Raw genomic sequence first — 72,089 nt, 5'->3', positions numbered from 1 at the left:
CAGTAAACAGGAATAACTTGCTCTGTTTAGGAGTCAACACAGGGAGAGAACACAATCCTGTGGTGAGGTAGGTCAAGACCCTGTCTTGGCAGCCTTTTAGATTTAAATTTGCTTTATCTGTGTCACACCTTGTTTGAGAGTGCACACATACCCTCAGTATGGTTCTGGCCATAGTCTGGATGTCTAGAAAGTGTTCTGGATGAGGAAAATCTGCTGGTGAAAATGATACGCTAAAAAAAATACTGGACTTGTTCTTTACGAAAAATACTCACAGCAATTAGTAAAGACTGGTGCCAAAAGACTGAACATGAAGGGAATGCCCAGTCCAGCTACCTGCCAGAGCTGCAATAGCTGCAGCAGTTCTGTGAAAACAGCTGGAATAGTTTATGTAGGACAGCTTCTCTTCCTCACAATGGCTGATTGTATGGTCTATAATTCCTTTCTGGATGTGTGAAAGGTTTGCATGCCTAACTAGCTCAAGGTCAGTGTATGTTAAAGCTCATTGAGAGAGCAAGGGAGCAGGTTCGTGCAATTCTATCTTTCCCATTATCTTGCTGCTCCTTTTTCATTTATCTTTGCTTTGTGAGGTAGCACCTCTCAGCACCTCCCAGGGAGCTGAGAGCTCAGGGAGCTGATCCAGGGTCTGCACCCAAGCTGTCTCTTCTATAATCCTGGTAGCCCACTGGATTTAGTTGGATGAGAGCAACGTTAACTCACCTTCAGCTGGGAAACCAACGCAGTTGATTTTTGTGACAGTCTCAGCAAAGGTGATGTAGAAACATTTGAAGTAAATCAGATTTGCACAATGCACAGAGTTAATACATACAATATCATCACCATGATTTTCCAAGGTTGTCCCATTTACTTGGAATAAACATTTACATCTGAGCAAAAAAAGTCTATAATGATGCTAATAATAAATAAATAAAAGGAGACAGGGTTCTGGGGTCTTTAGCTTCTATTACAAGGGCTCATTTGAAGTGTATTTCCAAATCAAGATCAATGAATCTAGCAAAATCACATCCAGAATCTAAAAGCTGATTATCTCTCTGGTTTAAGTAAAGAAAAACTCCTTCTGCTAAACCTGTACAGCAGCTGTACAACCAGAAATTATTTGTGCTGTGCTTCAGCTCATACAAAAAGACATTTGCTGCAAGCTGCTCCCAGTTAGTCTTCAAGTCACTTCTTTCCTTTGTTGAGATATCTTCAGGAAGATTTTTTGGGTAATAATGCCACTTTTTTGTTCCTCTTTAATTGTGTCAGTCCTTTTGTTACAGTGCTCATGGACTGCTTACAGTCCATACTCTGACAGCAAATATTATTCTCAAGTATTTCAAAGATTTGCAGTCATTAAAGCCAAAAGATCCTGATAAATTTTAAGCTTTCTCCTGCTTCACACTGTTCAACCATGCACCTAGCTATAGTGACAGGGTTAGAAAACCCTAAAAAATGTAATTCTAACACCTTATGTCTTTACTGAGCACTCCCTCACCCACTTAGGCCTGGCATTTATTCAGACAGAGGTATTATCTTACTCAGCAGCTAGGCATATATTTTACCACCCAAACCCACAGGTGATGTTTTTATTTGGAAGGAATTAAAGTTGTATATTACCTTTCCAAGTCTCCATTAGCATGTCTAATGATAAAGCATTAGCAATTTGGAGGTGTGAGAAATTTCCTGTCATATCACTGCTCTGTCATACAAATTAGACGCTTATAGTGAGCAGTTGGTTCTTCTACTTGCCACAAATATATTTAACTGGTTGTATCTATACAATTAGCCATTTTTAACTGGCAGCTCTAATTGAATAACAACAAGATTATTAAAGGAAATCCTTTACAAATTCAAGGCAATTCATGGCATAATTACTCTCCAAGAGCATAAAATACTAAAAGCTATTTGTTTTTTTAGTGTAGCAGAAGCTCTTTACAAGTGTGTTGACTCTGTGTCTTTTCAAGCCTGAAATCCATGGCTCTACACAATTCCAGCCAAACAAACTTGTCTGGCATTTCTACCAAACTGCTTTTTCTAGAACGAGCTAGTTCAATCCCTCCTGATTTAACATTATTCTGTATGCAAAGTCATCAGTGACTCCTGGGGCCCATGTAGGCTATTTTGTGCTCACGTGCTTGTTTGTGTGTGCATGTCATATACTATCCATGGATTATCACTTGAATATGTATTGACATACAGTGTAGGCAATAAAAACTAAGGCTGGAGCTTAAATCTTGTCCCTGAATTTCTCTTTCCTCTCCTGTGCTCTGGTCCCTGTAGGCAGTTTACTGCAGGAAGCTATACACTAATCAGCCTGTAAAAGGCTGCTCTGGGGGAGATGGCAATCCCAGCCACAGGCTGGGGCAGATAATAGACTTACCTCATTTGACAAAAAGATAAGAGAGTGCATTTTGTTCCTCATTATTTCACTGGTTTGGGGAGGTGAGTTCTTTCCCTCTCTTGTTTAAACCACATAAACAATGCCAAGTGTCATGACAGGAGTGGGAGCCTGTCGATGTAGCCCTATAATTAGAAAATTTCCATGCATGAGGCAAAAGGGTGTTTTCAGGTCACTTCCTGATCCACTCATCCATAGATCAAAAACCTGAGTTAAGATACAGATAAGAAAATGCCCAGGAAGTGAAACATGCTCCATATGGCTAATTCAGACAGCCTTATTTTTTGCTGCAGTCAGAGCCTGCCTCGTGGCACTTTTACCTAGGCACTTCATTGTATCATCAGTATTATAAAGGGTAGCAAGACGAAAGGCTGCTGTCCTGTTGAGGCCAAGCATTTTGTCTTCCTTCCTTTGGTCTTCTTTCTTAACCAGAGTGTAACTCTATGGATGCAGTATAACACTATGGGGACAACAGACACAACAGACTTGTACTCATACTGCAAAGTCTAGAATGTGTCTCTCCTCTCTCCTCCTTTCCTTTTCTTGTCTCTAAAGATTATTCTGCCCAAATTAATAGCAGAAAGAAAAATCTGCCAATCAATCCAATGAAATATTACTCCAGTTTAACTTTTCTACTGAACTGCTTTCTTGCTGGCATAATCCCACCAGAGAAGCACCTTGCTTTTTGTGAGTGCCTCAGCTGTACTTTCCAGTTTATCTCCATACACTACAAACACAGAACATCAAACTCAAATAGCAGTCAGGAATATCAATCTTTGAGTATTTTCTTTTTTCATTAATACTCTTCAGTATTAATGTCAAGTTAATGCCAGACTTTTTTAAAAGTTTGGCTGCTTGGGGCTGCTTAGGGCAGACTGGTTCACAGCAGCTGTTTATAGGTATCCAGGCAGGATAGGGCAGGAGAGTTTTACTGGCATCAGCATCCGATCTGATCTGACTGATGATCCTGACATCTTAATTCTCATGAAAAGCACCACGGGCTTTTCAGCAAAAATGTGAGGCCAAGACCTTGGTCCTGCAACTCCGCCAAGCGTGTGTACAAACTTCTCACTAGCGAGAGAGTTAAGATCGTCTGTCAACAGCTCTGTCCCATAATGTGCTGAGAAGTCTGGCGCTGCTCCAGGGCTAATTTTAAGCATATGAGTAGCTTCTTTCAAGTTGGTGAGAGCAGCAGAGTGAGCTGCTGGCTCCCTGAGAAGGATGCTTAGGGACTGGTGCAGCTGGACCCTGAGGAGGCAGGGACAGTACCACCACAAAGTATGAGCTCACAGGTTTGCAACCCAGGCTCAACCACCCCCTTCCCTACACACACTCTCCCAAGGCCTGTTAGCTAGTGCCAGGGTTACTGCACTGCTCACATTGCATAGGATTTCCTGTACTGTGTGGTCAGATCCCATGCACTGTGTGACAAGCACACGGGATATGCCTTTTCCTGTATTTTTGCAATAACTAACCACTGTTTCAGATGCTTGGGAGTGCAGGATGGCAGCTGTCAGGAAAAATGGCTGTTGCACACCTACAGATAAATCACACTCCATGTACAGACTTACTGTGCCCATGGTGTGCTATTCATCTGGACAGCACTGTACACATGCAAGTGTGTCTGAGAGGAAAATACAGTCAGAACCAAGACCTGAGTCTTTAAAAGACCTGTTAATATAATGAACATCACTTTTGTGGGGAACTCCTAACCTTTATCAATGAAAACATGCAAGGCAACATCAAAACATTTTACAATATTATTGCTTTCATTTTTTTTTCTTGGTATGGCTGACACAAGTCTGTAATTTTATTTAGATATCAGGTAGATCACATTTTTAGCAGCCAAAGAGTTTAACAGTTTTCAGCTGCTGTTGTTGCACTTATCTATTGAAATGTTCCTGGAGATGTGCAATTATTAGGAGACTAATTTAGTTTCAGTTTCCAGAATTTCCTAATGAAGATTATATCTTCAAAGTCAACACAGTATGCCCATCTTTTATCCAAATCACTCATTATCTCAGCAGAGGGCATGTCTATTACAGAGCAGCACTTACACGAAAAACTCTTGTTATCTGAGCACATAACGAGTAAAATTCCATATCTCCAATGTCAGCCAAATAAAGAAGGCTACTGCATATTTAGGACACAGCCTGCAGAAAAATTCTTAGCAAAATACCCATATGGGTCTCTGCTTTATTAAAAATGTCTCATTCTTACCCAGCTTTTTCAGATTCCCATCTAACCTAGTGATTTTTTTTTGAGTTATAAAGTGATATCTATGCTTTGTTTCTCTTCTTCCTAACTAATTTCCAGAAGATGTAACTTCTTTCCCTTCCTAGCTGAACAGCAATATTAACATTATAAACCAGTCAAATGTACCAGATGGGTATTGGCAAATGACTGAATGATTTACACCCCTTATTGTGTTGAACCAGACAACTATTGTGCATATCAACTTGATTAATTAAAATGATCCATTTTTGCTCATGTTCTTTTCCTGTGAACTAACCTGATAGATATGTTGGCAGCTTTGAAAATACACCTTGAGAAGGACCTTGGTTTCCTCTTCCAAATACCAATGCAGGGCTGAGCATCTTTCAATCCTGAAGGGTCCTCCAGCCAGTTGCATGAGTTTGCTGGTTTCTATCGTTTTAGCATTTTAATTCTTGCAGGCTGCACCATAATCTTGCCTAAAGTAGTTTGCTTAGATTCTTCTTACTGCTTCAGAGGCTATGAATTAAAAAATCAAACCAATCCATTCAGATGGTAGTCAGAAAATGTGGACAGTTATGAATCAGAATCAAGTGCTTTCTTCAGAGGTGTTTTCTTTAACTTACACAAGTCGAAATTCAGGAACTTCTGCTATCGACGAGGAAGCCCAGGAACAATGGCTCTTTCCTGTAAGTATCAGTAAAGTGATGACTAAACAGGCACTCCATAGCCAGCAAGTAAGCAAGGCTACCTCCAGTGGACATGCACTGGAGTTAAGGATGGCTGCTGAGAAAGATGGTGAAATTAGACCCTATTTATTAACATTTCTTGCCATATTCCAAGAAGGGAAAAGTGACTAATAAGCCAAAACCAGACAGTAACTGCTGGTAAAGTACTTCAAGATTATTCGGTAACAAAATACACCTCCGTATGGTCCAAGCCTCTCATGCAGCTGTATCACACCTGTATTTCAAAATTATGATCAGGAAAAGCAATTGTTGCCTTCTGCAGGGTATAGTGGTCTGCTGGAGACACTGCTTTTCTGGTTCACCCAGACCCTTCCTTGGCCATCAGTTCACCTCCTCATATCATCCTGTCAGCCATACTATCATCCCAGGCTTCAGGGACCCAATGATGGTCACCTTAACAGAGGTGACCTGCACCAATAATGTAAAAGCATCAGTTGCTTTCACTAGTAAAATGAATACAAGTTTCTCAAGGACTACAGCAAGAGAGTGTTATCCTGCTAAATTCTTAATGGGCCCATGCTGACTCTTGAAGGCCATTCCAGGCAGGAGCAGATATGGGCTGTTACCATGGGACAGAGACAGCACCATCCTGTCTGTAGTGCATAAAGCAAGTCTGAAGGCCACAGGAGCTTCTCGGCAGGGATCCAGCTAGCACAAGAAGGAAAGGACCTATGGGCTGTGTGTGGATGTTGTTTCTCAGGGACAACAGCAGGTGAATTAGGGCAAACCTCTGTTTGTACATTGCTGTGGAGGATATTAGTAGAATATGTGTTAGAATTAGAGCCTAATTAGAATAAATATAGTTAGATCAGTCAAGACTGATTGAACAAAATACTCTTTTGGTACCACAAAGAATGGAGTAGTAAAATAAGAAAACCCAAATTTATTTCACCCCTCTGAGTCTTGCCTTCTCATCGTGACTTTTCTCAGTTTCTGATGATTTTAGTGATGATTAAATCTTTCCTCACATTTGGAGGATCTTCTTCTGGCCCAGCTAATGCTTTTGTTTATAATCCTGTGTGCACACGTGCATGCCTAGTTTGGGCATTGCTCTGATGTTCCCAGCATGACAGCAAGCAACTTTTGTTTAGAAATAAAGTTATATGAAATCATTTGAAAGACTTGTTGAACTTGTCCCATTATTTCCCACAGAAATGACTGGTAAACAGATTTATTTGTCCTAAATTTTTAGCTGTGCAATTTCTGCAGCTAACTTTTGGCTGCAGACCATTTGCAAATAGTTTGTAATTAATATTGGACATTGCAGATTATTTGCTTTAGGCTACATAAAAAATTTCTTCTCTCTTAGCTTAATGAATATAACTCCTAGAATCAGGTTTATTGTAGAAATTCTTATGTATAAAAGGCATATTTTCTGTCTGCAGAATCTTATTTGTATGAAAGGCATATTTTCTTTCTGCAGATTCTTCATAGTGAATGCCAAGGGCTAGCACACTGTCTCTGCTCCAGAATAAAACACTTATACTTGTGCTTAACTTTAAGGACAAGATTAGTCAAGTCAAAATTAATTTGAGCATGTGTAAGAGATAAAGCAGTAAAGTTGGTTTAAGATCATATGATCAAGAAAAAATGAGTGTCCCTTCTTTGTCCTGAAAATGATGACCCCATGCTCATGGCACCTCTACCCCTGCTTGGCCACCCCCTGCCCCACTTTTCTGCTCTGCATTAAAACCCTAGTGGCTCTGGAGGGTCTGTATTCCCTGATCCCTGAGGTCTCTTTACCTTCTCCATCACTCGTAAAACACTGCACCCCAACTCCACCACCAGTCAGTGTGGGACAAGCATCCTCCTGGTTGGGTTCAAGCGGGGGAGTTCTGAGATGTTTGAGACACAACTTCATTCTTATACCAAGTTAAAGGAAAGGGTACACCATCGTGATAAAAGCCCCCTATTTGTAAAACTTTTTCCAAAGATTTTTCTTCTCTTGGTTTGGGATCACACCACACAGCAATTATTTTTTCATAGACTGAAATATAAATTCATTTCCTGGAGCTGGTAGAAAAAATTACCAGAGCAACAACCTGTTCTGGAGGGGGCTGTCATTTGTCTTAAGGGCAGTGGCATTATGAAAGCCTAAAGACAAAGGCACTCAAAGAGCCAGGGTTATCAATGCCAGATATTTACAAAACCTCAATGAGAGCTTCTGCAACTTTCTAGAATGAGCAAGCCATACCTTTCAAATACACTTCTTACTTTACAAAAGTCCTGTAGCAGAAAGAAGCCTGTGTAGACCAGGCAGAGCTTTCCAGGGGTTTGCTTGGCATCACAAACACTGCCTTTGCTTCTCCTCTCTGAATTATAGCATAGCTAGGGCCAAAGGTAACTCTTTTCAACACTGTCACCTCATGACAGGTTTCTCATTAATGTTTGGGAATTGTTGGGAGAATTTCATAAAAAAAAGGCCATCCTATAAACAGCTTCTACTTCCACTTCTCAGCTCTTCTAATTCAGCTGCCCACTGGGTAAATTCTTCTCTCATACCTTGAAGGCCAAATCGGTTGGTATAAATGGAGATGGCTTCAGTGACTTTAAATTACATCAGTTTATATTAGCCCCAGCTTTGTCCCATGACACTTCTCTTCCTCCATTGTAAGTGCAAACTTGTCCCTTTCTAAAACTGCTTAGCTCAGGAAGGCATCTATCTGGCGGATTGACATCATAAAATCAGATAGGAGCACACTGTGCTCTGGAGCCCAGAACAGAAATACCCAGAGTAGGTGTGACCAACCTGGGAATGAGGATGCTTGTGGAATCCAGCTAGAAGCCCTCTCCTGTGGCAGTGCACACAGACCTACTCATCAGAATGTAATCTGGAAAATCTGGAACATTTTGCATTCTACTTCATCCATCGCGCAGCCTCAAGATGCCACATCCTCCCTAACTGCCACCTGTGGCTCCTAATTCCAGAACTGCAGGCTAAACACTTGCACAATTTTCCAGCAACTTAAATTTCTACTCCTGGGCAAAATTCATTGCTTCAGTGAATCATCCTACAGCTGTTTTGTGTGGGAATGACAGTCACTCATGGTGATTCCATGTGTTCATTGATCTGCTTCTCATTATAGCAGGACAGACGGCCAGAAATCCTGCTACAATGGCTGCTGTAGTAAGAGACTGTGTTGGCCCATTTTGTCTGAGTCTGGGAGACCAGTCCTGTGTTGGTGTACATAGTCCTGATGTGCAGGAACTTTCCCAGCCCTCCAACAAAAGGCTTTGCACTCCCATCTTGTCTTCATGATTCACAGGGATGCAGGATTTTCCTGGTCTCTGCCTTTAGAGCTGCAGCCTTGGGAATGCATCATTCAACACGTTGCCACAAGGAGGTGGGGAGTGGGGACTGCCCAGCTCCTGCCTGGTACAGTGGGGTGGAAGGACTCAGCAGGGGCACAGCTTCGTGCAGGAGAAATCCTGTTTCCTATTTGTCCCCTTTTTAAAAGAAATCTAAGCCAACAGCAAATAAAAAACCTCTTCCTAAGACTTATAGACTTAGGACTGACTTAACACTGAAGCAGAACCCTTTCCAAATGTGGTCCCCTGGATGATGACAGAAAATTCTGGTATGGCAACAGAGAAAGGCTGCCTGTGTCTTTTCTCTGTAAGCGATCAGAGGGCTTCAGAGCTCAAACTTCAAGTGTGTAAGCCTTTCCTCTGCTACAAAAGCTATTTCTATTAATAAATACATAAAATTAAGGGAGAGCTTGGGGTCCCATCATTCCACCTCAGCATGCAATAACAGTTGTGGGTAAGCCCCATGTGAGAAATAAGTCCTCACAGCTGCTATCCTGTTAACTTTAGCTATTTTGTTATTTTGGCTAAGTTGTCAAAACGTTCATTTCCTGATGTCTGGGAAACTGGCTGAGCAGCATATACAGTGCTGGGCTCTGCTGCTTGCTCCTGAGATAGAGGGAGGCTGGGTATGAGAGTGCTGGCCTTCAGCAAGTGGTAATGCAAAGAAAGGACTGCTCTTACTTCCTCAGCAGCAATTTTATCTTATCTACACACACTGCTCTTTCCAAATCAAGACCAGCCTTTTCATTATTATAAACACTGGAGAGTGGGAAAATATTCCCTGAGGCAAGAAGCAGCACTTGAAGTAAAGCACTGTAATGGAAACTGCCACATGCAGCAAAATTCCTCACTCCTTAAGGCATATTCCTGCTCTCAGTACAAAAGTTGCTTTTGCTCCAAATAACACACAGCCTAGGGTCAGCTCCCTGAGTCCAATGAGACCATATTAAAGGACAACATGTTGAGTCACAGCTTTATATCATGCAAGACTTGCTCTCATGAGGTACTGCAGCTGAGTGTCCAAGCTGCAGTCCCATGGTACATGTCAACATAATACATGTCAGCCTCAAAACACTCTCCCTTTTTTTGTGAAAGGCATGGGAGACACATATATGCTTAAAACTGAGGACACATGCTCAAACATCTCTAGGAATATCAAGGGCAGGACCTTGTAAGACTGAACTAAACCAAACCATTGTAACTGGACCTATATGGGGTCAAAAGCATGATGCATTAGAGGTGATGTCCAAACTCAATTCCCTTCTTTAGAGAAGAAAGTTGCTTATTGAAAAACAAAGGGTTTTGTCACTGAACCCTATTAAATTTTCTGACCTCTCCCACCTCTTCTTCCAGCACTGTGGTGCTGCTGTTTTTATTAATTATTACTCTTACCGTGGATCTGCTTGTTGCTCACTGCTGTATGTTTTGCAGTGCTGGTGTATCATTTTACCCCACATTTACTCCGGCAAAGTGACTGAGCCTGCCTGTAACTGGAAGACGGTGTTTGTGAGACCGTGGTCAAAGTGCACCGCACAGCACAGGATGACAGCCTCAAAGTCAGCCCTGCAGCTGTTGTGCTTCTTTGAAAAAGGCCTCAGTCAGCTCTTAAAAATTTGCTGATGTTATTTCATTTCCATCAAGCAGGCCAGGAGCCCCAGAGCTGTCTCATTCCCCATCTGCTCTTGCCCTGCCTGCACACCTCACTGAGAGCTTGCTGGAAAGGTTTCCTCTCTCTTTCAGAGCCTGCTGGCACTCTGAACCAGGTTACTGTGGTGAGGTGTTCACAAGTGGTGAAAACTTGACACAGTCTTGAAATGTGATTGTATCAGATAAGATTTTGCTTTTTAGTAGGTATAAGCTTTTATAATCATCAGCTTGCAAAAGGGAGAAAGAAAAGCAAAACTTGTATGAAGTCAAGGTTGGTGAAAGCTATTTGCAGAGCTGTCCTCCAGACTCTGTGCCCTCAGGAAGGAACAGGAGAGTACAAAGAGGGAATCGTGAATGTGATTCAGTCTGCAAAGGCAAGTGACACTGTTGCTTATGCCAGTTCTGGAGATGATTTTTTTGGAAAACAGGAAGCTTTACAGGGAGCATGATCCACTAGACTCAGTTGACACAGCAGCATTACGGTGCAATTACATGATTTACCAAATCAAACCTAACTGCTTTCTGTTAACAAGGGATCAATTGCTGCTTCCCAGCTTTTATCATACATTCCCTACTCTCTAGTAATTGCATGATTATGGGTTGTGTTGTTCTGTTGATCTGATGGAAAACTGTTTCTTGGAGGTGGGTCTGTGTTCTGCCAGATGAGCTCAATGGACTAACTCACTGTAACTGTATAATTATGACTGTAAAGGGAAGTAACAACTTATGCCGATGGGTGTAGCATGGGATTGTTCCCTTCCAGTGTGGCCTGGATTATGCTGGAAAAGGTGAAATATTCAGCTTCATTTTCAGAGGCCACATGTGCAGCATTGGCAGGACAGCAGTATTCAGATTAGCCCTAAAACCAGGACTAGGGATACCGGTGTCGAGAGTGGGAGGGATCTGTGTTTCCTCTAGGACCGTAGCACTAATTCTGGCCCTAAGAAAGCCACAAGGATATATGGCTTAGGCTGGGGGAGAGGCTGGGACCATCTTTCTCAGAAGCAATCTCAGCTATCCCACATATGAAGCACAACATGAGGGCCTGAACCTCCTACTGTTTGTGGGCAATGTAGGTGAGTTACTACTAGTAAAACACAAGTCCTAAATCAAAGGTTTCCATTAATGTCAGTACATGTATGTCATGGTGAATGATTCAAGATTTTGAAAGCTGACCATCCAGCAGATTTGGCTATTGCTACAGCTATGTGGTCAAAAAGTTGTTTAGCTGCCCGGAAACATAACTTCATAGTCATGTGCAGGTACGTTTACCATGGCAGGGAGCACAGTGGCACTCAATACATAAAAGGAAGATGAGAAATCAAGCCATGGCATCAACAGCACACCTCTGAGCGAGCACACAGATTTTGTGCCCATACTGGCAGTGACTAATTGTTGAGTATTTTTTATTAGCAAATGGTGAGCATGACTTGGTATCAGTAACATATAAGAAAGTGGAAGAGGGAGCTTCAAAACCACTTCTGTGTTCAGTGATGCTCCATTGTTGTCTTCCTTTAGAGGTGTTTGTCTGGATGTACGTATCACATGACTGGAAGGTCTCTAGCTACGTCTGTGTTGTGGAAAACCTCAGAAGCAGGATACATACCTGGGTAGATGTGATGGATTTAGGTGTCCAGTTCCCTATCTCTTCAGTCTTCTTCTGTCCCAAAGGATATTGCCCTTAATGAACCCTTGCAGTTTATAATCTTTTCACAAACTAGGCACTTATTCTGAGATATTTTATTTTGCTGGATTGTAAACCGCATGGATTCAAAAGCTGTCACAGAGGTTGATAAGATGTCCTACAGCAAAAGCAGCAGCTTCTGAGAAATGGGTGACAGAAATCACCATGAGTTTCTCCAGCCCATAAATCAGACTTTTTTTTCAAAGAAAAACCAGCATTACTCTGTTTTATTAACCATTTACATTTCTTTTAAAACAAGAGACTATGCATAAAATTTTGGGTATCTGTGGACTTATTTATGCCCAAGCAAGTACTTGGACAGTAGATAAAATTAAGGAAACAATAACTTAAAAATGTGTGAAAAAAATACCAAAGCTTGCATGATTCCTGCCTGGAATGAGCATTAGGAATTTATCTGAACCATTGAAATGAAAGGCAAGATTTCAGCTTGTTTCACCATCAAAAGAATTGAGCCCCAAATGGGTGTAACTGTTATATGAAACAATGTGCTGGATTGGATTGTCTGTTAAGAGCCTGATGCCTTCTGTAAGTCTAGTTTCACTTTTGAGCCTTGAGATTCTTTAATTTGCATTATTATGTCTTAACGTACATTAATTATGCCTTACTAATTAATTATTCTCTGATGACTGGAAATTTAGAATAGACAGGCAACTTTTACTGAAAAACCGCCAAGGGAAAACTGTATGAGCCTTCCTGTATTTTAGTCTTTTTACTTTTACTCAGATTTAATAAGTATGGAAATTGCGCCATATATTATGTTATCATTTTCCCCTTACTTAATCTTGACTCTTGAAAGCCCAATGTGCTTCAGATGTTTATGGGCAAATGTATAGTGAGTTTCACTGAGCTTACTATATAGAGCAGCGCCTGCTTTAAAATGCCCTATAGGAAGTGGGGTGGGCATACAAAATAAGAGCTCTGCTTCTGATATTTTATTTTCCATCATTTTATTTTATCTAGGTCTGGGTGTGCTTGCCACTTTCACTGGAAATCCATGTTTATCTCTGAGTTTTAAGAAAGAATTCAAGAAGTAAAAATCAAGTGGAAATATCCCCCATAATAAAGGGGGCTATTAGAGCCTTTCCTACAAGATTCCTTTTATGTGTGAAATATTTATTAGTCCTTGCCTGTTCATTATTTGAAGGGATATCTGAACTGGTGTATCCTTAGGGAATCATGAGGGGAGCAGAGGGAATGTTTACAATGAAAATGGTGCTTAATCTCCATGAATGACAGGAAAAGATTAAGCAAACTACAGATAAACCATCTTATCATTCAGAAGTATACATGCTGAATGTGTTGTAAAATAAATACACCACTGCTGTTTAAATCCTTTGTGCATCAAAGGACCAGAGGCACAAAAAGAAAATATTCACCTTAAACAGGATTTATGTGGACTCTCCATCCAAAGATTTTAAAGAACTTCCATTGATCCACCACTTCAGTCTAGCATCCGAGCTTGTCTGGAGGTCCCTGTTGGACCTGGAAACTCTATCTGCATGTTGTGCTTCCTCCATAGCCAGAGTGATGCTGCTTCAGCAGCTCTGTATCTCTCTCCTCCACTGTGATTCAGAAATTAGACAAAGTGGCCTCTGGTCCACCATGGTAGTCTATTATACAACACAGTAATCAACTCACATATTCAAGAAATGGGTGGCTTAGGGTTTATGCTCTTTTTGGTTAGTGGTAGCTCAAAACTGTGGTTGCTAACACTGGACTATCAGGCTCTAATACAACCTGTGAAAAACCTACGTACTTAGAGACTGTGACTTCTGGATTGACAATTGTAATTTTGAGAAGTGTTTCATAGCAGGAAAAATTTCTGTGCCTGTAAGACCTATATCAATTAGGTGAGAGCTAATCTGAAGGTTGTCTAACTCTTCAGATACTGTGTTATTTTCCCACTATAACCTCTTCTCTCACAACTACAGCATTTTTCTACCACTAAACTCACCAAACCTAGATGTTTACAGCCTTCATAAAAGTTCGTTTTGCAGAGCCTTTCCTGGAGTCTGACATCAAATGAAAGCTCTTCCTCATGCAGTCCATTACAAGTCCTCCAAGGCATAATGACTGCATTTCCAAAGTACCATATGGATATTACTAACGTTGATCACTGAGCTAAACATAGGGGCAGTTTCATTTACCCCTGGAAGAGGACAATGTACAAACCCTTCAGTGTGATGGGTAGAGTGTGGAGGAGCCTGATTTGCTGTTGTGTCGTGTAACCTCTCAAAGTAAATCTCTTCCAGGTTAAGGCTGTCCCCAAATATCACCTCCCAGATTTGACACAAGCTTTTCCATGTATCAGAACTTCACTGTCTAGCACTGAGTGTTAATGTTCACTTGGAAGAAAATGATGTCTCTGTTCCTACTGCATAAAAAGCCCCACCACACTTACAGTGGAGGATTATGTCTTTCTCTACTACAGTTTATAAAAGTAATGACTTCAGGTAGATACTAGATGAAATCCAACCATTAAGAGTGAAATATAATCTGTTCATACTGAAGAAATCTAGATTTAATTTACCAGTGGAAATAACCTTACCATACATTCAAATCAATTGTAGCTGAATTCCAAAGATGTGCTCCTGCCCTGTGTACACAACTTTTGCAGTTGTGTCTTTTTTTATAAAACCAGCAGATTCCTATAGGCTGCACAAACACTTCCTGATAGATGGAAGTCGGTGTCCTTCTTTGCGTAGGTTCTTTCTCACATGTAACACTGACTGCTGCTTTTAAGAAAATAGATCTGACATCAGCTCAAGGGTGAAATTCTTTTTACTAGGTGGTGGAAGTGTCTGTGTGAGGATCTATACACTGCAACCAGAAGATCATATTTCAGATGAAGAACTACTTTGCATTTCTTCTTTCACCACACTGAGCCAAAGTCATTATTGACTTCAGAGAAATTAGGATTACTGAATTTGGGTTACCGTCAAAAGGATTTTAAAGCAGAATAAGCCTGTCAGAAATGTTGGGGATTTTTTCTGTGTCTTTTGGGGGGTTAGTTTCAAGTGGCATTTTAGATACACTCGCATTAACCAGTGACTGATGTTCATGCAGAGTTTTCCAGTCTGCATCAATGCACAAGAGGTCAGAACTAGACTTCCTTTGGAAGCACTGGTTTCTTTGTGGAAGGCTCTGGCCTTTCATTTGTCTGTTATGTACAATAAATAAATCCAAGGTGCTTTGGCATTTGGCACCTGAAGTACATTTGAACATAGTAATACATTAAAACATCTAGTTTCTGAGCAGCTGAACTAGCAGAGCTTATTTTCCCATGGACTTGTGTCCTCTTAGCAGTCCCTGCAGTGTGACCCCAGCTCTCATGCATATTTCCATGCCCATTGGGCCGGAGCTTTACCTGTGCTGTGAGCAGTGAGGAGCTAGGAAGAGGTTGACTGGCAGGCTGATATGTGTATGCCCATTAGCTGTCTGGCTGCTGTCAGAAGCACTACCTGTTGCCTAGAGGAATAGTGAGCTGAGCCTCTCTTCTCTGTCTAGGTGTCCATTCCCACAGACATAATTAACTGTGATATTTCTAACCCTCTTTTAACCTTAAGAAAAATTGGTCAAGGAATTCAAAAGCCCAGGAGAGTGGGACTTAGAGATGGACAAACAATGTGATGGCACAGTTAATTTCTTTATGACAACAGGCTAAAGCTCATAAGTGTAAAAATCTCTCCCAAGAATTTGAGCTATTTAGTTTGTTTTCCAGTTTGAACTGGGCATGGGGGAAACTGCAAGTCAGCATATATTAGACCACTTGCAGTCCTGCCTAAGGAAGAGTTCCGACTGGGAACAGTAGGATTTCTCAGAGCAGTGAGGTTTGGTTAGAAGTTCTCCATTCCCATCTCGCCCAAAAGACACACAAATGATCTTTGATTTGAAAATGTTCTTGATGCTCAATTAGGATTCCTTCTGAGTTTGGTTGCTTCATTTATGAAACTCATTTTTTCCACGTGTAACCACGAGTACACAGAAGACAATGTCAGTATCGAGAGAGATGCAGTCCTAGGCCAAGTGCTGTGGTGATAGAGTTAGAGGGATGGAAGTTAGCAGCTATTTCTAGGCAAAGAAGGATTTTGTGGTGGAGCCCTCATTAACATGTTCTGGGCTTCTGTGGCTTTCTGAAGTCACTGTGCAAATAGAGAGTGTTGTGCTGCTCCTTGGCCTGCCTTGTTCTCTTGAGGAACACAGCATTCATAGGGCACTCGTCTGGGAGGACCTATTTCCACTGCTCAGTCACTGTCCTTCAATGATATAGCCTGAACAACAGCAAGTGGGCAGTAATTTCACTTGCTGTAGCACCAGGACAGCAGCCATCTCAAGAGCTGGATCAATTAAGGTAAGAAAAAGATGATGTTGAACTGTAATTGGACTGAAGAGACTTTTTTTCTTCCATGCCTGAACATTTGGGAACAGATACGTTTCTCCTCCTGACTCTGCCTTTTTAGGCTTGTTTATTTCTCCATTAAATTATTTTCTTGATGATGTCTCCTGCTCACCTCCAGATGTGGCTATTCTCTTCTGTTTTCTAAGAAACAGCATCTCAGAAGGAGAGATGCTTATCCAGGAAAAATTACCAGAGGAAAAAAATAGGGGGAAAAAGTGGGATTGGGAATACTGTGCAAATGGCTTTTTTCTTTTTTTTTCTGGCACTCACAGAAGCGTCTCCCTTGAAAGAATAGGACAGATGGATTTGGAGAAACAGAGCTCTGCTTTTCAACACACACTGTAACCGTTGTGTGCCATTTTGCAAAGGCCAAGGTCCCCATCCCCATGAGGCATTCATCATCCTACCCAAAGAGGCAACGTGCCCGATGCTACATGGTCTTTGGCTCTTTTTTTTACTGCTCAGCTATCCCTGCTGCACACTGCAGTGGAAACACTCATTTGTTTTCCATTCACAAGGGTAGTTTGAACCCAAATACATTCCCATCACACAGTTATCATATGGGCCGATGAAAATAATGAACCCTGGACATGGGGAAGGTACAGGATGTGGTTGTACTAGCAGAGCCGGCGTGCAGGTGGCAAGCCCTCTCAGCAGAAGAGCCAAGGGTCAGGAAACATGTGGAGCTAAAGGGGCGGAAGAGAAAGTAGGGAGCCTGGGCTTAGTTTTCCTGATGACATGCATATCCAAGGGGAAGGCTGGAAGCTGCAGAAAGTGACTTTTGCTGACTGCACCAGGCGGGTGTGGTAAAGCTGCCTACTTATCTGTGCTCTCCTGGCCAGCTGGGGCCATGCTTCATAGATCAAATGGATTAAGGAAGGGAAACAGAATTCAAAGTCCTTTAACAGCTTTTAATCGGGAGCTGTCCTTCTTTTTTTTCCCTCCACTTGGTAGAAACCATATACCCATATTTTCCCACTCACTTCCTTTAATAACTAGATAATGTTATTATATACCAGTAGGTGTGTTATTCTCCTAGCATGTTTTGACATCCATACCTTGGATTTGCCTGAGATATTTGTGCACTATTTCAATCAAAATATTTTCAGAGGTTCACATGAAAAAAAAAAATCTAGTGACTGAAATGATGACAAGAGGATAGCAAATTCACAGTGAATAAAGTAAATAACTTTATAAATTAGTTGAAGAGAAAAGATTGAGGAGACAGAGGCTTATTCTACATAGTGACTGTTCACACATCTGTGGATGTTAGACAGATTTGTTCTTCGCTGACTAGTTGCTACATTTTCTAGGTTAAAAAAGCCATTGTGATTTTTAAGAATTCAGAAATTGCAATTTTATGCTTAGATTCTCACCCTTTACAAATCAAATATTCCTGTATTTCGAAGACCGAAATAAAATAAGTCTTGTTGGCAGATATCAGTGACCCTGATCTCAATGTCTTCCTTCCTTGAACTGCTCAGTTACCTTTTTCTTGGCACACTACAGTCTGCAGATGTCAAAGAATAAGGAGGTGTGTGTTGTGTGGTGCTAACACTCCAGTGCTGGCACAGTACTTCCTGCAATAAAGGGTCTAATTTCAGGCTTATGGAGAATTCCTGCTGACTCACATCCTGTGGCATTTTATAGACAAAAGTCCAAAACCAGATAATCTAGGGTCCATGACAATCCTACAAAGTTTTCACCTTTTTCATCTAAATGGTTGCTTGCTCCACTCATTTCCAATGGCAGTAGTTGTGGTTTCAGGAGAAAGTTCTTCCTACTAATTTAAGCCTGGAGCCTTGGCATCCCTATCTACTGCACCCACGTAGTTTGCACCGTGTCATTCTTGGACTCACAATTCCCATCTCACCCCTTCTCCGTTGCCCAGCATTTCACTGGTGGTATCAGCTGCAAAAGCTACCACGGAATTATAGCCTCTGCAGAGAAAGCAATGCCTGGCAGTGCTCCACCACGTGGTCTCCTGTGTATCAGTTTTCCCGGTCTGTGGTGGTCTGTACCCAGGGCTTGCCTGGAAAATGTGATGCCAGCGATGGAAAGGAACAGAACTGGACTCTTTCCTGGACTACTTCCTCACATGCTGGATGATTCTCTAGGAAACCCTCCAGCCCCTCCCAAGGGTCTGTGCTTTCCTTATAGTTTCTTTGGCATTGTTAGACTTAATCAGCTCCCTTTGAATCTGGACAGGAGTGTAACAAGTAAGGGTCACCTTGGTTACTCCCACAACTGAAAGGGTGTTAATGGTAATGTATTACTTGTAAGCACTGAATCAGCAATTGAGTGAAATGAAATAATTTCAAAATGCTTATCAGCTATATTTACTGTGTAGTTAATAAATGCTATACTAGTAGAATTCCAGGAATGTTCCTGACCTCTCACAAAGTACAGATATATATGTGTGTTTATAAATGTATATATTATAGCCCCATATATATGAGTGTACAGTTACTGCTAGTCTTTTTAGAATAATCTCAACACAGTGCTAAGGTTGCTACTACATATGATCCTAAAATCTTCCTGGATAATGCACGGGCTCTGATCCCTTCATCTGCTATTAACTGTCTGGCTCTAACTTCAGTGAGGCTCAAACTGCTCATAAATATTCCTCTTCTCTTGTAGTAGAATTTGCACTTCTGTAATGAAGCATCATGTCCCAGTGGGCTCCTTTTGCTGCCTGCGGTTTTCAAAGGTCAGACTATATGTCCTAATATTTCCTTTTGGCCTTAGTGATAATTCTGTGAATTTTGCACATGGCTTGTTCAGGCATCCCTCTCCAGAAAACAGTGTGGAATGTATTTTTTAACCTTTGATGACAACCTTTGGTGAGACAAACTCAGCGAAGAATACAGTCAGTGCCTGGTCACTTCCTTGCCTTTCCTGTTGATACTTTTCTTCTGGTTCCCACATTGCCACACATCAGCTATTAAGTGTTCAGAGGATTCATTTAGCAACAGCCACAGCAGAAAACAATGGGAAGGTGGATTGACACTTGCTATGATGTTTCTTCTTGAATGAGATATATGAGAAAATAGTCATGTGATTAAAAAAAAGGTGTAATCAGTCAGTCACCTTGTTCACAAAGGCAAAATATATAGCAACCAGAGTTTTGGGTTAGGGTTTCTGGCTTTGGGGTGAAGAATCTGATGTGAGGATTGAGGTAGTCTGCTTCTCCAGACTGTTGAAAGTTGATTTGTACCCCTGTAAACAGAGGAATTTGATCAGCAAAGAAGCCGTGATATTATCCCTGTTCCTTTTCAAACCTGATTAATTTGTGTCCTGAAAGGGAAGTCTGAACAGAAGCTGAATTTGCCCTGAGTGGACTAGTTCTTTTTTTTTTGGAACAAATGATGGCAAATATCTCATAAAAATGGGTACAAAATAAAACAAAGAAAATATTAAGAAGCAAATACATTATTAGTTGTGATGAACTTTTACATTTTGTAAAAAAAGGTGTTAAAAATCAACTTCTGTATTACAACTTTAAAGGGTTTAATCACACCTAAGATATCTGCTGTGCAAATAAATTTTGACCATATCATACTTAAAACAAAGCTTGCTCACTGCTGAGATAAAAATAGTTCTTCACAGGGACTCTGAGAGCCAGCTGTACTAGAAGTCTTTAGAAGAATGGAAGAAAGATCTCTCCTGTGTCTGTGGGAGCCCTTGCTGTGCCTTTTATGGATCTTAAAGTTCTTTATGTTCTTATGCCCCTACATTGTGTCCCGTAAGACAATTCAGGTACTATTCAGTTATCCTGGCTGTGAAAATGTTTGTGAAGAAAATTAATTACCTGGGAGGAACCAGTTTGGAAGTTTCCCCAAATGCTGTTTAAATGGACTGGCAAGAGTTAGTTGAGAAAGAAAGAAGTCACACGCTGTGTGCCATTGGCACTGATTTGGGAAAGTTGCTTGATACAATTTTGAACCATCATTATAAAACGTTATTTGTACTTTGGCAACTACTGATACATTTTAGAAGTCCTCATCAAGTTATGCCAAGAGGTCTCTCCCAGGAATTTCTAGATGGAACTAGGGAGATGTGGCTAATGGTTTGAAGATTGGATGCTTGTTTGTTTGTTTGTTTGTTTTCTCAGTTTTGTTGCTGAACACATAAAAAATGACAACAAATCCAGTCACTTCAAGCCTTCCAAAAAAAGATATAGAAGAGGTATCAGCTCCCTCTGATCATATTAGTTCTTCTAGTTGAAAAGAAATATTGAAATGTTATTGTAGGCTGGATGAAGTGTTACATCTGACTCAATAAAGAAGTGCTTCATTTTTGGGCTGTCCTATTAAAGAACAGGGAACCACAAACTGTATTTCTATAAATTATGAATACATGCGACTTGAATAAACCTGAGAAGACCCTCTAATACTACTTCTAGTGTTAACCAGAATTAAATTTCGTCCCTGACAAAGATCTGATAGACCTGATCTTAAACACTGCAATTGATGTCAGTTCGAGACTGCACAGACAACATTATTCAGTGCTTAACTGCCCTGGAAGTCAGAAAATCTTCCCCATTATCTGAGATAAATCTCCTGTCCAGAAAATTATTTCCTCTCTTACCCTTGGTGGCTATAACGATAATAGGTCAGGGACTCCAGCCTTTCCCCGCTGGAAGGCTGTTATCACACCTGTCTGCCTGGTCTCTTCTTCTAGATTGAACAGTCTCAAAACTTTCAGCTTTTCCTTGTAGGCTGGGTTTTCACAATTTCTGACAGCAATTTGCTCTCCTTTGAGTTGCCTCCAGTTTCAACTTCTAATCCTGTTCCATGAAGTGCTGGCAGTTTTTTCCAGTTGGTGTGACCTGTAAATTTTAAGCCTGGTTCCCTAGGGAAATAGGACTTACCTAATCATGCGTGTCTGTTTATTTTTTCTATCTACTTGACTCATAATTTTTTAACTCTTCTGTCAGTTTCAAGCAAACATGACAGTGCTTAAATATCTCTAAGATATTCGGTTCATCAATATTTCGTTTAAGAAGTGGTAAGATGTAGGAGAGACATCTCATTAGACTGCACACCAGTGAAAGGCTTCAACATGATAAAATCCTTAGCAGACACTGAGGCACCTCTATTGCAGAAACGTGTGACAAACAACAAACCCTTCATCTGGAGATTTTTCCTTATGTGATATTGGACACACAAACCCCCTGGGAGCTGTGTTGCATTGCTTCTACTCCTGACACAATGATGACTTGTAAGAATATGTTGGATATGCTGGCTCCCTGTAAGATACATTCATAATTTTTTTTTTATTTCATAACAAACTAGTAACATATACCTTTGGCAGTCTGTTTCCCAAGCATTTAGACTTCCACCACCACGTAAATTCAGCTGTGGGAGGCCTGGCTTCAGGTCTGGAGAAAGCCTTAGACACCACACTGTAGCAGATGGCAATTTCAGGTTTCCTGATGGTGCTGTTCCACATTGAACAAAATCCTTCAGAATTTGCAGTTGCAAGGTCCAGAATCCAGGTCATTCCCCAGGACTCTCTTTGTGAATAGTGTGATGCTTGTGCCTTTTTTCAGCTTTAATGAATATTAAGGGAATTTGCATAAAAACACATCCATCTGGACAAAGTGTCTAAGGATGCTGCTTTCCACTCCTGCAGCATGGAGGTGAGGGTACTCTTGTGAGGTGCAAGTAGCTTCATGGGAGGGGATGCAGTGAAAGCATGCTGCACCAGTGAAATGTAGAATAAAGGATTTTATCCTTCTCCAGAAGTTTTGTCAACCTGGGTTTGGAGACTTTTTTCACAGACTTTCAACTTTGAGCCCCATAAAAGAAAAAGAAAAAACAAGGGGGGAAAAGAAAAACAAATCGTAAAGCAAAGCAAAGCAAAACAAAAAAACAGGAAAAAAAAATGGGGCATGTGACTTACTTCTGTGCAAAACTATGTGGCCTCTCCCTGTCACCAGTTGCCCATCCATTAGCCTAACTGATCCAACGCCCAGACACTGAATTACCCTCTGCTTCCTGCTCAGAAAGTGATGCTTCAGAGCTGCTTCCTGCTGCAAGTGGCAGAGAAATTTCCAGAGACTTCAGCCACATAAACAACTAAAGCATTTGTCTCTTCTCCACAAAGCCCTTGCCCCACAAAGGTTTGGTGGGGAAAACCAGCTTGGAAGGGAAAAAAAGGAACAACTCCTTGAGTGGAGGGTGAGTAGGACCCTGTTGTCCTGGCATATCAGTTATGCAGTTTTAGGTCGTGATGGGGACAAGCAAACAAACAGTGAAAGATGTTGAATTTTTCAAAGGTGTGTCCCTAAAATTCCACATGCCTCCAACCATAATTACATGCCTAGGATTGGAGAGACATATTCAAGGCACATTAGGGTAGTCTGGAGCTTGACAGCAATGAACCTACTCCTCCAGTTTTGTTACCATCAGCATCCAGCCAAGCTACAATAAAGCTGCTTTTGGGATGTCCATGCACGCCAAATTCACACCTCCTGTTTATAGATGGGCATAGCCAAATACAAGGCACGTGTCCCTAGATTCCAGCAAAGGTCGCAACATTTTTGGCATATTCTTAAAATAGAGTCATTCAGATCTCGACCTTTAGGCAACTCTCTCTGAAAATGGGTGAGTTTGTGCCGCCTTCTTCCTACTTCCATTCCTCTTCTCACTTGAGATAGTTATTATTTGATTTCTAGCTGGAAGGTTAGATTTTGTCCTTTGTAGTATCACTTGCAAACCAGCATGTTTTCTGGGGTCTATACATGAAGTATGTGTTATGGTAAATTTATTTCTGATTTTGCATGTCATTTACGTGAAAAATGATGGCATGCAATGTTAAATGCATGCCATCTCATTTTCTTGAAGCAACATCTTGAATGTGCTTCCTTGTCTGCCTCAGCAAGGTTTATCAGTGTGCCGGTGATGTGTGCCTGAGGAAATCCACACTAAGGCCAAGGGTGCAGGCTGCTGCAATGGGGCGGTCTGCAATGTAGACAGAACTGAAGGCAGCATCCACCCTTGCCTTAGACGCTGAGGTGCTTGTAGTCCCAGCTATAGCACAGAGGTATGACCAGGAGCAGGTACAGCTCTGGGGTGCCACATTCCATATGTATTCTGCATGGCATGTTGACCACTTGCAAACTTATCAAGCTACATGAGCAAGAAAGCACATAATCAGTGTTCCCAGGGTCAGCCCTTATCTCCCCCCAGGTTTGAATAATTTGAATAATTAATTTCAGCAATTTATCAAACAAAAGGCGTCTTGGCCGCTGCTGTGGCTGCAGTTGCTCTGGCCTCTAGCTGGACTCCTCAGCTGCCTGGGAGGCCCTGATGGGGCCAGAGAGTCTTAGCCGTGAGAGGTCAGGGAGGAGAGGGGAGGGGGCTTGTCCGGTTTCTCTGCTGCTTCTCGGTGTCTTATTTTTAATGAGCTTTTGGTGACCAGAGGAGCAGATACACAAACAAAATCTCATTGGCCCTGTTTGGCCAAGGCTTCATGCTCCCTCCCATTGTACAGACCATTCCCAGGGACCCTTCATGGACACAGAGCTTCCCCTGCATGCAGGCTGCAGCAGAAAGAGGCTGCAGGGAAGGAGGAGGATAAGCCCAGGGACTGGGAACATACTTGTTTCAGAATGGAAGCTGCTTTCTGAGGGGGTCTGGGAGATGCTGTGTGAACAGGGAGTCAATCTGACAAAACATGGAGTGATGCATAGGGTCTGATTTCATTCTGTCTGTTGGCTACTAGCTCTCCTGCAAGTCTCCATGTCCAGTCTCATGCCAGGCTGAGATCTGCTCAGTGTGGCAGGAGGACTGAACTTTTGTGGAGCTCCTTCTATTTTTTCACTGGCGCTGTCTGGCCAAGGCAGGAACACTTTACTGAAGTACACCAGATTTTAAAAGTCTTGACGGGTTTTCCTGTTACTCAAGGCAGGTGAGGATGCTGAGACAGAGGCTAGGGTAGATTTAGAAGCCATTGCATACTGTTTTCAGATTTAAACTGTCTCTGGGGAGGGAGGAAATCCCATCCTGTACTAACTGAATTACATTAATATGATTAGCTTCTCTCATTAGCTCCCCATGGTTCAGCACTAATAGTCTCTGGTGCAAAATGGGCTATACTAGATATTCTACAAGTCTAAAGGATAACAAAAATGCCCGGGTGGAGATCACAGCCTAAAAGGCTGGATAAGAAAGCTGTCATCCCTTGAATCACTGGAGTTTTGGTTTTGTAACCAGACATCTGTATCCTGTAGCTATCACAGTAGCCGTAAATTAACATGAATCTTTCACTTGGATTTTAGGTAACTGTCTTTCTTCTGTGCTCAGGTTGATTTTTCTCTCAGAGGTTTCCCACAGCATCTTCCAGTGACAATCCACTTGAGAAAGACTCATCGAAGTTCAAAATAGGAAAATCAGTGTAGCAAAGTACATATGACATCGTACATCCTGTGTTGGTGTAGTCACCTCACATCTTTTCTAGCTCTCACTTACCCAGACACCTACCATTTTCCATGATTCTTGGTTCTAGTTTTTATTTGATCTTATGAGAGGATTAGTCTCACCAACACCACGTATGTAAGTAATTTGAATCAGATGAAAAACCCTACATCTGTTGAATGACACTCCAGAGTAAAGTTATTCTTGTGCTTAAATGTTTACAGGTTCAGGGCCCCACTCAAGTATCTGGAGTGTAAAGAAGTTTTTTTTCTTATTGGCCATGTCCCTGGTACTACAGTGAAGCAGCAGTTCCTGCAGCATTATTCTAGTTAATAAGATTTACTGACAGCCAGGCAAAGCACTGGAGCATTGTGTCCCACTTAGGAAACATGGTGTAAATTCTGAAATCTCACCGGGATCACTCAGTGAGTTAAAAACACTTTGTGCTTCTGAAATATGCAGTTCCCTGTGGATGCCCAACAGTTACAACATCAAAACTCCTTGCTACCTGCTGCTCAGTTCGGTGTGTGCACTGACCAGCCAAGAGGTTTGTGTGTTTGAGCGGTCAGCCTCCCTCCTTTAATTCCCTTCCTCAGGACACTGCAGGGCAGAAGGAGGCAGGGTACATGGCAAGTGCCAAAGGGCCTGGGGAAGTCTAGCATTCATCTATCTTGGCTTAGATACGCTTAGGGCAAACAGTGGGTATTTGCTCCCATAACGCTCAGGCACCAAAATAATTTTCAACAATGAAACCAGCCACCTCCCTTCAAAACACTCACTTAATAGCAATTAATGTGCATGAAAACAGCCCAAGTGGTATTGCAGCAAGTTCTAGCAGCACATCATCTGGCTAAATTTCAGAAGACACTTGTTAAAACCAATATAGTGACATATTTTCTACAGTTGCATTTTGGAAACTCACATAGGAATGCAGAAGACACTAAAGTGAGCTACCAGTGATTTTACTGTGTTCTATAGATCCTTAATAATTTCATGTAAATTGTTTTCAACTTACCCCTATAATTTCATTTTCTTTATTCACTAGCTCAACTGCATTTGAGGCAAACGGTTCTTGCAGGTCATCCATCCCCTATCAAATTTTTTTCTCTTTGTAGTCAAACCCAACGAAACCAGCATCATCACAAATAGTTACCAAAACTGGCTTTTTTAGCAGTAGGTACCCTTGGTTCTCACTAGGTATTTGTAATTAGCACAGAAACCCGATGTGCAGCCTAGTCTCAGCAAAGGTCAGTTGTTGAACTCATTGCCAGAGTTCCCAAAATCACTTAGAAATACCAATGACCTGACTTGTAGTACAGTGGATGTGGGGATATTAATGAAGGCTGCCAATATTCTGGTTTAGGAACTCATAAGAATAACAAGTGCACATTTTATTTGCATAGTGTTGACTTGCCTCTTGAATCACGAGTCTTCTTTGACTTTCCATGGATTTTATTGGATCCCTGGGAAAAACTTGGCTTCTCCCACTCCCTATATCTTTCTGTGAGCAACAAGGGTGTAATTTCAAAGGAAATTACACTCAACCACCAGTACGGTAAAACAGCTGGAATTGCATTGCATGCAAAATAAAATCACTGCTTCATTAACTTAGTCATCTGGGGACAAGCTCCTATGCAGATTTCCAGGGAAAGAGGAAAAGGTAGCATATAAAAATACATATATGTATACGTGTACATAGTTATGTATGCAGCTGTGTGTTTCTATTTACCTGATTGTCTACCTTTTTAGCTATGCATCTCTCTTTGCAGATGTATTTATTTCTCCCAGAGGCTTTACAGTTATGTGTATGGATAATGAATTAATAACCATGTGTTTATTTTTCCTGAAGGACAATCCCACAAACTTCTCTGTAACAGTCACTGGTTAGTAATTTTGATAAAAAGGTATGGTTCCAGTTGGGGGGGCTCATTTTAGTAAAACAAAGCCAACATTTGGTATGAGATGGGAATGGATACTGACATGGGGAGCATCCCACAGAAAGCAGGATGTGCTGGGGGGTGGGAAGGGTGACTTTTGCAGGCAGTTGTTGGATCCCATCAACTGAGATGTGGCCAGTTAGGGTGATGGGTACATGCTACATGATTAGAAGACTCCCATTTTGCGGACTCAGCACTGACACCGTCTGACAAACCCGGTGGGTTGAAGTCGCTGCCAGCAGGAAGATGACCGTGTCCCACCGACAGTGCCCCATGGGGCTGGCACTGGGGATCTTTTCTATTGAGGGGATTTTAACAAACTCCAAAAACGCACGACGAAGCACCAGGCGACCCTGAATTTCAGTGCTGAGGCTCTCCTGCCGCCGAACAGGGAGGAGGGAAAGCTCCCGGGGCCCCTCCGAACCAGGGCATCCCCGGCGGGATGCGCCGTGAGGACCGAGGGGGCGGGGCCACGGTGGGGTGGGCGGGGCCTCTTCCCGGGCCCCGCCCCGGGCACAAGAGGGGCGGTGCCGCTCCCCGGGGTCCCGCATCCCCCGAGCCGTGCGGGGCGAGCGGAGCGGAGTAGTTTGGCTCGGCTCGGCTCGGCTCGGCTCGGCTGCCGTCGGGCAGAGGGTTCGCTTTGCGCCTCGCAGCCCCGGCGGCCGCGGGATGGAGCTCGGTGCGGCGCGGCTGCTGGCGGTCCTGCTGTGCCTGGCTCCCGGTAAGCCCTCGGGGAGCCCCGCGGTCCCGTGTGTCGGGCAGCCGCTGGGGTCCGGCAGCCCCACGGGACCCCGAGGAGTGGGATCGGGGAGACGAGCGGGTGCCGAGAGCGGCGTGGGTGCGGGTTTCCCATGGGGTTGTCAGGGCTGGTTGAGCGGATGAGGCAGTGCGAGCCCCGGGTGGGACGGGACGTCCCTGGCTGCGGGCTTGCCGACCTCTCCTGTACTGTCCTCTTGGTCTCTCCTGTCCGGCCGGCTGGTACTGGCTCGCCGGAGAGGACTGCCTGCCATGGCATAGTGTCCTACTCGCTTGGCTTCAGCATCACTTGTTTCCGAGAGCGAAATGTCCCTGAAGCCAAACGCGGGAAACCCGTCATCAGCGAAGAACCTGCTCGGAGTTCAAGTGATTAAAGCACGGGGAAATGCTAGCGAAGTAGGCAGGTCGCGGTCTGGCCGCGCGTTCTCTGCCCGTTGTAGCCGATCGAGCTGTCCCAGTTGGGGCTGCCGGCTTGCCCTGGTGATGGGAGCAGCCAGGGCGGACTGAAAGGCTCTCCTTGTGGGACTCCCAGATGTTCCAGAGGCTGGGCTGGTGCCTCAGTGCAAGCACTACCACCCAGATCACAGCTCTCACAAGCGCCAGTGCCTCTGGGTGTGTGCGATGCAAGCCCTTGTGCTGATAGTCTGGTAGTAATAGATTTTTGCCTAACTGCTTAGGAGGAAAGAAATAACTTTAGAAGATCATGGGATCTCGAATTTGTGACAAACTTTAAAATAGTTTCTTCACATAATTCATTGATCAACAGTCTCAAAGGACTAAAGTATATTCAATTTATTATAAGAAAAGTTGGTAATCCCCAGGGGAGTGAGATCATCAGATGAAGGTTCACTTAGTTTCAATGTCCCACATCCTCCTGTTAGACCTTGAAGTTGGCAATGCAAGAAAACAGGAACTCCACCCTGGCTGGCTGAATTGTAGTGCTCTCCAGCTAACTCCTGACCATCTGCCTTTGCTTCCTGTTATGACAGAGTTTTTGAACTTTTTGGGATGTGTGAAAAGTCGTTATTTACCCTTCACTGCTAAGTAGCTGATGTGAAAGTGTCCACTTAAAACATGCAGCATATTCCTAGATATAATACTTTTCTGATTGAGTACCATTTACTTTGTTTATTGGGTTTATTTAATGGGTTTCATACATGTTTTTGCAGGTTTATTTATTTCTCTGGATCAGCCAACCCTTAACATCCAAAAAGATGTCCTCACAATAACCGCAAATGACACACTAAATATTACTTGCAGGTAAGGACAAATCTATTTAACATGATTTTGATGATTGGTAATTTATGTAGAGAGTTTTTGTGCAGGATCACAGATGATGTGATCTCTTCCCTGTCATTACTCCTGTTTCTCCCCATTCCTTTTGTGCCCCTGCCTCACTTTTCCCTGACAGGCTTTAGAAATTGTCTGAGGGTTGCAGCAAGAGAGAGCTGGGGAGTGCAGGGGAGCTGGGAGGAGGAAGCATCAGCTGGGTCCTTGTGGAGCCCGCTGGTGAGCCATGCTCTCGATGCTCTCTTTTGGATGCTTTGTCAATTAGATTCATCAGAATGCAAATTTTCAGAAGCTTCCTTATAGCTATTAACAATAGGTCGAGTATGTGAATGTATTCTACGTGGCTTGATGCTCTGCGTGATGGGGTGAAGTCTGTTCCTCTCCATAGCGACTAGTGGGGCTGGAGTTCACCACCCAGACATCAGTACTGGCACTTATCACATACGTATGCTCCTCTAACATTTGCTTTCCCAGCGGTCAGAGACCACTGGAGTGGTCCTGGCCAAACAACCAGAGCAGTGCTGAGAAGCGTATCTCTGTGACAGACTGCAGTGATGGCCCCTACTGCAAGACACTTACTCTTCTCAAAGTCATTGGCAATGACACAGGGGACTACAGATGCCTTTACAGGGACAATCAGGCAGCTACAACCATTTATGTTTATGTTCAAGGTAAGTGCTTACACAGCTCTCAGGTGTCTCTTTCCCTAGCTTCAAGAGAAAAAGTGGATATCAAGTGTCTCAAAACAGTTTTGATGCTAGAATTTATTAATCCTAGAATTTTTGATTCTGTGAAACTTTTTCCTTGTTTTCATGTTGAGTAATTAAATGTCAATATGCTAGTTGCCCTCAACACAAAAGCCTTTGTACCTATAATTTTGAACTGACCTGCCATATGCAGTACATGGTCTGCTATTCTCCCTCACCCAGAATTTAGCATACATATCTCCACTGAGCTCTGAGCCTGTCCTCATGAATGCAGAGCTATTACTGACCTGAGCAGGAGTTTCAAATGAGAGAGGATTACAGAGATTCTACATTTGTTAAAACTGGCAGATCCAATCCCATTTCAGTTTGTACTGATACCATTAAAAAGCCTCAAAAACCCACCCAAACCTCAAAACATAAACTTCCATACATTTGCTGACTGTGGTGGTAAAATCTATTTAGGCTGTAAGAGCTCAGTTTTCAAACTCAGTTTTGTTGGCAGCAACGCAGCTGAGTGTCACAGACACTGAAAAGCCTCCAGTTATACTGGAGTCAGCTTCAGTACATGCATTCACTGAGGCATCTGCCTTTTTTGCACTGATGGCTTCACCCTCATTTCCATATGTGTCCTGTTTTCTTTTTATTGTTAACTTAAAATTACCATTTTGAGAAATGAGAGGTTATTATGTACATGAGTTGCCTTGTTTTATATCATGAAGGTAATTTTTTTTTGTCTGACTTTGAAAAGGATGCTGCCATCAGGGGAGCCAATGTAACATGTCACTACTTTTAACTGATATTTCCTGTAATACTTATGCAAGGAAAGTCATGCTAGGGTAAATCAGTTTTTTGTTGGCAAAAGGACTGCAGTGGCAGGAAGCCATTTTCCAAAGTGTGCACTGCTGCTGATAACCATTTTGAGAATAACGATATTCTAAATCTGGGGGGTGGGGTATCTATCAAATATGTACTCCTCATTTAGTCTCATTACTTCAGTGTTTCATCACATAAACTGATTTGAGAAAAAATGCACAAGGAAAGAACAAAACTGGAAAAGTTTCCTCCATAATCATGTGACAAATAAATCCATTTATCAATTGAATATTCTTCTAGATTACAGATCACCATTTGTGACTTCAGTTAGTGATCAGCTTGGCATTGTGTACATCACTAAGAATAAAACTGTGGTAGTGCCGTGCCTTGGAACTGTATCAAATCTCAATGTATCTCTACATGCGGTAAGGAAAAAGCTTGTTATTTTTTCAAAAGTTAGTTGAAATCACTGTGGCATAAATACATTGCTTGAAGTATAAATACATTTCATAAAAACTTCTTTCCATCCTTGGGAATTTTACAGCCTGTGGTTACAAGATGAGTGCTGTAGCTGTACTTGTCTATGGCCCTGTGCTCTCAAAGTGCGTACCGATTACCTGAGCTAGGATGTTAAAAGGGGGACCCCGCCGTTATGGAAAATATTGCAGGTGAAAATTCAAGGTTGTTTGATTTGTGAAATCTGACTATGTATTTTATCAACATTTCAAACAGAAATATCCAGAAAAGATATTTGTTCCTGATGGTAAATCCATTTCGTGGAATAATAAAAAAGGCTTCACTATACCCAGTCACTTAATCAACTACGCAGGCATGGTCTTCTGTGAAGCTAAAATAGATGATGAAAGCTACCAGTCTGTGATATACATAGTCGCAGTTGTAGGTAAGCCAAAGTTTTTATTTCTCTGTAGTCAATGTTCTTTTTCTTACTACAGCATACTGAACCAATTACATCCACTTGGACACTAGATTATTCAATACTGACAATGCAGCTAATGCAAAATGGATGTTGAGATATATATTACTTTTCTTTTAAATGCAATGTATTGTGTTCTTTCTGGTTGATTGTTGGGAAAAGTGCTTCTATTTTTAGTATTTTACATAGATGTCAGGGATTTTAATGGTTTGGGTGTTTTTTTTTTTTCTGACAATGCAAGCCTGTTTCCTAAAATCAGTTATCCAGGATGTAACTCATAGTTGAAGGGAGCTGGAGGCAAGCATCCATCAGCAGCAGATGGAAAGAAATTGCTCTGAGGGAGTACCAAGGGAAGGGGGGATCTGAAGGTCGCACTAAGGGCTAGGCTGTCTTGTCTCCTTAAAGACCTGTGTCCCAACTCTCACAGGGGTTTGTGCTCTCCTGGTATATTTTGTCAGTTGCTCATCAAAACCTAGAAATAACACAATGATTCTGTGGAGGCTTAAACCTGAGCTGAAACTCAACAGCTATTTCTCTATTAGCTGAGGACACAGTGACCATTTCAAGTGTCCAAATGGCACCAAGGCAGTCTTGCCTGCCTTGTCAGGAAGGCATGGCAGCCCACCCCTCTTTACTCTGTGCGGCAGGTGCTTACTTCTCTAACAAATTCACAAGTCCCCACTCTAACCTGGACCAAATTCAGAATATCTGTACAATTTCTGCATTTAGAATATTCTGTTTTGAAATATTTTAAATATTTTATTGTACAAAGTAAATTTTAGATAATTTTGTGAATGCCCAACTGTTATTTTATATAAAGTTCCTGCTTACTGCGGGGGATGGGTATATATCTCCTTTAGTTTTAGGTCTTACAAGGATAAGAAGAATGTGTCTAAAGCAGAGGAACTGTGTGTGTCACAGTTCCCCGCCTGCTCCCAGCACTGGTGGGGCTCTGGCCAAGTGTATACATCCTGTTGTGTTGCTGTCCGACGGGCTCTCAGCTGAGAAATGCTCAGGGTGGGCGCATCCCTTTTCTTCAGGCTCTTTTTTACACCCATCATCATGATGCACTGGGGCATTGAGGGGCTTTTTTGTAGCTGGGGTTTCAGTGGGAGTTTTGATGAATTTGGTGCTGAGTACCATAAAGAACCCTCTTCTTACCCCCATGTTTTTTGTGTGCCTTTTTCTGCCTCTAGGATACCGAATTTATGACCTGACGATGAACCCCCACTCCCAAGTAGAGCTGGCAGTGGGAGAAAAACTTGTTCTCAATTGTACTGTAAGGACAGAGCTGAATGTAGGAATTGATTTTAAATGGGACTACCCTTCCATCAAGGTAAAGTCATAATAACTTAGAGGTGCCCACATCACAACGAAATTTGATTTAGACATAATGTCACTTCCCCTTTAAAATGTTGACAAAGCAGATGATAATACACAAAGAAATTGCTGGTGTATACAAGGTGGCAGAAGGAATAACAATGACATTTCCAAACACCTCTGTCTTTTATCTATTACAGGAAAAACGTGCCACTATTAGGGATGTAAAAACCACTGCAGGAGAAATAAAGAAGTTTGTAAGCACCCTTACCATTGACAGTGTCTCCTTAGGCGACAAAGGTCGATACACTTGCGCAGCATCCAGTGGTCGTATGAACATGAAAAACAGCAGTGACTTCATTATCCATGGTATGACATCTTCAGTTTTGTTTGTTGTTTCAGATTCAGGATTAATTACTGGGATGCAGAAGGCATTTGGGTGATGAATCTAATGACCGAAATGAACCAAACTACAGCTACAGTATTTTATCTTGCAACTGCTATGGGATTATTTTTATACCACAAGCTTAGCTAATAAGGTTTTAAAGGATGCTGTATGTTACTGAAAGTAACATAGAATCCCATTGAAAAGTGGGCAGTAAAATAAACTGATGTAAGACTCTGATCTTCTTCAGTGTTGACCTTCTTAAGTTCCTGTAAAGCTGAATTTGTGTAGGTGGCTTTGCATAAGGGCTGCCTGTTCTCACTGTTGGTGACCTTAAACTAGATTTTGGTGGCTCTGCAAGACAAGAGTCTGGGTCAGCATGAATGAAGCTAGGAAAATAAAACTTACAGCTTTTACATTATGAATAGATGAATCAAATGGAGTTTTGGTCATACGGAAATGATGCAAAGGAAACAACTTTGGCTAAGTGCATAGATAAGTACGAGGCCACATCCTACAGCCTTTTCTCAAGCCCCTGTTGGGCACGGCACCAGCAGCTCCATAGGCTTTCTTCTAGAAAAAAAAATTGCCAGCAAGAGAATGGCTCATATTTAATCACTGAGTCGGACAAAGAGGTTTATATTTTGGAGGAGACTTGTTTTCTGGAGGTTCTGATTCCGGGGCCAGAATATTAATGGCCCTTTTAAAAAAAAAATAAAAAACTTCCAAAATTATTATAGGCACAGTGGTTCAAGATATACTGAATTTTCTCCTGAGTTCTTTGTTTCTCTTCAGGAGCCAGAATGAGATTGTGTGCTATACTGAGTGTAGCAGATACTAAGTCTGTACCATCCTAAATCATAGTCAAAAGGGTAATTGAGTCGAAAGGCTAATCACTGTCTTAGTCTGAATGGAATTTCACAGAATTATGCCAAGTAATGTAAATAATTTCAAAATTGTCTGTGACTGCTGTGGTTCAAATACATACTTGAAAAGAGGCTGAAAGTATTTAACTTTATCACACTGTAGTTTTGAATACTCTGATTTCCTGGGATGAGTATAGTAAGAGAGTTTTATGATATATCTGTATATGTGTATACAGGTCTGACACTAGGTCTGACAGCTGACATAGCTGAGAGCTGAGTCTTGTCTCTGCTTTCCAGAGCTTCTTGATGGGGGAACTGGTCTGTTCCTCTGTGTGAAGGAAAGGACTAGGTTTTCACAGTGGCATCTTTTCAGAGCCCAGTTTGGAGCCAACTGTGCTTTACCAGTGACGTCTTGTCACTAGCTTCTATTTGTCATCTCCTGTTAAGTGCTAACCCAAATGGAAAGCACTTACACTTCTGTCCATGTGGAAAGACCATCTAGTTTAATTCTTTTTTATTTTTTTTTTGTCTCCAGAAAGTCCTTTTATTCATCTGGAGAGAATGGAGAATGTGATTGAGACAAGGCTAGGTGACACAGTCAAAATTCCTGTAAAGTTTAAAGGATATCCTTCACCAGAGGCTAAATGGTAAGAACTGGCATATAATGTGTTTGAGAAACTGAGCTATTCTTAGTTAAAGTAAGTCTTTAAATATTCAAAGCACTCTGTATTTTCTTCAGGTATAAAAATGGAAAAGCCATCAATGCAAATCATACAGTTAAACTTGGATACACGTTAGTGATCACTGCAGCAACTGAAAGGGATGCTGGGAATTACACAGTCGTCCTTACAAACCCTGTTAACAAGATGCAGAAAAGACACACGTTTGCCCTGCTAGTGAATGGTAAGTGGAATACAAAAGAGGCAACTCTCTTTCACGTGTGGATGTGGTATACTACCATCCCTAGGCTTAAATTCATCCCATAGCTGTGAAGATTTAAGTGCCAAAGAACAGCACTTGAACCTCGGCCCTGGGAGGGCAGAGGTGGCCCATCTCTCCCGGCTCGAGGATGTGCCAGGCAAGGGGCTGCAGATTCCTGGTATTGGTGTTGGGATGATACTTTGTATGTTTTGTTTTGGTTTGAGTTTTTTTTTCCTGTATATTATTCTTTGCCTCTGTGTCCTGCTCTTTTCCTGCCCTTCTTGCTGGTTGTGCTGGTGGAGTCCTCCTCCACCCTGCTCCATCCTGGCCCAGTCCTGCCTCACCCATCCTTCCTGCCTCACACAGGCTATCGCTCCTCTTCTATCCTGCCCTGTACAACCTTCCTCCTCCTCCTCTACCTCCTCCTTTCTGCTCCCCAGGAAGCAGCCTATGCTTTGAAGACAGCAGGTCTTGAAAAAGGCAGTGAGGCTACATGCAGTGGGATCAGACCTGGGGAATAATATACATTTAATGGTTGAGCATGGTGATGAGAGTCCAGGGACTGCATTTTTAACCATGGGGTAATGAAGGGAGATTTTATAAGAGATCCTAAGTATTGCATGTTGAGGTCCTGATCCTCAGTGTTGGGCAGGTTTACTGCTTCCCAATATGTCCTTGGAGATGCTCTGTGTTGCACTTGGATGTGGGTCATAGTGTGAATTATTCACCATGGGTCTAATGCATGCATATTGGGGAGTAATTAGCAGGAGGTGTAACCTGCTGCTCTGTCCTCCAGTCCCCCCCCAGATTGGTGAGAACGCGCTGATGGCCTCTGTTGACTCCTACAAGTACGGCTCGACGCAGGCGCTCACCTGCACTGTCTACGCTGTCCCACCGCCCACCACCATCCTCTGGCACTGGCAGCTGGAGGAGGAGTGCACATTCAGCCCCCAGTGAGTGCTAAGCCCTTGCTATCTTCTGCAGACTATGTAGGTCTTGAGGGATGGTTGGGTTGGGTTGGGGTTTTTTTGGGTGCCTCCTTTATCCAGGCTTGTCACTCAGAGCAAACCCAATGGCCAATGAAGAAAAGATTGTTGTACTTAATCTGCAGATTGTTGCAGGCAGGCTCTGCCAAGGTCATAATTGTTGGCAGAGGCAAGGGCCACCCGCAGCGAGGATAGGGCAGTGCCTGCAATGTTGCTGTCATGCTCTCTTGAAGGGCATCTCGACTTCCATGGGGTTTCAAATCCAGCTGTTTGTGTGCCCTCCCCTCAGATATTCCCGTGAGCTGCAGGCCCAAAACTCTATCCCAAACAGAGGAAATTTGCTGTTTATGCTAATTACAGGTCCTTGTGGTGGTTTTTTTCTTACACTCAAGTGCTGAGTGTGATGGTGCTCTTTATCTGTGTGAAAGTGTATCTCAGAGGAAGTGCACTGATTGATGTTGTGGAATGATAGAGAGAGTGCCTGACTGAGATTCACGCAGCTTCTCTTATCTGGGCCTGCCATAAGCCCAGATTTCCTTTAAAAAAAAAAAAAAAGCCCAGGAAAAAAAAAAAGCATTCTTCTTTCCTGTTGTTGTTTTCAAAATGATTCCACTAGTTTCTTCCTTTGGTGCCTGGTTGCTTCCTACACAATGGCTACCGTCCTCAAGAAATTCTTGTAGGGAGTTCAGCGATTTCTATGTCTCTCTGTCTTCCTTTGAACTAAATCAATTTGAGTCATCCATTTATGAATGGAGGTTTGTTCCCAGAATAGCTGCTTTCCTCCAAGCATCATGATTAAGCTGACACAGGCAGATTAATTAGGAAATTCACCTTTAGGCTTGGGGGCTCCTTATTTTAAAAAGAATGAAGGTCTGAGAATATAGGGTGCAATTTAATAGAAATGTTTTGAGAAACATTCCCAGATGCAGGGTATGGCCAGTGATGCATCTGACTTACAAAAATCTGCATATTATAAGGAGCACACAAAATCACTCTCTTGAAGGGCAAACATTTGTCTTATCTAATGCATATGCCTACTTGTATTTCAGGAAAGGTCGCTCAGGAGCCAATCCATATGCATGCAAGAAATGGAAAGTGATCTCAGAGAGAAAGGGTGGGAATCAGATTGAAATTAAGCACCGAGTTGTTACTATTGCTGGGAAAACAAAGGTTAGCATGTTTTATTTTCTGTTGGTTGGGGATGATTAACCCTGTTCAGCAGTCCACGTGTCTGGAAATATATCACTAGAGACTCTTTTCACCTATTGTTAAACTTGGAGATCTACTCTCAGCTAGTCCTGCAAGCTCCTACTGAAGCCAAGAGGCAGAGATACACTCTTTCAAATCCTTTGGACACTGACCTGAAGTGAGTCTCCATTGCAGAACATAACTTACTTAGATTTCAGTGCTTACCTTTTAGTGATCTGAAGTTAGATGAGTTAATCTTGCCAATTAACTTTAATAGAGAGAAGCTAAGAGACTGAAGAGCAGAAAAAGTTGAGTGCAGCATCTGTTAACACAGATACCAAAGTCTGTCTTCTGGCAGGCTGCTTTTTCATGTTTTCTTTTGCCTGATTGTTACACACTTAAGGACAAAACTGTGAACTTCAGGAGGGGATTGTGCTCCTACCATGTCTTGGATTTGTGCTTTGGAAGGATTTTTGGTTGTGCAGATACCTGCAGAGCCCTTTGCTGAGCTGTTGAGGTAATCAGGCATACTTGAGCATGGATATAGTATGAAATTGCTTGATTGTTCTTTTTCAGACTGTGAGCACCCTCATGATTCAAGCAGCAAATGTATCTGCTTTGTACAGATGTATGGCTACGAACAGGGCTGGGTCAAGTGAGAGAGTGATCTCCTTCCATGTGACCAGTAAGTGTACCCTGTTGAGGACAGCCATGTTAAATTAATGTCCATCTATTTTACTAATGAAAGGCACTTCAGTGCTGTTTTTTCTTGTCCTTTATAAAAGCCCTTAGTTCTGTAGGATTTTAGGTTTTCCTGATGTTTTCTTTAGGCAGCCTTTAAAGTCACTGCTTAATTTGAGCCAAGTGGTTAGTTCTACTGGCATCAGTGGAGTGGCGGTCCTGTGAAAATGATGCAAGATGGGCACTGTATTCCCAAGAGTGATTACTGCTGGGCTTTTGCAGTCACTTAAAAGAGCTACAGAGAAATCACGGTAGTGTCACAAAATGAGGAAAGACTGTAAGAGCTAAGACTAAAATTTCCAAAACCAGTGGCAAAGAGCTTCTGTCCTTAAAAATCAGTCCCCATATTTACATGCCAAAATTTATTTTAACCCAAATCTAAAAGTGAACCATAAGATAGTGCTAAGAATTGTCTTTGCTTGCTATAAGTTTCTATGGGAAGAGTAACTTTATTCATTACACAGGCCTTCCTTTGATCTATTTGAAATGTATTACTTTTAATGAGATTGTACTCCTTAGATAATTGATTAGTTGACTGATTGATTGATTTTTTCAGTGTTTCTTTTCCTCATTTACAACTAGATAGCATGACAAAAAGGATATATTTCCAAAATTACTTTTTCAAGTTAATGTTAGCCACAAAATGTACAACCAAATAAGAATTTCTTTTACTTTTTTAACTTTCAGGGGGTCTTGAAATTAGTCTCCAGCCCCGGAGTCAACTCACAGAGAAGGATAACCTGTCCTTGCAATGCACAGCAGATAAATTCACCTTTGAGAAGTTGTCATGGTACAAACTCAGCACTCACGTTTCACAGACTCCCTTTGGAGGGCTACCCATGCCTGTTTGCAAAAACCTCAATGCTCTCCAGAGGTTGAATGAGACAGTTTCAAATACCAATGGTGAAAATGTCACCTTAGAGCTCATCCTTCGTAACATCTCCCTCCAAGATGGAGGGGACTACGTTTGCATTGCTCAGGACAAAAAGGCTAAAACACAGCACTGCCTGGTGAAGCACCTCACTGTTCAAGGTAGGGATCTCTTACTGTGAACCAAAATGAGTGGCTGTGTATGAAAATAACTGCAGTAGTGTTAGTTTTTGGTATCTTCAGGCTTTGCATGTGTTTGCTTTATGGTGCACTCAGTTTGTTAAATAGATTTAGACTGTCATTGTAACATGGACCTCTGGGGCTTGTCCAGGCAGCAGGGACTATTTCATGAGTACCAGTGAGGAAACACTGACTGAACCACTGTGCTGTGCACAGTGAGTTTGGTTTCTGCGCAAACAATGGCATGTGTTTAGCTCAATAACTCCTCAGCTTTACTTTTCAAAATACATTTTAGTCTGTAGCTCTACATGCATGTGTGCATTCATATCATTAATGCTACTGCTTTGTGTCACTGACTCTTGAGTCTGAAACAGTGTCTATAGTTTAAAACTGCCATGAAGTGATACTGGTATTCAGGCGCAAGCAATGCGAGATGATAATCAATCAGCTTTCACACAAATAGTGATGACTTTGCTTTGGGACCTAAATGTCTTGGTTGATTATGCGTGTTCATGGCCTGTCCTGAATGGACATTTAATGGATCAACAGTATCAGACCTCTTGTAATGGCCCTGGAAATAGAAATGTGAAGGAAGCAATTTCTCAACTATTCCTTCTTCCTTCAGCAATCTAAGCAGTTGCAAACCCATTAGAGCAAATTTCAACAAATTTCAAACACTGTTGAAATTTTCTTGGCTATTATGTTTTTTTCATGTCATGTGGAAGTTTAACTATGATCTGGATATTTTCCTTAATGGTCTGTAATTTTACTGTATTTGTAAACCAACAGAACCCATGGCACCCACGCTCGTAGGAAATCTGGAAAATCAAACAACAAACATTGGTGAAACTATAGAAGTGTCATGCACAGCGAATGGCATTCCTCCTCCAATTATCATGTGGTTTAAAAATAATGAGACCCTTGTGGAAGATTCAGGTGAGGATTGCTCCTTTGCTATTATCATTTAAAGGCTTTCTTTCATGGGACTCACTGCTGATTTTCACCATGGAAAGTTTAATTTTGAATTTTTAACAAAAACTGCCATAAAAATGGCATAAAAAGAACTAAGAATCATGATTTTTTTTTCCCAGGTATTGTTTTGAAAGATGGAAACAAAACACTAACCATACGTCGAGTGAGGAAAGAAGATGGAGGGCTATATACCTGCCTTGCATGCAACATCCTTGGATGCAGTAAAGCAGTGACTTTTTTCTCAGTGGAAGGTTAGTGTTAGCTTCTTTCTAGACTGTGCATGAAATCTTTAGAATCAGTAAAAGGAAAATCTACTGGCTATCCTGATGGGAGATCTGAAAATACACAATTAAATTTGTGAAGAGTCCTGACCATTCCTATCGAGCTCAAATTGGGTGCTGTCGTAGCTGTCATAAACCCAGCTGTTGAGGTTGGTGCTTTTTTTCTACACCATATTATTTAGTGCTTTTCAACAAAAGCTGAATCCATCCGACTTGTGGTTGCAAAGAAAACTCTGTCAATCTGTATTACATGCAAACCTGTACAACAGAGTTTACTTAAACCTGCAGATATACTGGGACATCTCTGTTGTCTTGGTAACATAATTGTCATACTGTTTTTTAACACAGTATGTTGTACTTTTCCAAACTATATAATTGCTCTCACAGCATCTAAGAAAAACTGTGAAGACTTTGTGCAGTCTATTGTGGTTGTTATCCCATTTCAGTGATAGAAACAGGTAGTGCTTTTGATTTAGGGGGTTCCAGCCTTAGTCCACCAGGTTCCGAAAGCAGCATTTGCGAGACCCGTGTCTTACCTGGTCCAGTCCTATTGTGGCACAACACAGTGCAATTTACAATGATATGCAATAATTCTTAGCAAGAGGTTAGTCTGCAGTCTGAGTAGCTGGAACCACAGTGGGCTTTCCACTAAGAGGTGCAATGAGAAGCCTCAAATGAAAAACTCCTTGCCCTTGATATTAGTACATTTGCATAACTTAGTCACTGAACCCTTCACAAACCTCTGTCATATAAGTCAGGGTGATTGATCTATTCTGTTAAGGTAATTAAAGCAGTATCCTGTTATTCTTGTAGGTGCCTTTAGGATACTAAGATGTTAGAAAAATGTTTAGATGGGGTGGAAAATATCTACAGCTGACGTGGTAAATATGGCTGAGGTGCATCTGTAAAAGTCAGAAATCTGTGTAGGACATACCGTTTCACTCCAAGAAATTTATAGTGCTGCTCATTGAGGTTGTGCAATGAAGTGTGCTACTGTGTAGAAAAATCTGTATGGTGCAAAGGATGAAGTACAGGAGCATGATATGGCAAACGAGCTGACGGAGAGAGCTGCCTCTTTGCACTAATAGATGTTCAAGTGGTGTCTGCTGGCAACTATTTTACTGGAAAAGAGACATTGTAAATAAGACCTTATTATCATGTGTTCTTGTAGAACCACATTTTTTCATGCCCCAGCTGAATCATGTCAAGAGACAAGGGAGAGATTGTTCTCTGGGTCATTCTCACAGCACTTTATTTACTATATGATGGGGGTGCTTTTTGGTTTCTGGAGAAAGAGTAATTAATTTTGGGTATTTTAAAACAATTATTTCTTTTCAAAATGTGAGATTTTACTTTTTTATAATTGCCAAGGGTCCAGACACTGTCCTTGAAACAAAGTTGATGCTGAGAAATTGGGCGATGTGCAAAACAGCATGAAACTGTAATATTCCAACATAACCCGCCAAGCTTTTTATTTTGTTTTGCTTTCGTTTCCTTGCTCCATGTTGCACTTTTAAAACGAACCTTCTGAACAAGGACCTCCATTCTTTACTTTAATGAATGAACAAAACAAATATGCTTCCAACTATCACTCAAATATTCATTTATTTCTTCCCAGGCGCTGAAGAGAAAACAAATCTGGAGCTCATTATCCTCGTTGGCACTGCAGTGATTGCCATGTTCTTCTGGTTGCTTCTTGTAATCATCCTCCGAACCGTTAAGCGGGTAATGAAAAAATTCTCATACTGTCCTATCAGCACTGGTCTTGCATGACAAATGAGAGCTGACTTGAGGCCTTTTGTGTTGCTTCTTTCCATTGTTCTAAAATCAACAGACACATTTTTTCACTCCATGCCATAACATTCTTGCCTGGAACCCAGGGCACAGAAATTTGTTTTTAATTGAACAGGCCCTTGCAAGAGAAAAAATGTTTCATTTGATTTTGTTTATTAAAAAAAAAAAAAAGAAAAAAGAAAAAGAAAAGAAAAGTGCAAGTAATTAACAGTGATCACACTCATGATGACATGGCATAGGGAAATGGTAGCCTGGCATTTCTGGGAACTAATGAAACACTACAAAGTGATTAAATGGCACTTTGCCTGTACATTGCCAGCAAAAAAATCTGTGCAACTGCAACTAATACCATTTTCCAGGCCAACGGAGGGGACATGAAGACTGGCTACTTGTCAATCATCATGGATCCTGATGAAGTCCCTATAGACGAGCACTGCGAACGGCTCCCATATGATGCCAGCAAGTGGGAGTTTCCCAGAGACCGGCTGAAGCTAGGTGTGTCTTCACTGCATGAACCATTTAGTGATACTGCAGCCAGCCCTACGCTGGGGGCTGTTTCAGGTGCTGGCTTGCCATGGGGCTGCCCTGCTGCAGGATCCCCGGGTGAACTCTGTGTACACATAGAATATGATGCATCCTTTCTACATTATAAGATCTCTGTTAATTTCTGATACATGAACTCAGTTTGGAGTTGCTTTTTATTCTACATCTTTTGCCCGCTGTGCCAAGCAAATGTGTTTGTGTTCTCACTTCAAGGTAAACCTCTTGGGCGTGGAGCTTTTGGCCAGGTCATAGAAGCAGATGCATTTGGGATTGACAAAACTGCTACCTGCAAAACAGTGGCCGTCAAAATGCTTAAAGGTAAAAATAATGACTAAAACTTTACCTTGAATACACAATATAGGGATAATTGTCAACACTATAACCAGTAGATAAAAAAAATCCAAATGTTCGCACCAGTGGTTATACAAGTTTAGCTTAACAGTTGTTATCATGAAGCAATGATTAGGGGAAGTACATGCCTTTTCCTCATAAATAACTGGAGCACTGTGACTGTGGTTTCATAGCCATTGCTTTATAGTTCTACTCAGGTTCAGAAGACAAAGTTGCACCTGCAATCAATTTTGTGTCCATTTTTGCCTTATGCGTCTTGGTAGGGAGCTTTCTGCAAGTCTCAAGACAATGGCTTAGGCACGCTCCAAAATGAGCTGTAGTTTGGAATAGCTTTCTCTTCACTTTAAATCATATTATACTGCCTCACATTTGCCATAGAAATGTTGAAATGTGCGGTTTCCACACACATTATTCCTAAAAAAGACATAACTGGGACAGCAAAATGGGTCTGCCAGCACCTGGGGGCTGTATTCCACCCTGTGGTGTACTGGAAGAAGGATGAAAAAGACGGGATTTCTGATGGTGTGGTGTGAGCAGTCAGAAGCGCAGGCAAGAGCTGTTGCAGACTCATTGCAATGGGATGAACAAGCCGTACTGTCAGTAAAAACTGGAAAGCCTTGTCCCTCCAGCTTCTCAGTGCTCAGGCAACCAGCAGAGAGCTGCCTCCTCTGCCCCTCTCTGCCCACTGCTTCAGCTCTTTCCTCTTCCCCTTCTATATCTGGGTGATGAGAACACCAGCCATATCTCCAGGCTTTTGGTGAGGCTGCAGGCATGTTTGGCCCTGGCTCTATCTCCCCCAGCCTGTGGACCCACTGGACCCTTAGCATAGACCCCAGCAACGACTATGGGACAATGTTTCTGTGAGGGTCAAACAGCAGAGTACAAACTGCTCAAAAGATCTGTAGGAAAAAAGGTGTTTGCTACCCTGAATTGTTTGTGTTTCTGTTCTCATGTACTGCCCTCTGCAAGCTTTGGGAAACGTTTAAAAGCAGAGCAAACTCAACCCTGTCAGGCACGTGCCTAGTTTTCATCAGTGTCCTGCAGCATAGCTGGCCCTGGCTACCAGCCAATAAGGCTTCTCACTAGATGGGCCAGATAAAGAAGAGAAGAGAATGGGGAGGAGGGCAGAACCTTCCTGTCTGTGCTGCTCCTGATCTGTGTTGTTTTACCTCTGCAGAAGGGGCAACCCATAGTGAGCACAGAGCACTTATGTCAGAGCTGAAGATACTCATTCATATTGGCCATCATCTCAACGTTGTCAATTTACTTGGAGCCTGCACAAAGCCAGGAGGTGAGTGACTTCTCAGTGGGTGAGAAGGTGTTAAAGAAAACCCTATTTCTGCCATTTCTCCTACATATAAAATTGAGTTTCAAAATCAAGGGTGGAAGAAGTAGTCCTTTTAAAAAAAATCTGATAAGGGTGAGCAGGTCTAGAGGTGGAATAAGGGCTCAGAAGCCCTGAGTTCAACATGCAGTTCCTTAGTTTTTCTATCACTTTGCTTTTCTGTGCTTCAGATCCATCTTTACATTGGACACCCCACATGTAACAGACTTTGGAGCTGAGTCTAATAACACATTTAACAAGTTGCTCTTACTCTTGTCACCAGGTACACTGTTACTGCAAGTTGTGACTTCCCCTCTCTGGATGGACTGTTGGTGTCTCTGTGTGTGTGTGTAGGAGGGGAGGTTGCATTTTGGAGTCCAGCTCTGTGTGGATGAACCTATTTAACTTTATAATCCAGGACAGATGTTTTGTTTAGCAAATCCAGCACTACAGACTAATTTGGAATAGATTCAGTGTACAGTAACTAAGTAATAATTTTTCAGGGAAGCTGACTCGTTGGCTTATTGTGGGATCAGAATTTAATTTGTAAAGTTCCATGACAGAAGTCAGTTGTTGAGGGAAACATAGTCCATAAAGATTTTTTCCTTGTTTATTCCATAATAAAATAGAGATGTCCAGCATGTGGAACCTAGGATGGAATTTTATCATTGTAGCATATGTCTATATGAGGTAAATCTGAGCATGAAATACCACATTTATACTGTACAGTAAGGCATATATGTCTGAAACCAAGATTCCTGTTTTAAATTTTTAGTTCTTTCACATACGAAATTAAGCCTATGATTTTCAAAAGTGTCTGCTTTGTTTTCCTTCCTTATAGAGCAGAAAAATGAATAATTTCCCTGCTTCAATTAGATTTTTTTTATTGTTGCTGGTATTTTTAAAAATCTCTAGGTAGCAGAATGCTTTTTGAAACGTATGTACTTCTAGTCACAAATTATGCTGTGAAATAAGGTGGGATGTAAATGGTGTTTCTAAGGAATTGCTTTGTTGTACAGGCCCACTCATGGTGATTGTGGAATATTGCAAGTTTGGAAATCTGTCGGCTTACCTACGGAGCAAGAGGAGTGAATTTGTCCCATACAAGGTAAGGAGTCAAGGTTAAAAAAACCAGTAAAGTGTTTGATTTGGTGGGGTTTTTCCATGCACAATGTTTCTTTTTCTAGTGCAGACTAAAGTGGCAGTCCTTGGGGATGCTGAATGTCTTAGTACTTCTCATGGGAATGAGAGATGGCAAAGACATCACAGGTCATCCAGTCTTTCCCCTGGCCCCTGCAATGCAGCGGTTTTGTTATTGTTAGCTTAAAATGTGCAAAGGAACTGGGCTTCCACTATTTCCCTTGGCAGATTATTTTACACTTGGCCATATCTTTCAGGAAGTTTTTTCTGATTATCAGCCTGAATTTTTTCCTTTCTTAGTTAAGCTCCAGACCACCTTAAATAATTGCACTCTGTTTAGTGTATATATCCATCAGATATCCATAGGTATCTGCTATCACGTGATTATCCTTTCCACTGTCTCCTTATCTCATTGTTGAACCAGGCTATATGTTTCTTTGGTATTATTAATAGTTTGGTATAATTGATGTATCTCATGAGTTTACATTCAGCTTTTTACCTCCCAAGTCCTTTGCAAAAGGGAGCTCCATCACTGCACCCCCTCTTTGCACCTTGGTTTGAAAGAAGGGGAAGGATGGAGACTGGCATTTTCAAACTCATTTCTGGGCACCTCTAAGAGGGGTCTGATTTCCAGAGAGGGTTGAGAGGATCCGTCCTCCCCAAGGGTGAGATTGCTGGATGAAGAACATGACTGCATGAACCCAATGCTGAGCATCACACTCAGGACCCTCCCCTTTTCCACATACAACCAAGAGGGAGGTCCCTGGGCTGTGCTCTGACACACTGGTAGACCTGAGTCTCCCTGCAGCTGCTGTGTTTAAATCAGAGCTTCTTCCTTCTGCTTGTTGGTTCCCCAGAGGGTTATTTTTCTTGATCCTTGGAGACAGTGTTTACTATTTTATGTTGGCAAAAGCAACTTTCTGCATCTTCTTGTGAGGTAAAAAGATAAACGAATATCTGAGAGGCCTTGAAGGAAGAGACGGGGTTTCACAAGGGTGCTGACCCTTGCTTACACAAGCAGTGGGAATGGGAATTGGCAATGTTAAAAACCAGCCCTGCCAGGGAAAAAAAAGTACCAAAACAAAGCAGGAGAAAATGGATATGTGGTGGAGGAAGCCTGTGGAGTTGGATTTCTCCCTGGAGGCATTCAGTGGCTTAGGGGAAGAAGGAAATAACTCAGATTGCGATGGCTGCTAGGGTTTTGGCCAAGGTACAGGTTTAGTAGAAGGGCCTTTGCAGCAGTGGGAAGTAGAGCTGTAGCAGTACGGAGAGGCTGGATCATATGAGAGGGGCTCTGGAGCATTCATCCATGAGTGCTTCACAAGGCTGAGAAGGCCAGGTCCTCAGTGTGCATTTATTCCCTGGCATGTGGAGATGTTGCTGGAGTTTGTCTGGGAGAATGGAAAAGGAGGAGGTGAAAGTTGAGCTGCGGGGTGGCAGAAGGTGCTCCAGCTGGTGAACCGGTGTGGCCACGGGTTGGGTTTTGCTGGTACTGTCACTGCACCAGCTGGGTGCCCCAACCAGAGCTGGCTTGGAGCAGAGCAGCTGATCACACCAGCACTGGGTTTCCCTCCCTACCTTCAGTGGCAACCTCGGCACAGACCAAGCTTCTGGCACACTTTCAGCTTTTGATTTTTCTCACCCTCCCCTCATATTTCTAGACCAAATGTGCCAGGTTTCGGCAGGGGAAAGAGAACTACGTTGGTGATGTCTCTGCAGACCTGAAGCGACGGTTGGACAGCATCACGAGCAGCCAGAGCTCAGCAAGCTCTGGCTTTGTGGAGGAGCGGTCCCTGAGTGACGTGGAAGAGGAGGATGGTAGGATATGTCTTCTCCTGGTGTTGGAACAGGTGGCATTGGTGGGGCTGATGAGGGACATTTGGGACTGTGTGATTTCTGAAGCTCCCTCAAAGCTGTGTGTATGATATTATTTGGATGACCAAAGTTCCTGAACTTTCAGTTCAGCATCCCAAACCTCTCAGCCCAATCCCGGATAATGTTCCATCTGAAAAGGGTGCATTGTTAATGCACTGCCTTTTGGAGATATGTCTATTTAATGTCCCAGTGTCTTCAGGGAAAATTGCAGAGCACAAACTCTGAAGGCAGTGCAGAAAGGGACACACCAGAATGCTAGCTGAATTTCCTCAGTGTTTACGCAGAAGTTAAATGCTGTGAAATGCTATCTGCTTCACTGCTTATTAGCAGAGAGGTTGCTTTGCCTTCCCTGGGCACAGGTGGTCTGTCTGGAACAGGAAACCAGAATTATTCACTCATTCAAAGTCTCCCTGGGATATACATACCCTCTGCAGTGGTTTCACTGATGCATTTGCCATGTCCTTCTTTAGCAGAGGCAGCACAAAGTGCTCAGTGCTGCCATCTCAGAGACAGCACTAATTTCATCTAGAGGAGGGATCAGACTAGTCAGGAGAAAGAAAGGCTGTAGCTCTACTGACTGTACCTCAACTACTACTAAATATCATTTAATGCAAATTAAAACATCAGTATGTGAATGGGGAGGATGATCTTGTAGTTTCAATGTGATCTAATAGGTAATGTCAGGCACGCACTTTATGCATTTCCACACCATTTTAGTCCTTTTTAGTACTCTCTGGTGTAAACATTGACCCTCTAAGATGGGATATTGTGAGAAGTATGTAGACCTGAAGCAGCCCTTAGGAGTGTAGCCACCCGTGTTCTGGTTCTTGGTAGATTTCTACTTAAAATCAAGAGCTGAGCAAAGTCACAGAGTTGTTTATTTCAGCAGGAACTAAATGCCTAGATATATTTAGATATTTGAGTACATTATTCCTCCAGGTCACTAGAGGATGACGTTAGGGTTCCTCTACCCTAAATTAGCTGGGGCTTTTGCCAAATTCAAGTCTTTCTCCCCGTGGCATTTTCTTTCCCTTTAACAACTAAGAAAACCCTCTCATTCATTTCCAAATTCATCTGTTGAAACCACAGCAAGCTTTACTGTCCTAGGAACTTGTGAGCTGAGTTTTGGTTGTTTCTCTTTTGGGATTATTTTGCAAATCTTTCCACTGGTGGGAACTCTGAAAATGAGCAAGGAGGCCTAGGGTATAACCCATCATCTCAAAATTCATTTTACACAAGACTAGTTTGGTGAAAAATGGGTTTCGTGTTAACTATACAGCCAAAAAAAGGGCTCGGTTTGCTCTTCTGGTTCGATGTGGTGTAAGGTTAAGATGAACTTTTACCTAACAAGCAGTTATAGGTGAAATCAGTGACAAAGGGCATGTTTGACTGTCATCTGATTCTTTGCAGCCGGTCCTGAAGACCTTTGCAAGAACCCCTTGACCATGGAGGACCTCATCTGTTATAGCTTCCAAGTGGCGAGGGGAATGGAGTTCTTGGCTTCACGCAAAGTAAGGAACTTCTCAGGAAGGGTGGCGTGTTATTTGTTTGACTGTAGGAAGTAGTGCTGTGGGTCTATGGAAGGAAACAGCGTGTTCATCTTTGGACTAGCAGTCATCCGCAACATTTTCTTTTTGCTGTAAGACATGCTCAAAGCATTAATACTACAGAGTGAAACAGCCCATGCGTTTATTGACACAAATGTTAGTGAACTATACAAGGCCACCAGTTCACAGAAGAACGGTTAAGTAGTTGGAGGAGGGGAGCTGACTTATATGGATTTTATTAAAAGAATTAGGGACAAATCCCTGGTAACTGAAGCTAAACAAGAGTAAAGAAGTTTGCTCTGAGGAGGTTGCCTGTACCTTGTGCAGTGGGATTGGAAGGGCAATGTGAGGAGAGACGATGCTCACCTATGAAACTTCATGGATGACTCCTTGGAGAGTCTCTTGCCAAAGACAGCCTGGCAGTCAACAACACCTCACCTGAATTTTGGCCTTCTAGAAGTACTTTTCTGTGATTTGAGCTTTTCTGTGTATGTAGAGCCCACATTTCAAAGGATGTCAGTTCCAGCAAGAGTGAGGAGTTGCCTGCAGTTGTATAGAACAAAAAGTACTTAAAAAATCACAGAATATGCTGAGTTGGAAGGGACCCACAAGGATCATTAAGTTCAGCTCCTGGCCCAGCACAGGCTTACCCCGAGAGTCACACCATGTGCCTGAGAGTCTCATCCAAACACTTCTTGAACTCTGTCAGGCTTGGTGCTGTGACCACTTCCCTGGGGAGCCTGTTCCAGCACCCAACCACCCTCTGGGTGAAGAACCTTTTTCTAATATCTAACCTAAATGGGAAAAGAAAATCAAAGTGGGGAATACAACACTGCTCTAGAGTTCAGGCTAGGTATTCAAGAGTAGACTTCAGAGTCTTTTTCTAAAAACATGCTTTTGTCTATCTTTCATACATCCTGACCAGTGTGCATATGTAAAAATGCCTCTTTCCAGAACCTGCAGTTTTAGTCCATATTAGAAGCAAATCTACAGCCACTTTCAGAGCCTGATTCTTTTACTTCAAGCTATTGAGGTTTGACTTTTGAAGTCTTTGGGTTGTTGACTGAGCTGTTGTTATGCATAGGTAGAGATGTGGACTTCTTTCTCTTGTAGTCAAGATTAGTTTGTGTTGGAATCAAGTCTGCATTTTAGTGTGGTGTTTTTCAGAAAAATAGTGGAGTACACAGATTTGAGTGAACCTAAGTAAATCTAAAGGTAATCAGATCTGAACCTGTTTTGTGTCAGCTGCTTAGGATAATTAATTAGACAACTTCAAAGGCCTTCTCTGCACAGTGGATAAACAGATGCATGTTTGGACTTGGGAATACAAGTCTCCCTGAGCCAAATCAGTTGTGACCATCAAAAAAACACTTAAAATCAGCAAGTGTTGATGCTGAGGTTTCTTTTTCTTAAAAGGTTTTAAGAATTAGCTGGCCTTTGAGGGTAGAAGAGCACATATGTGGAAGAGATCAGCCTTGTGGACAGAGCTGTGACAACAGGCAGCATATGAAGTTGTTTACTTCTCTTTGCAGTGCATCCACAGGGACCTGGCTGCTCGCAATATCCTCTTGTCAGACAATAATGTGGTCAAAATCTGTGATTTTGGCTTGGCTCGAGACATCTACAAAGACCCAGATTACGTCAGGAAAGGAGATGTAAGTTTCAGATTCTCTGTTCAATAGAGAATTAATATGAAGTCAGGACTTTTTTTCTGTGTTTCCCTCAAACGGGTTTGTGGAAACTCAGTGTTTTGTTAAACTGTGATACATTTTTGTTTATAAAATTCTTTCAGGCCAGACTACCACTAAAATGGATGGCACCAGAAACCATTTTTGATAGAGTATATACCATTCAGAGTGATGTATGGTCCTTTGGAGTTCTGCTGTGGGAAATATTTTCATTAGGTGAGTCACTTTAATTTTACTGAGCCATCTTTAAACAATAGAGTCTGAAGAAAATAGTCACAGTGTTCTTGGATCCTCTGTAGCATTTTCTTTTACTTCTTGAAGAAATCCTGTATATTTTTCTCTGTCAAAGTAAAATACTCAGATTTTTTTAAATTGCAAATGTAGGAACATGGACTTGCAATATTTCTTCATACAATTTCAATATGTGATGATGTGCCTTATTTACTCAATCAGTTGCTGTTTCCATCATAAGTATAAATTGTTTTCACATCCAAATATACTGAATTGTCTTATTAACACAGGCCATGGCAAGTTATTTGTTTGAAAATTAATACCAGAATTTGTCTAATGCATTAAAATTGCCATTGTATTCATTTTAGGTGCATCACCATACCCTGGAGTGAAAATTGATGAGGAATTTTGCAGAAGACTGAAAGAAGGAACAAGAATGAGAGCACCAGATTATACAACACCAGAAATGTAAGGAACTGTTCTTCCAGCTACCCACATTTACCCTACAATAATAGCAGGTGCTGGAGCAAGCAGTAAGTGATGTTTTCTTTATGCTGATATTTTAATTGGTTTTGTCCTTCTAGGTACCAAACAATGCTGGATTGCTGGCATGGAGATCCTAAACAGAGACCCACATTTTCAGAGCTGGTAGAGCACCTGGGAAATTTACTGCAAGCCAATGTCCGTCAGGTAAAGGAATTGTATTCTCTGGTCACGAAAATCACCAGCTGAACACCTCCTGTCCTACCAGCCACCACATCATCCCATAGCTGGGTACTGTCTGCTGGAACTGACAGGGAGCCTGGGCTGCTTCTACCACTCCCGTTATTGACCAGCAGTTGGGTCACTGACTTGCAGAGAATACTTGTGGGGTAAAGGTCCCAGAAGCTGTGTTGTGGTAACCAAAAACCATCTGTCCTGCCAGCAAGGGTTTCTCATGACACCATTGCTGTCTTGCCAGAGAGTTGCTGGCATAGACTCAATTCCCTGCTCTGCTGATGATTTCTCTGCATGCTGCAGACGCATTTCAGCAGGTAGCTCCTGTTGATCTTACTGTGCCAAAGATGGATATCTTAGCATATGTGAGGGTGTGGGCTGCAACACTTTTAATGACTATCCTGGAAAACAAGGATGCAGGAATTTCACTGCCTGTGAGCAACTCCATGCAAATTAATGTATTAAGACTTGTCCTGGGTGCAGGCATCGCAGTAGGAGAGCTCACTCTGACCAGGTGGGGTACATGGGTCTCTCTACCAGGTTCTCTACCTTGTAGCTTCCTTTTTATTTACTATGGAAGTGGACAAGGCCAGGGCAATAGATGTGAACCCACTGGATGAAGGACACTGGGTTTGGCCGTGTGATTCCCTATTAGACAAGTTCTCCCTTTCTATTGATGATGATGGTAATTACCTGCCCTTCCAAACTATCAGGTTCATGTACTTTGTGGCATTGGGAGTCAAACATTACTATAATCTGTATTTTTTTTCGAAGACATCAATAAAAAGTTCAGTTTATACATTATGCTACAGTATATTATATAAAAATCTACTTTTTAAAAATTTAAAACTGCTTGGAAGTGGTTCTTATTAAGTTTCCTTCTTTTAATGTAGCTGCTCCTGCAAAGGTGTTATAATGTTCATAGTTTAATAAAACAACCAGGGTAGCACTGTTGGTCTGATGCATTCTCCACATACGTGCATGTAGCTGTTTTTGTTTGTGTGTCTCTGTAGCCTATTTAATTTTTGTATTTTTTCACTGCATTCTACAGGATGGTAAAGACTACGTTGTCCTTCCTTTGTCAGTATCGCTGAATATGGAAGAGGATTCAGGTCTCTCTCTCCCAACTTCACCTGCTTCCTGTAGGGAGGAAGAGGAAGTCTGTGATCCCAAATTCCATTATGACAACACAGCAGGAATTAGGTATTTTATACGGTGGACATCCTACTGGGGCCTCTGGGTTTTGTTCATATGGGGGGCAGGGAAAATGAAAGGAAGAGACTTCAGCTGCCTGGTTCATATTTAACCTTCTCCATACAGATGAGTAGAGATTTTCTAGGCAAAAGCTAGTTTCTTACCTCCCCAAATGCTAGTGGCTTTTTTATATATTTTTAATGTCGCTACCCTTTTAAGGTATTGTATTTTCATTTAAAGAAGAAAAAGCAAAAAACACAAGAATATTTGTTGTTTGTTTTTTAAGAATCAGAACACATAAAAGGTTTTACTGGTCCAATTCAGTTGTGTTCACACACTTGTGTTGCAGCTTCCTAGAATATTAATGGTGATAGATCTATCATTAATAACCTCTCTGGCGTTTCTCCTCCTAAAGTGAAATGTTGGAAAATAGGTCATGAAATGATAGCCTAGGAGAACATAACATAAATAGTGTTGTCACTTGGTTTTGTCTGCTGCTTGCTTCTGGTGGGCTGCTGAGGCATCCACAATGGAGCAATAGTGGTGGATGCTGTTGGGTATCATGGCAGAAGTGATTCCCCAGTAAGGAGTTTGTACTAATGCACTGAAGGGGCTTATGTTGGACCCTTTAAGGACCTCAGGCATAGGATGTAAAGGAGAAAAGTATTTTCTCATCCAGTGCTACCTAAGATCAAATTCAGCCATTTAGATGCTGGGAGCCCTGGGTCGCTTAATACAATTTCAGAAGAAGGAGAACAGAAAGAGATGGATACAACCATCAGGGCAGAGATGGACTCTATTGGCAGGTTTCATGTGGTTTCCGTGAAGTGGAGCCCTCTCTCTCAGTGCTTGTATTATACCCACCAAGGTTCCCAAAGATTTTTTCGCAACAAAATGTCACTGCAGGGTGACATTTTTATGTGGTCCCAGAAAAGACTAGGTAGGGCACACTGCATTTCACATTTCAGTTGAACTTGTGGTCCTACAGCTGAACTCTCAACCCCGTGTTTTATTAATGGGACAGTTCAAACTATAAATATTTAGAAGACAAGAAACCATGGTTTAACACTGAAAACATCACACTTATTTTCCACTTCTAATACTTCCTATATGGCCTTTCCTGGTCTCCATTTCCTGTTATGAACAGAAATAAAATCCCTCTGCCAACCTTTTAAGGAGATTGAATCTCTTTTCTCTTGTCTTGCAGTGTGACAGGGTTGTGAAAGCACTAGGGGAAACCATGCTAGGACAGGCAAAGTGGAAAGGTTAAAACATGTCTAGGGGCTTTATTCTTCCATTCTGATACCTGAAAATGATTTTATAGGCATGGATCTTAGTATACAGATGGTGAAACAGATTGATCTGTTCAGAAATGTCTTTTTCAATCTTCACAGAAGTACAAACTATGAGGAAAGGCTGATTTAATACAGTCTCTAAATCAAAGCTAAGGAGGAAAGCAAGCACAGGGGAAACATGGAGAATATAAAAGAATATTTAGATTACTGATGTAAATTAAAATCAGCGGGACCTCCTAACATCTACCATATTTGGCTTAGAAAATAGATATGCAATTTCTAAACCTTGAAATATTGTGATTAAAAAGTAGGTGAGGTATAGAAGATTTAGTGTAAAGTGTAAAGATAATGCCTGCTTTTAGCAAGAACATAAAATGTGTAGTTCTTAAATTGTTTGATTTGAATTCTAGCAACAATCCTGGAATAAGCGATCATATAAATAATGGTAAATGCCTACAGGAAAATGAATTAACTAAAAATGGCCAGCATGGATTTGTGAAGAACAAATCAAGTCAAACCAATCTGTTTCATTTTTAATAAGAATAATTGGTCTGGAGGGTAGCAGAGAAGGTGGATTTTGATTTCATGTAGGACATTTTTGGCCTTTTTTTTTAACGGGACAATCTATTACAAAATGGAAACGCATGTCGGGAAATACTGTCAGGACATCAGCTGAGCTCTTACTGCCACAGGACAGAAGTCAGACTCCATGCGTGGCCTCTTTCTGTCTGCACACTGTTTCTGGTCCTGTTTGCACAGTGTTTGGCTTAAGCAAGAAGATCTCGTTCATTGTAGTCTTGTAGGCTGACTTTTGTCTGGGCTGAGCAGAGGCAGCACTCCCACACCTGGGAGGTTATTCAGATCAAGAGGCTGGGATTCTCAGTCCTCACCACCTTGGTAACTGTATTTCTGGCTATGCCGTTCTTTGCCTGTGTGGACGTTTAAATGCAAACACACAGGTAGCTTACAAACTTAGAAGGCAAGTTGTGGAATCATTCAAGGTCAGGCTGTCCAAGAAGGTAGATTGTCCATTAGATGTGTTTGGTCTTGGTAGCATTGGATGGAAAGTAGATTAGATACTACTGCTGAGTAACAGGAGCAGAAGACATGGCCAGTGCAGAGTTTGAAATAACTGGTTTTGTTAAGTTTAGGAAGAGAAAATGGAGAGGGAACATAGTAACAGTTTTCAGAATATGAAAAGTTGCACCAAAGAGGGTGCTAATTAATCTTTCTGTGTCACCAGCATTAGGATAAATTTTATTTGCAGCAAGTACTTAGATTTAATATTTGAAAAACCTTCTGAAGTGTGATTGAGCACCTGAGCAGGCTCCAAATGGAACTTGTAAAATCCCTGCTAGTTTAAATGAATGTCTGTTGGAGATAGGCAGGACTCAACATAGCTAGACTCAAAGCTGGGAAATATGGCGAATGATGCTTTTAAGTTCCTTCAGTTTTGGCCTTCAGGTGGATGCAGGGTTCTCTTCTAACTCTATGGCTTTTCCTTCATTAGCTGTTAAGAACATAAATTTGTCCTGTTTAACTACCCTGTTTAACTGGGACAACATCCATTTTATTCCATATTCACTTAGGCAGAAAGCTGAGGGTAGCCATTTTGTTTGCTGTATTAGTACCTCCATGAAAGTCAATTTTATTTTTTTTGCCCAGTAATTTTTATGGATGTCATCCTGACCATAGGGCTTCTTTAGGAGAAGAGCTTTCAAAAGAGATGTAGCACTCCCTGTCCTGATCCCCACAGTTTAAGGGCAGCAGTCTGCTGAGTCTGCTGTTGTTGTCCTAGGTCCAGCCAGGGGTCTTAGAAGTGCAGTCCAAAGGAAGAGACACATGTCTGTGCTCCAGGCTCCTCTGTTTATTGTACTTCTAAGCAAACCTTGCAGGAAGTGAAGCCCTCCAGTGTAACTGAGGAAAGAAGCTGTTTTCTCAAAGCCATTTCTTAGAATTTGCTCAGAGATCAAGATTGTCAGGAGCAAAAGGTCAGAAACATGCCATTTTCTAGGCTGTTCATCCTTTTCAATAAATGGATATTTGAAGGTTTGCATAATATGTTTTGACAAAAGGATTAACTTTTCTGAAGAGAGATAAAAGGATTCTGATATCATTGTGCTGTTTGCAGCCAAGTCGTGGATAGTGGACACAAAACTTTTTTGTTTTGTTTTCTTTGTAGTCAGTACCGACAAGGTAGCAAGAGAAAAAGCCGCCCTGTGAGTGTGAAAACATTTGAAGATGTCCCATTGGTAACTACTGTAAAAGTTGTTCAGGAGGTGAGTTTATCTGTTTGTACATATTTTCCTTCTTTTAATATCTTTTTTCATGTTTTTAATCCTTTTCCATTTAATGCATTTCTAATATCTTTGCAGGAAAACCAGACAGATAGTGGGATGGTTCTTGCATCTGAAGAGCTGAAGACTTTGGAAGAGAATGATAAACAAGTGAAAATACCCTTTAGGTAAGGCTCAGGCTACACATAGGATTGAATATGATCTTTTACCTGAAGTATGTTGGAAGACTGATTGGTTTGTTTAGAAGAACAAATCTTTTCTTAATGTACTTTTCAAAACAAAGAAAGCAAAATTGTGCACTGTACGCCTGGTCATCCACATTTGGTACCAGGAGAGGAGAGGTAATGTAGCTGTTGGGAGCATCAGTCAGCACTCAGAAAGGACTTGCTGCAATAGCATCAACCACCCCTTGGAGGTACTGAATTGGTGCACACAACTGAGCCATATTTATGAGGGCCTGTCTGAACTGGTAAAGAGCTCTTTTTTTTGCTTGCTTTTTCTTTCTTACTTTTTTTTTAATAGCTGACTCTTGAGTTTGCAGGATGTACCTGGGTGTGTTTTCAGAGGATTGTACAGGGGTTTCATTGTGCAGTTCACAGGAAGCACAATGGTGTTCATGAAGCTGAAACCTCACGTATGCTCTTTGAGAGCTTCTCAGGAATTTTTTTTTCCCAGGATAACTTCACTGTGGACAAAGATATACTGCAGTTACAATTGCACCACTGCTAAAATAAAGCCTCTAAAAGTTTTCTCTCCATTTCATCTGTGGTCGCAATCTAACTCCTTGTATCATCATAAAATTAAACATCTTTTCCATGTGTTAGTGAAATTAGGACATATGAAAAGGTCTCTCCTTACAATCAAATGCATGTTTAAAAAGGCTTGAAGCCAGGCTTGCTAAGTACAGCATTTTGCTTTGGTTGTTGCCGTGATGGAAAGCAGCTGCCATCTGGAATCTCCCACCTACCCTTCAGAAGACAGTCTCCACAGCTCTCTCAGTCCTGTTTCCGCTTGTCTTTTTTTAGCACACTGGTGCCCAGTAAGAGTAATGAATCCGTTATGTCCGAAGCCTCCAACCAGACAAGCGGGTACCAGTCGGGATACCACTCGGATGACATGGACACCACGGTGTACTCCAGCGAGGAGACTGAACTCTTGTGTGTGCGGGAGGCCTCGCCCCCCCTCTGCCGCGCTCATGGCCTCGCCTACGATGGCCCCGCGCCTCTCACCCCCCCGCCGCTCTAGGGGCAACCTGGCAGCTCCAGATTCCCCTGGGACGTGCCTTCACTGCCTGGCTGGTAGCATTCAGGTTTGATGTATAGAAAGACGGCATCCATGGGACTAAGACATTCATTTTTCCTGAAGAGGATGCAGAAGCAGCTGGCAGCAAAACTGTGCTGTGCCGGGCTGGGGGTTCTTTTCTAAAGAGATGCTGGTGGCTGAGGGTGCAAAGCCCCAGCCACAATGTGTGTGCTGTGCCAACCCTGTGGCAGAAGCAGACCCTGGTGATATGTCAAGCATCTGCCTAATGCAGGCAGCATCACAGCATTCAACTTAACTGTTTCTACTTGTACGAAATAATGGCACAGCTCTGCTTTTAGTTTTGGTTGGGTTTTTTTTGTTTGTTTTTCCCTTTTGTGGCTGGACTCCAGGAAGGAAACAGTGCGGCACTGGCTTCTTGTTTCTCAGAGTTATTCCTTGCTTGTACCTTCACAAACAAAAAAAGGAACATCCAGCTCAAGGTTCTGGCACCCACTGATGGCCTGAGACTAAACATAGGCTCGGCTAAATATAGGTCAGGATGATGGTCTCTGTCCTTGGCAGAGGAAAAAGCGTTGCTGTACAAGACCTCATGAGCTGCATTTGCTTGCAAGACTTGCATGGTGAAGTTGGTTAGTAGGGACAAGGCAGAGCATTGAGCCAAGTGATGGAACACAGGTGGCAGGGCCATGCCTCATCTCTGAGGATGGGCCTGCCCCCCATCATCCCCGGCACCCTTGTCACATGCCAGATGCCTACCTGCTTCTGAACTAGCCTGAAATTGCTGCAGAAAATACTCTCCTCCCCCCAAGTCACCAGTTGGGCAGCCTCTACAACAGGTAGAAAAGCAAATGTAATTTACCTTAGGACCACAGGAAGCTCTGTCGTTCTGGTGGGGGATCCTAAGGGCATCCTACCTTCTTGTCTCATCCCCCCTCCCTCAGATTTTGGTCTGACTCATTCTCTTTGCAAACTCTAAGTCTGTTTGCAATGGCAGAGATATCGGTTTATGTAGCCTTGGGAATTCATGACTGGTTTCATGGCAGCTCTGATCTTCTACAAGTGGTGAAATTGTGCCTAATTGTTGGACAACTTCTTACCTGTGCTCTTGTAGTCCCAGAACTTTATTGATAGACACAATGCAGACTACAGGATTTTAAAATGTAAAGCTATTTCTACTGAAGTTTTTTTGTATTTTTATAAGTATTTTTTTGTTTGTACTTACTAAAATGTCAAATGCTGGGAACTATAAATATAAGGCATATACAGTATTTATAGCCTCTTTATGTAGAAATAAATGTAATATATTAAAATATAAATATATATTATATAATGGATATTGTACTATTCACACTTTGTATCAGTGTTCTGTAGCATTGCAAAGGTCACAAAATTCTTTAATATCTAAAATTTTCACTTTATTAAAAGGGACTGGAAATTTAGAGTTGGGGGCTACAGTAGATCTGTTTGCTTTTCTTATATACTTTCTATTGACAGGGAATATTACAAAGGACTACTTTTTTCAAGTGTCATTTAATGAATCTAGTTTTTTATACTATCGTCCAGGTCTATGAATATTTCAGTGGATATGTGTAGTAAAGAAACTTCTGTGACTTTTAGCAATTGGGAATACCTTTAGAGAAATGATCAGAGGAATAGACTGCTTGTACAGGATGAATCTCCTCCGAAAGAGTTAATTGTGTTCAGTTAGGAAATGCTTGATCTAATTGTATTGTGGATTTTGCCTGGGTAGTGGCAGTTTCCCTTAAAGCCTTATCCATCTTTTCCTGCTTGTGTTTCTTCTAGCTCACAGCTTAAATATTGTCCCTGCTCTTGTGCAGTGAAGTCCTCCTTTATTTAAAATCTGTACTTAAAGCTCTCACCCTTTCCTTCTGTTGCCCACTTTTTGACTTTCTCTTCTACACTATGTAGGTCTTTGTTCTCAGTGCAAGGTTGTTCACTGTTGGGGTATCAGGACTCAAAGAATTATAACATCTTAAGATAAAGTGCAAGTGAAGTTAAGCCACCAACTGCAGACTTTAATTCAGCTTCTCTTTATTGCAGTTTGAAATGAGACCTTTGTAGGCTACTGCACAGTGAGAACAGTTATCTTGGAAGTGGGAGATCTCACTGCTAAACTCTTCTCAGGCTGAATATGTGATTAATACCTTCTACACACAACATGCATCCCCCAAATACAAGGCTGTGGGATATCAAGCTTCAGATGTTTCTCCATTCCTTCTCCTAAATCTAAAGCATTTTACAGCCAGGAAATCAGGAGCTGGGAGGTCAGGTGGAAAAAACCGGGAGAGGCTTCCTAGGACTTCTGTAAGGGCTTTCTAGGAAGGACTTGTATTTTCATGTATATATTTGACATTTTTCTTGCTTCCCAGGCAAAGGTCTAGCCAGTAGAGTATGCTCAACAGACAATGCTACATTCTTTAACATCCCCCCTCTGCAGTAGTCTTCAATATCTTTAATGAAACTGTTCCTCTATGTATTATTATTATTATTATTATTATTATTATTATACAATGGGCGTAAAATACTGACACTGGCAGAACCTTGATGAGCCACCTATTAGTGAATCCTGACAGTGAGGTGGAGATGGAGATCTGTCATTGATATCTATCTGCCCTAAACCTGGACTCCCCAAGGTTTGGGATGTTCAATTTAAACATCTCATTTTCTAGTTTTGGTTCCTCTCTGGCTTGGTGTAATACAGAATACATGCCACATACATGGAGTCAGATGCTTCTCTGTGTGTTTGCAGTACTTCCAAAACAGCTGTCCACTGTAATGCAAACTGACGAAGTTGCAAGATAGCCATTTCAGACAGTGAGTTCTCACTTATAATCCTTGTCAGCCAGTGAAACTCTCTTGTGGGTCCAAATAATTTTAAATATGCCTGGAAAATGTGGGAACTAACATAAACCTGCTTTAGGAAAAGAAATTAGCTTCTTTTTAAAAAAAACCTAAAAACAACCCACACCATATATTCAGTGTCAGGAGCTAGCAAAAGTTCTATAAGTGTGTTCATATATTTGGCATCCAGTAACACAATTCTTTTCTTAGATCACAGTCATTACATCCTTTAAAACACCTGGGCTTTTTGTTGTATTCTGAATACAGCACGTTCAGCTAAACCCTAGTCATGACACATCTGTCTTTTAGATGCTTTAAATTCCAAAAAGGATATTTTTAAGGAAACAACAGACGTATAGTGCACAGATTTGCAAATGCCTTGCAAACCAGTCCTAGCTTTATCTCCATTCTCCAGCCATGCAGTCAAGTGCCAACATTTGGATCAGCATCCTTACCTGTGAAATCCAGCCTGGCTCTGAGCCCAATGAGCTGCAAATAGAAGGGACACTTTTGAGATTAAGGATCCAAACATATCACTCCGAGCAGCTGGGTAGGACTGGGGAGAAGCAGTGACGGGATTGACTCATCTTGTTCAGAAGAACTGCCAGAATGAACGGTGATTGCTGGTGCATTTGGACATGGAAACAAGCAGAGCCATGCCAGAAACAGGCAGTTTCAGGGCTTGAAGATGACTCATGCCAGCTCTTATCGATGTAAACACAGCCCACCTGAAGAATGCAGGGGTGTTCAAGTATGGTAGGTAGGTTCCTCTCCCTGCAAAAGATACTTAAAAAGTATCTCATTCTTTGCATGGAAATGTCTTGGCAAATCCAGTCCTTGCCTAAGTTTTTCATATTAATGCATCTCAAATTGCAAGCAAGTGCATTTCACACAAAAATATTATGATGATACTCCATGTCTTCTGATATGGTTGTCCCCAAAGATCACGTCGGGATTTTTGGGACAGTGGGCTTGTTAATTCTAAAAGCAGTATGTGACTAAAACGACTACAATCATAGAACTGGTGACATTGGGGACAAACATTTCCTCCTAATGGCATCTCTTTTTGATGGTTCTAGGGCTGCAAAACATGCTCCAGATATAAAGCTGAAATTCACTATTTTTATGCGAAACATTCCCAAACCATGAATCATCTGAGGTTTCCCCTCATCACTGATATTTGAGTACACACCCTGTGTTACCTCGCAGTATGGGACCTCACAAAACAAGAGCAAGGGCAAGAAAAACAAAGTTAATGTTTGCTTTTTCTAATCCACAAATTTATTAGGGACAGAAGTTAACCAACGAAGACCTTTTATTTGGACTTCAGCCCTGGATTTTTATTCTGTCTGGCTGAGTGCTGCATTCTCTGTTGTAATATATGTCCTCATCTTCTCAACCCCTGACATTTGGGCTGATTAAGTCCTAAAAGGTCATTGGGAAACATAGCAGGAGCTTGTAACATATGGTGCTGATAAACATCTCAGCATCAGAGATAAGGAGCTGGTCAATGTAATCTTAGGAAGCTCAGGTTTTGTTGCCATAAAACTATATACATTGTAAAGCCTAATCCCTACACAGCTTTAATTAGCTGGTAAACATATCAGATTCATGATGAAGGGTGTTCTGCTTACCTAGATGTTATTCACTGACTGCCATCGGTTGGTTAAAATGTGAAGTATCTCTGCCTTGCAGCTTGTTAGGATGATGTGTTATGGTGAATGATTGCTGCTCTGGAAGTTTTGGGATGAGGGTGGCGGAAGTGATTGAATTTGATTTCCGGACCCACCCACACAGCCTCTGCTGCCAGGTAAAATGGCAGTGCCATGTGGTTTCCTAAGTCCTGGTCAAATAGAAGACTTTCTTAAAAGGTGGAATATATGCACTTAAATTTAATTCTCTCTTTCAGGGAGAGCTGAAGCTGTTCAGCACCCTGCAGAGCTGTTTCCCTGGGCTCCATGCCGCTCCCTCTTTCAGTACAGTCATGCTAAGTGTTGTTATTAGCCGCGGTTTCACAAAAGCAAGTGGAAATGTAACTACTTTTATTTCTCTTGCTCTGTTTTTACACTACAGTCAGAGGCATGATTGCAACACATTGTAGATAGGCATAAGGTAGTTTTCATCCTGCCAAGCTAAGCAGCAGTACCAGTGAGGGTTTGGCACAGAACTGCCCATTGATAGTGGGGCACACAGCAAAGTCCATGCTGCTGGCACTGAGCTCACCAGCAGAAACGCAGCCTCAGGATAATCTCTATATGTGCTGAAGTCACACTTTCAACTGCAGCATCTCCACATTTGGGAGTAACCACAGGGCTGCATGTCATATCTGATTACTGGAATTTCTTGCACTTCTGAGTGGACCCCACTAACCCATGATTATACCTGTGTCATGCACTGCAGCAACAAAGATTATTTGTCATGTTTCGTCTTTTTGGTCCCAGAATGTCATTCCTATAATCTCTTCCCAGACTCAGCTGAGGCTGAAGGTTGCAGACTCCAGGTCTATGGACCATGGTTAACTCTGCAGCTGATGGGAACCAGCAGGCAGTGGTGGCTTTGGGTTTGGGACTGGCGCTTTGCCTGGGCTTAGCAATGCTGTGTTGCATGGAGCAGAGGAGAGGAGCGAAGGGCTAAAAGAAAGTTTTAATGATTGTGTATGTCCTTTTCAAATATCCATAGGTCCTTATACTGAAGAGTTTTACTTTAGCATCAGGAACCAAGGAAGAACAAAGGGATTTTGCTCATTAGAGACCTTCGAGTTGCACCATGGGATGAGAAGACCAGCGCTGCTTACTGCTAGTTACGTAGACGCTGCTCTATATTGCATATTTAATGCAGAAATGGGGCTCCTTTATTCCTAGGAAGGATAATAACTAAAGTTTTCTGGGGTTTCACTTTCAGACTTGCAGAGTGCTCCATTTATTACTCTGTTCACCATGTTCAGGTTATGGTTTAAGAGCTGATCAATCGGGCAAGGCATCTGAACCAGCAATGGACCCTTATGTTTAATATCCGTTGATGGCTTTTCCTCTTACTTTTTGAACTCATGTATAACCCTTAACATCTGCAACATCGCGCAGCAAGGACTTTTTCCGTGCAGATTTCGACTTGATGGCCCAAGTTATTTTCCAGTACACTGACCAAGTTTTCCCTACTCATTTTCTCCATCTCCATGTTACTTAGGACTTTATGGACAGCTATACCCCCAGTTGCTTCCTTTCAAGTCAGAGTATTCCTAGCCCATAGTAAAATCTGTTTGCATCTCCCCAAACCTGTAAACAGGGCCCCTTGCTGAGGTGACATGTCTGGCATGGTTCCCAAGCAGGTCTCCACAAGATGCCCGGCTTCCTTTGGGAGGAAGGAGTGTGTGGGACAGTCAGCAGAGGACCGTGTTTTGTCAACCAATTTGCGTGACGGATGTACTGCAGCATTGGCAAACATCAGTCAATGTCAAGATCTGACTTTGCCGGCATCTTCTTAGTGTTGCTATTTTTGGCCAGTGAAAAGTTTCCGGGGGTTGGGCTGGGCTTGTCTCCTGTATGCAGCATTGTCCTGTTCCCAGGCTACTTGCTCTGGCTCCTGGCTGGCTGCTGGGAAGGATAAGAAGCAGAAGGCAGAGGTTGTATGGGTGAAACACAGCACAAACAGGAGCGCCATTTACCACCATGAACCAGCAGAACAGAGGGAACGCAGGGCCTATCTTATCAGTTACTTGCTGAGTTAAGACTCGGGGGTATAAAAACTCTCTTTAAACTCTGAGTAATACCCATAAACAGAGCTTTTAGGAGATAACTTCACCAGCAGAATTTTTTTGGTGCACTTATGTGTAGTTTTATATTACAATCAGAAAGACATCTGCCAGTTCTTAAACTGGCAACAACTATTTAGCATTACAGTTTGGTTAAGTACTAAACCAGCAGGGAACATGCAGCTAAAGTGATACAATTATTAATATATTTAATGATATCAGAACAATGGCTTCAGCCATTTCGAGCCTACTCTTGGGCTAATGTTCCTAATTTTTCAGGAGAATTATTAAGTTTTATTAGCAATTTGCATCTCTGTATAATTATATGGCTATTAGAGAAATCAATATTATATTACGTAGAGTCCCTTAATAGCTATACTGTTTGTTGAGCCTGTTATAGGGCCAGCTTTGAAATCAATTAAAGAGAGTTTTTTTAATTCTGCTGAAATTGGGCTTTGCATGATGAGATAGATGTCTTAGACACTGAAGAAAAGGTTGCAAAATCTGTCCTCAGTCCTAAATCCTTGCATTCAATTGAGAGTTTTACAAGTAAATTGAAGAAAATCATTCCTGTATGTTTAAAAATCTTCTCCCCCCCCCCATTGTGACTCTGAAACTTCATTAAAATTCCTGACCACTACCTGGCTTTCAAGCAAATTAAAATATTCCTATAAATATGTATATTCAAACCACTATGCCATAAACACAATTGTCTCTTACTGCAAAAATTCACTGATCCAAGGTGAAGAACGGTTTGCCACATAAGTCTGTGACAGATTCCTCATCTGAATCGATGAAGCGCTTTTCATTTTTCATTATATGATACTTTTTCTTTTCTAAGAGCATTTCCTTAGATAGGTTTGGGCATATGACAGTCAATCAGAGCTTAAATATCATGGTAAAAAATGCAAGATATATCAAGGCAGCTTTCATTTCATGAGCTGTACTTGCAGTATACATACTTTCAGTGTAGCTCAGCCCAGCATTTCTCTGACACTTACTCTGACATTAGGTGGAAATGTCACCAGAAGAAACTGCCCTACCTTGGCCTAGAACTCTCAGGCTTAATCCTTACCCCAGGTTGTGTGGGGGTTTTGTGCTAGCAAAGGACAAAGCTGACTGAAAACAAATTGGGGTGGGGTTATTCGGTTGATTGGTTGGTTTTCTCAGGTTACTTTGAACTCAAACAACTCCCAGGATGAAATTTGCTGAGCACCACAGCTGCATGGCAGCTGTAGGAGGGAAAGCTGTGGGTTCTGGCAGTGGTGGAGAGGTACAGCTTCATTTCTTCCTCCTGCTAACACTGCTTGTGAAACTAAAACCATTGCAGCCCTTTCCTGAGGTAGCACAGTGAGTCTGTGTGGCTGTGAGCTGCAAATGTGGGAGAGTCACCCTCTGCTCCCATCCTGGGACATTTCTTGAAATGGTAAGGCATCTTTCCCTGTTCACTATGTACTGGTTTCTTCTTCACTAGCTGAAAGGATTTCAAGCAAACTTGGAGGTATTCTTTCAGATGTGTAAAACTCCTCATCAAAAGAGCTCTTTCCATTTCTTTTGGTTGTGTTACAGATAATAAGATAATACAGAGAATAGATAATACTTTGCTAGCTACTCACATAATTTGTGTCTCTCAGAAAAAGAAGAGTTGTAGGGAAAAACTCTTTTCTACCTCTTCCAGCATAAGAACTAGTGAGAGTGAGCTGCAAATACATTAATATAGTTTTCATCCATGCTCAGTAAACCTGTGAAATTCTTTTCTACAGATTGTTAATATTTACATGGGTTCAGAAAACTGTTGAGCAAATTAATGGAAGAAGAAAGCATTCAGACATATTAAAAATATAAGACACCATCGCAAGTTCAGGAAATCTCTGAGCTCCAAATTGTGCGAAACTGAGACAAGGTGTTTGTGAGAAGATTTCTGTGTGCTTATCCTGCTCCTGTAGTGTTCATTTGGCTTCCACTATTGACTGCTAAAGCTCCTGGAAGGGTACTTTGGTATACTGTGATATGACCCTCCTGATGTTTTTAAAAGTGAACTTGTAAGCTCTTATAGTTATTGTCTTGACTCGTTAATTCTCTGTAAGAGTTACAGTTTTCAGGCTGCACATAAATGTGTGTTTTTCAACGTACACCTAGAGTGTTCTGCACTGAGCACCATATAGATTGGTAAAATGAATTCTGATACATTGCTCTAAGTAGTCCTGAGCCCTCAGAAAATGAGTGTTTCACCAAAGAGAGGGTGAAAGGGCAGTGGATCAGACACCATACTTTGCATGAATGGCTGCAGCCTACAGTTTGATTTCAGTGATGCTTCACTGCCACTGTGTACCAGCCACACACCTTATAGCTCATGCAGCAGTTGTTGAAGAGTCATGTAGCCTCTGGGTGAGAGATTTTAGGCCCTGATTTTTAGCCTTTTCACTGCAAATAAACAATGCATTCCTGACATTTCAAGTACACAAGCAGAATATCCTCAGCTCCATCAGGCTGCTGACAAGTTGTACAGAGGAAATCTACTACAGCCTCAGGAACTGATGAGTTTCCTACTCATTCTCAACAAATTGACTGGTGCTAAATATATATATCCTGTATTTCCACACAATCTTGGTGAAGAAGGCAACCAGTTTACTCTTTTTTTTTTAAGGCGGAAAAAAACATAGGGTGAATGTAAAGCAGTAATTCATAAAGGAAAAACTAAATCACATTTTTCTTATGACTCCATGCTTCTAGCTCAAAGTTCACTGAGCACAACATCAGACTATGCTCAGCAAAGCACAGAGAGGGAAAGCTCATTGACACCACGGGGGTGCCTGTGTAGTTAGCAATTTTACAAGGAAAAACTTCCTGGAGACTAAAGCATGGAAATGTCACATAACTGCTAAAAATGCTGTTTACTTTGGTGTCTTTGTATGTTGCCTTGTGGCATCAACCTTTAAGAGATAGTCAGATATTCTGACAAAAGATAGCTAGACACAGTGAGCTCAGTCCTGCAGCTGGTGGGACTTATACATCCACAGTTCTCTGCAGACAAATAAATAAGTGTCCTGAATATGAGCCTGGGCAGAAAAGCCCCATCAGATTTGCAGCTTGGTATTTGGTGCACATGAGCACCAAATACCTGAGAGTGCTGCTACAGCTATGTCAATCCGTGCAAAGCATATAGGTGAGGGATCTGGATGCAGAGGTTGTACAAACCATGTGATACATACAGGTAAGAGACTTTCACAGGATCATAACACAGCATTTAACCTGTCTGGCTTCTTCCAAACCTTTCCAGTAAGACTGAAGAAACCAAATAGACAGCCTGTTAAAGCTGTCCTCTGGGAAATCCAGCTCCCTGCTTCAGCTTACACCTCACTATCTGTATCCTTTTCCAGCAAGCCACTGTCTCACTATAAGTCTTTGCCCATGAGAGGTATGATATGAGCTTGTAAACTTCTACAAATATTGCTGTAAGTCCTGAGGCCCCAGGAAATTTCAGAAAAAACTTACTTTACTCCCCCTTTTAAAATATTCTACCTTAAAAGTTTCAGATTAGACTTTAGGTGTTAACTATTCAGATAGGGTTTTTTTCTTCTTTATTCTCTTGCTTCACATACACACTGACACCTTAACATTTCAGTCCTCCCCACCATCTTTAGAGCAAGAATGTATAAATCTGGTCTAGCTTTTCTTAATTTTTGCTGGGGATAGATGGAGGTGCAAGCAAGGCTGTGATTGGCATTGTCAAAGCAGGAGCTAATCAGCCCCTGTGAACAAATGTTTACTGTTCTGATAGCAAAGCAGTAGGGAAAACTCCAGTTACAGCTGGATTTCTCTCAACACAGCCCTCTGCAGACAAGGGCATGTTAAAATAAAACTTATTAGAGGAAGCATATGCTAACATTACCTGAGGTTGAAGTAGAAGAGGAAAGCAGACAGGTCTGCCCTCTGAGCCTGGAATCAGCAAAGCTGAACTGGCCATGGATCCTGCTCTTGTGGTCAGATTGCTTAGTACCTAATAAGTCACAAACTCCATTTGAAGTCTTTTCCCGGAACTGGACTATATACAAAATAAAAAAATGGAAATCTAGTGGACTCAAATGGTTAGTTAACTAAAAAGTTACTGCAGGGGGCAGGAAGGGAGGACAGGCAGACAGTGTGATTACATTAGAATGATTTCGTGCCCAGGATCTGCAAGAAACACCAGGGTGATGTTATGGAAAACGTTAAATGCCATACATATCATGCTACAACCATTGAATACTTTTTTTTTTTCTTCAGAGAGTCCAGGGAAGACTTGAGAGTTTTCTCTGAAGTTCACTGGATTTTTTCCCTCATGTAAACCTCCTCCCTATGAAGACCATAATCCTGCAAAAGGAACTATGTGAAACTGTCCTCATTAAACACAGGAGTATTGCACCTTTGATTTTAATCCAGCCAATATATTGCAAGTTGCTGTCTCTGCAAGATCTCACAAACGGTGCAAAGAAAAATCATCTTTTACTGGTCTCACAGTTTCTGAAGCCCATGGGACAGTATCGGTGGAAAAAACCAAGGCCAATTAGACAACAATAACCCAGGCTTCTCCCTACAAAACAGCAGTCCCCTCCCAATGCAGCTAAAGGAAGCAACAAGGCAGATGAGGAAGGTAAACTTGGGATCTCAAAGGAAAGAGTCTCTGGTATTTATAAAAGTCAGAGGTTCACACGGAAACTTTGTAACAGCAGTGATCCTCTCCAATCTATTTCAGGACACACAGCCCCTTTTCCGCTATAGTATTTGACTCCTTAGTGCTGTAATATTTCTCCTCTTTCTTTTAACTCTTTAAGTGAAAAACCTTGTACTAATTTGAAACCATATCAGCAGCTAGAATACATGAAGTGAGAGCTGAGCACTAAAATTCATTTCATGAATAAAAACAGAAAAAAACCCAAACCACATCTTTAGCATGTGAACTGTAAGCAACAAAGCCATTTGACCCATCATGGTCTTCTGTGATGAACAAACCCACATCATGGAAAAACAGAAAGGGAAATTGGCTGCAGCAGATGATGTGATGAAGCGCAAAGAATGCTGATGCATGCTGTGTTTCAAATGTTAATACCCTCTGAAAGAACAGCATGGACTGTGTTCAGTGCCTTCATACAGGATCATGGGGTAATTCAGTTTGGAAGGGACCGCGGAAGGTCTTTGCTCCAGGCTCCTGCTGAAGCAGGGCCAGCTCTGAGATTAGATGAAAGTGCATTTTACCACCCTCTTTGAGTCATTGATGTTAAACACAAGCGTTTCCAAGACAGACACCTGTGGTACTCCACTTGTTACCAGCTTCTAGGTGGAACGTGACCTGTTAACCCTCATAGCCTGATTATCCAACCAGCTTTTCAGCTATCTAGTTATCCACCCATTCAGATTGCAAAGTCCTAACTAGGGATACAAGAACATTGTGAGCAGCAGCCTCAAAAGCCTCACTGAAAGTTCAAGGCAAATGTACTGCTCTCCCCTCACCTGCAAAGCCAGTTATTTTATCACAGAAGACAGTCAAGTTGATCAGGCATGACTTACCATTCATAAGTCCATGCTAACTGATACCATTCACCTTCATTCCCTTGTATGCCCAGAAATATCTTCCAAAAATACTTGTTTCAAAATTTTCCCAGGCATCAAAGTGAGACTGGTCTGCAGTGCCCTGGATTGAATTCCTTTTGGCCTTTTTTGACCATGTATGTGTAGCATTTGCTTTTGTCCAGTCATTAGAGAGAGGCTTCTCCCAACTTTCATAAGGGGGAGGGGAAAATTTGGTTTCAAAATGTTCCTTCAAAAAGGAAAAAAATTGCTAATGAATATTGCTCTTGACTGTAGGAGTTTTCATATCACAGTTAGTCCAGGCCTCTCTAGTAGTCCAGACCTTTCCTGAGTCTTGTTAATATAAGCCTTTAGCTTTTCTCAACAAATTGGTTTGAACTTTCTAACCTCAAAGGTTAAGCCTGCTACTCAGTGAGTATCTCATATTATCTGCCTTTATAAACTGGAAGAAGGCCTGAGTCATCCCAGCTGTAGATATTTGCTCCACTCCTGGCAGGATTTTAAAATTGCGGGTTACACCTGTTTATCATCTGGAATGAGAAAAGCAACATGACTCTCTCTGTAGCAGCCCCGTGTTTATCTGACACCTCAAGCTCAGGATCATGAGATCCTCAGGAGACCACGTTTCAACTTGGTATCCTGATTTGTGGCCTCTAATTGTTTGTTTTGAAAACAGAACTGTCACCAGCATCCCTTGAAGACAGAGCTCTGGGATTTAACTATGTTGTAGCAGTCACTTGATATTACTGCTAAAATGAGAGAGCATATTGATGTTAATTGAGGTCAGCATCTGATGTGTTTTAATGACTTCTGATTGCTGCCATTACAACCATTATTACTACTGCTTACTTTTCTATAACCTTCTTGCTCATCCATTAGGTAGTATATCAGTTAAACAGGTTTCTTCCAATCATAATGAATGGCAAATGAGGGATAATAAGAAAACTTCTGCTCCTTGAGATTAATGGAAGTGTTATTTCACCAGCATCATATTAAGCTAATAATGCTGAAAGACATAGCATTTCCCTTCTTAAAAAAAAAAAAAGAAAAAGAAAAAAGGGAAAAGGAAAAAGATATGATTATGCACATAAATCAGTTATAAAACTTAAAAGCCACAATTCCAAAAAGGAATAAGAGAGAGTGAGACACCTGTCAGCACCATCACCTTGAGTAATCATGGCTTCTGGTCTAATGGTAAATACTTTTTTCTGCTTTGACTTTGGGAAGATATCTCAGTTTTTGGATGCCTGAAAATAATAACAGGGCACATAATTTACAAGTACATTCAGCTGTGGTTGTGTCACAAGGAATCTGATACATAAGTAGTGTGATATGTTGGACAGAAATGCTGGGGAGTGTCATACCATTCTAGGCCACCTCAAACAAGATACTGAGATGGTGAAAGAATGAGCTAGCATGGGCTAACAGGAACCTTCAACAAAGACCTACAAAGAACCAAGATGTCCTGCATCCTGGTGCAGCAACTCCACTCAGCAGCATGGGCTGTGACCAGTTTTATGGAAACAGGGAGACTCGCTGGATGGGAAGTTGAACACAAGCCAGTAGTGAGGAGATGCTGAGGGAGATGGGTTTGTTTATCCTGTGGAAGCAAAGGCTGGGGAGATACAACTGCTCTCTTCAGCTACCTGTTGTAGCATACCTTCTTGGAGGTACAGTGTAAAAGGATAAGAGGAAAGGGTCACAGTTAAGAGCAAGCGGTATTTCAGATGGGTATAAAGAAAAGCTTTTCAGCATAAGCACTGGAGAATGTTGCTCAGAGAAGCAACTGTGCAGATTTTGCAAATTTGGTGGAGAAAAGGCCCTAAATAATCTGATCTAAGTGAAGTTAGCCCTGGTTTGATCAGAACAATGGACCTGATGACCACCAGAACCCCCTCCAGTCCTAAGTTATTCTATGACTCAAAGTGTTAGGTTGTACTGGAAAAATATTTCAGCAGAAAGCTTTCCATGGAGTAACTCTGCTCTAGTAAAAATGAAAATATTTCATATGTATTTTTACATGAAACTGGAAAAAAATCTCAGAAACACTTTTGGACAGCTCAAAACTGACCTATGATGTATTATTTCAGTTGTTACATTATCTGTATACAATTTTTACTAATCCATACTGTAAATAGATACCTATATGTGTATTTTCTATTGTAACACTGAACTACTGTGAAAAGGAAAGAATTCTATATTATCAAATGACTGTGAAAAGGTCTGGTTGATGTTTCCAAAATTACGCCGTTTGGAATACTTTCTGCAAAACTTTACATACTTATAGTTATTTTCTGATAAAGAAAAGTTAGACTTTCCTGAAAAGGAGCGGATAGAAATTTTATCATCTATAAATCACATACTAACTATCAGAAGTGATAAAATGTATCACAACGAATACATCCTATTTGTGTGCTGACTCACACAGAAGCTGCCCATCTTCTTGTTCAAGAAAGAAAATTTGCTGTGTTATCACTTGTTGCTTTCAATTCTGATTTCTGTATCATCTGTGTGATAAAAGGTATGTATCACCAGACTGAGCCAGGGAAGAAGAAAATCATCATTTAGCTTTGCACATCTTTTGGTTGAAGTTGTTTTAGGGATTACCTTTCAGAAGGAAAACAATTTTAGCATATAAACCCCTCTGGCCAATGTTTATCCAAG

General features: G+C 41.7%; 1 protein-coding gene across 1 annotated transcript; it reads left to right on the top strand.

Moving 5' to 3' along the window:
• The first annotated feature begins 27,307 nt into the window (after positions 1-27,307).
• KDR (kinase insert domain receptor) lies at positions 27,308-60,499 on the top strand. The gene is made up of 30 exons (XM_051790370.1): positions 27,308-27,499; positions 28,704-28,794; positions 29,299-29,495; positions 30,645-30,769; positions 31,077-31,245; positions 32,475-32,614; positions 32,799-32,967; positions 34,385-34,496; positions 34,589-34,752; positions 35,567-35,723; positions 36,806-36,926; positions 37,521-37,629; positions 38,373-38,717; positions 39,525-39,671; positions 39,827-39,958; positions 41,607-41,713; positions 42,142-42,277; positions 42,539-42,643; positions 43,854-43,967; positions 45,020-45,108; positions 46,802-46,958; positions 48,426-48,526; positions 50,095-50,217; positions 50,355-50,466; positions 50,850-50,949; positions 51,066-51,171; positions 52,250-52,401; positions 55,870-55,966; positions 56,063-56,151; positions 57,010-60,499. Exons 1-30 carry the CDS (start codon positions 27,448-27,450, stop codon positions 57,227-57,229), a joined length of 4,038 nt encoding a protein of 1,345 aa, XP_051646330.1. The 5' UTR covers positions 27,308-27,447; the 3' UTR covers positions 57,230-60,499.
• Positions 60,500-72,089: the final 11,590 nt, after the last annotated feature.

Source organism: Manacus candei, unplaced genomic scaffold, assembly GCF_025592945.1.
Source record: "Manacus candei isolate 608988 ecotype Guabito, Panama unplaced genomic scaffold, ASM2559294v1 h1tg000028l, whole genome shotgun sequence".
Taxonomy (NCBI): Eukaryota; Metazoa; Chordata; class Aves; order Passeriformes; family Pipridae; genus Manacus; species Manacus candei.
This window is presented reverse-complemented; position numbering and strand designations above follow the sequence as displayed.

Bases quoted from the DNA above. Each gene is read 5' to 3' on its own strand.
- KDR (XM_051790370.1), top strand. From the start codon at position 27,448: ATGGAGCTCGGTGCGGCGCGGCTGCTGGCGGTCCTGCTGTGCCTGGCT. The intron at 39,959-41,606 runs GTTAGTGTTAGC...ATTTCTTCCCAG, and splicing joins GACTTTTTTCTCAGTGGAAG to GCGCTGAAGAGAAAACAAAT. The intron at 42,644-43,853 runs GTAAAAATAATG...TTACCTCTGCAG, and splicing joins GGCCGTCAAAATGCTTAAAG to AAGGGGCAACCCATAGTGAG.